Source organism: Malus domestica, chromosome 14 (assembly GCF_042453785.1).
Source record: "Malus domestica chromosome 14, GDT2T_hap1".
NCBI lineage: Eukaryota > Viridiplantae > Streptophyta > Magnoliopsida > Rosales > Rosaceae > Malus > Malus domestica.
This window is the reverse complement of record NC_091674.1, coordinates 15,509,654-15,581,742: the sequence shown is the minus strand read 5'-3', so window position 1 is coordinate 15,581,742 and position 72,089 is coordinate 15,509,654. Positions and strand designations below refer to the sequence as shown.

General features: G+C 37.9%; 5 protein-coding genes across 6 annotated transcripts; 3 read left to right on the top strand and 2 right to left on the bottom strand.

Moving 5' to 3' along the window:
• The first annotated feature begins 2,073 nt into the window (after window positions 1-2,073).
• Window positions 2,074-2,694, top strand: LOC103454807 (protein LURP-one-related 11-like). The gene has a single exon (XM_008394404.3). It carries the CDS (start codon window positions 2,074-2,076, stop codon window positions 2,692-2,694), a length of 621 nt encoding a protein of 206 aa, XP_008392626.1.
• A 33,126-nt stretch (window positions 2,695-35,820) lies between these two features.
• On the top strand, window positions 35,821-36,372 carry LOC103454805 (protein LURP-one-related 3-like). The gene has a single exon (XM_008394402.3). It carries the CDS (start codon window positions 35,821-35,823, stop codon window positions 36,370-36,372), a length of 552 nt encoding a protein of 183 aa, XP_008392624.1.
• A 15,638-nt stretch (window positions 36,373-52,010) lies between these two features.
• LOC114821235 (protein LURP-one-related 3-like) lies at window positions 52,011-52,970 on the top strand. Its single transcript, XM_070812454.1, has one exon. It carries the CDS (start codon window positions 52,079-52,081, stop codon window positions 52,730-52,732), a length of 654 nt encoding a protein of 217 aa, XP_070668555.1. The 5' UTR covers window positions 52,011-52,078; the 3' UTR covers window positions 52,733-52,970.
• A 7,861-nt stretch (window positions 52,971-60,831) lies between these two features.
• On the bottom strand, window positions 60,832-61,344 carry LOC103454803 (uncharacterized). Its single transcript, XM_008394399.1, has one exon. It carries the CDS (start codon window positions 61,342-61,344, stop codon window positions 60,832-60,834), a length of 513 nt encoding a protein of 170 aa, XP_008392621.1.
• A 3,421-nt stretch (window positions 61,345-64,765) lies between these two features.
• Window positions 64,766-69,752, bottom strand: LOC103415090 (uncharacterized). 2 transcript variants are annotated; one of them, XM_029092597.2, is made up of 8 exons: window positions 69,273-69,752; window positions 68,777-68,977; window positions 68,569-68,691; window positions 68,414-68,451; window positions 68,222-68,318; window positions 65,615-68,020; window positions 65,395-65,532; window positions 64,766-65,250 (listed from the first exon to the last, which is right to left on the bottom strand). In XM_029092597.2, the coding sequence occupies exons 1-8, from the start codon at window positions 69,348-69,350 to the stop codon at window positions 64,999-65,001; spliced, it is 3,333 nt and encodes a 1,110-aa protein (XP_028948430.2). In that variant the 5' UTR covers window positions 69,351-69,752; the 3' UTR covers window positions 64,766-64,998. The 2 variants fall into 2 exon arrangements, with proteins under 2 accessions (XP_028948430.2, XP_028948431.2); XM_029092598.2 differs by having other exon boundaries at window positions 64,766-65,179; window positions 69,273-69,749.
• Between the last annotated feature and the right edge of the window lie 2,337 nt (window positions 69,753-72,089).

Sequence of the window (72,089 nt, the reverse complement as noted above, 5' to 3'; positions counted from 1 at the left end):
ACCTTTAAGTGTGCTTGAAAATTTATAAATAATAGATAAATAGCTCTATATATGCTCGTCTCTTTAACCAAGCATTCAGGGCAAAAAATTTGACCCAAAAAAAAAAAAAAAAAAAACATTCGGAGCAAAAAGTAACTCCCAAATTGGAATTGTGCGTAATTTTTTTCCATATCCTCTTCATTTTAGTTAAAAAATAAAAAGTCTCGTAGGAGATGCTTTAATATTTTATATACATTATTTGACAAGTACCTCAATAGTTTGGAGTTCGTGGAGAGAAAAAGGAAAGTAGAAATATTCCACGAGTACTTGGAGTAGGAAATATGATTAAAGTAGTAGAAGAACCTTCAAAAGAACTCAGAAATTAATCGAATTAAAAAAAGAAAGAACTGAAGTACCTTTGGAGATTGGAATTTTGAATACTCTCTTTTTTTGGTTTTTCCGATGGTTATTCAACATTAGGAGGCGGCCTAGCTAACAAAATTTGTGGAAAGTAGCAAAGTAGCATCGACCAAGAAAAAGGTACATGCAAAGTAGCAAACACCTCCTTTAATTTCCTTGTTCCTTTTTAAATTTCTAGGGCCTAGTTTGGTACAGAGGTGATTCTAAAAAAAGCTAGTATCAAAAAAAGCTTGGAGCTTTTTTGTGTTTAGTAAACATTCAGCTTTAGATTTTTTTTTCATAGTTTTGGGTGAAAAAAAGCCAAAAACAAGAAGCTGCAAAACTCAGCTTTGAAAAACCAGCTTTTTTTCACATTTGTTTTACATAAAAGTTTACCAAACACTATAATATTGTTTTTTTTTTTCAAAAGTATTTTTACAAAAAAGTTTACCAAACACTTTACAGCTTTATTTCACAGCCGCTTATTCTCACAGCACAACAAAAACAGATTTTTTTTCAAAACACAGCAATACCAAACCAGCCCTAGGTAACATACATGTCTTCTTTCCATGTAAGTCTTAGCTCACCTTTGGCAGGCATATATAGTGCAATGCGATAAATAGCAACGTGACACCCTCCAAAAATTCAATAAGTTCTTTAATTAATTTATTCGGGGATTAGATCCTTTTTTGTTCGTTAACAAGATAAGCACTCAATTATCCTAATCAGCAAAACTTAACCCTCAACTTAGGTCACTTAGTACTACGATTTAGTAGTGATATTATTTTTACGCACTGGTAAGTGAGAGGTCTTAGGTTTAGTTCTCACCAAAGACGAATTTGAACCACATTATTGTTAGCCTATTATGAGACTTAGCCCATTATTCCACCCTTTTGGTGTAAATAATATTGATTTGTGAAAGAAAAAAAACCCCTCGCTTAGACCATCTCCAACCCTTGGGCTAAAAGCCAAATTTTTTAGTCCGGAAAATTTAGCTTTTAGCCCAGAAACATCTTTTCTGCTCCAACCCTTCTACCCTAAAATTTTAGCCCAGAATTATTAAAGAATGAAATTAGCCTAAATTTTTTTCTTAAATCAATTTTTAAAAAATAAATAAATATGTAGATTATTGTAAATTAATTTTATGAACATTTTGATCTAAAAAAATTTAAATTCCGATAAACATTTCGCATTTAGCCCGGGGGGAAAGCTGGGGGGTATTTGGCCCAGAAATAGCATTTGGCATTTAGCCTAAAATTTTAGCATGGATTGGAGAGTGTTTGGGGGGGGGGGTAATTTGGCTTTTAGCCCAGGGTTGGAGATGGTCTTAGTTCCCGAAACAAAGCATTATATGCAATGATTTTTTGCTATTAAGAAATTGGACGCTATATATAAAACCTAGACCCGACAAGTTCCTTTATAATACTCTTGAAAGCCTAGAAGAAGTCAAGTTATGTCGATGATAATTTATTTTGTAATATATATATTAGTTTTCATATAATTTTCTTGCACATATAATAAACGTGCAACGGAGTTCTTGGATGACCAAATTAATCATTTTTATTCGTATTCATTCCTACTTTTCAGTACTGATCACAACGGACTATAAATTACTAACATAATTCAAACCTCACCTCAAACATCTTACCATACCCCGCAAGCCAAAAACAAAAGCTCTCTCGGCTCTACTCCTAAATGGCCAAGGTTCATCCTCTCTTAACAAGCAATAGTAGTGATCGTGATGATGCTTCATGTTCTAATAATAGGTATATGACATCAAAGAGAGAAACATTCACTATATGGATGAAATCTCTTGTGATGCAAGGAAACGGATGCACCACTTTTGATGAAAATGGTGAAGTCGTTTATCGCATAGATAACTACGACAACAAGCACAGCAACGAAGTTTATCTCATGGATCTTCGTGGCAAGCTTCTCTTCACTGTTTGTGAGAAGAAAGTTTTCAGTTTCCGAAGATGGGAGGGCTACAGAAGCAACAATATTGGTGCCAATAAGCCATTGTTTCGAGTGAAAAAAAGTTTTAGATCAATTCTTGGAAATAAGGAGTCTTCATACAAAGTAACGATGAGATCTGATAGCAATTGCTACAGGTTAGAGCGTTTGAATGGCAAATCAACAGCTTTCAGAATTATGGATAACAATGGAAGAGTTGTAGCAGAGGCTAAGAGAAAGCAGTCAAGTTCAGGAGTAGTTTTTGGAGATGATGTCCTTACATTGGTAGTGGAGCCTCATGTGGATCATTCCTTTATCATGGCTCTTGTCACTGTTTATGGCTTGATAAGAAATCAACTATGACTCGTACATGAGTGGAATCAATTCATGAGTTTCTTTTGACCAGTTTTGTAGTGATCGATAGATGTGGTTCAAAGTTTTGTTTTTGGTGGTTCAACCCATTAACCTATGTGTTATACTTGTAAATACATGAACATGATGTAATTTAAGGAGATGCTTAATCAATACTCATTTTTCAAATTTCCTCTCTTCTTGTTGGCTGCACATTATTTCGTTTTCCAATGTACTAACTAAATTACTTATCTTGACTTCTAATTATATGTCAAGCTATAGTGGAGTTGTTATTTGGCTTAAACTGGAGATTGCTATGAATTTACTTTTTAACACACATTTTGACACATTTTCGTTGAGCTCACTTCATACTGTATTTCAATGATCCAACCGTCTATGTTATAGGTCTTCACCCAAATATTATTTGTACCAAAAATCACCCAAATTTTAAATCATATGACTGTTGAATTCAATGGTAATCATTATAAGAGTTACTTTGTAGAATTGTATTTATCCATTTTTTCACCACAAATAAATGTGTTAATAATTTATTTTGTCTAAATGGGTTAAAAAGTGTTTCAAAATGTCTTTTTTTTTTACATATAAAATTTGATAATTTGAAAAATGGGTTATGTCCTTCAATCTTATACACATCATGGCATGCACGTGTATGACTTGTCCCTAAAAAGATTTATGCCATGAGAAGGTGGTGAATCATTTCAACTTATTATAACCTCCCACGTTTTCTAGCACATTAGGAATAAAATAATATGTGATTTTCAACTTAAAATTAGTAATCAAATACCTCAAAATCAAGAATGGGATCAAACAGTTGATATGATTCCTATTCATTCGGCTGCCTTCAATTCAAAAGGTATAAGATTATATTTAACTCCAAATGTGGCAGTGCAAGTTATAATATTTTTAATTCATATGGAGTCAAATTTAACTTTTCAATTTTAATTCTTATGCATTAGAGAGAGATTAAACAAATTTTAGAGTTATACATAACTTTTGTGTCTTCTAAAGGTGAAGGTTTCACCCTGAACTTCAGAGATATCCAAAACTGAATATGACTTTACATATAGCACAAAAGTCATATATATAATTCCAACTTTTTAAGTGGATTAATTAGAGAGAGATTGAATCAAATTTAGAGTGAACTATGACTTTTTTTTGAACAAATTATATTATCTGCATTAAGGGGAGGGGGTGAGGTTTAGCCTTACAATGAGTTAGCAATAATGAGGTTCAAATTCGCCTTTGGCAAGAATCGAACATAAGACTTATCATTTACAAGTGAAGAGGAATACCACTAAACCATAGTACCAAGTAGCTTGAAATATGCCTATTAGACTCCAAATTTTGGGGGCATTAGGGATAGCCTTATTTCCTTATTCCTAAATTTCGTATTTCTTTTTCTTATTCATTATAAATAAATAAATAGATTCAGGAGGCATCTATATAAGTGTTTTACTTCAAAGTTCAAACCCATACAACTGTTCGACAAAAATAAAAACCCCTCACAACAACTTATCGAAGTGATGATGAACATGATGTGCGAAATGGAATAAATGATTTAGTGATGATATGCAAGTTGTAAAGTTGATTCTTCAACTTCTGTGCAATCTGTTACATTGGTACAATATGTTATTAAAAAAAATTCAAGTATTTAATTTGAGTATTAACCTAAACACACCAATTCCACTTCAATAATATTAAAAGGTATCAAAACAACATAGAAGAAGAAAGTCCCAATAATCTAGTAATTAAGAGATGAATCCTATATGACTTCGTTAAAGCTGTTTTCAAAGCATATGCATGGTTGGTATAACCACACCATGTGCCAAGTATGTACTGAGGAGCCCTAACTATTATATCGTAACCGCGTGATACCAGCCCTAATTAATTTATAAGCAAATTATGTAAGCCACAGTTAACTTGGAAGACAAAATATTATATGAATTTTCAAGTGGATTTAGAAATTGATACAATACATTAATGCGTCAAGTTCTTGTTAGCTAGCCAATTAGTGTGTCATCAGCACGTTCCAATAATTGAAGTCTCCTCATTTTTTTTTGTCAAGTCTCCTTTGTTTCTTTAGCATTTCCTTATTGCGTCTATATACCTCATAAAATACTCGTGAGAGCTTAGAGAAAAGTCAGAAAATGTTGAAGATAAGATCAGTATATATACTTGATCGAACAACTTTATATATTTTATATAATAATATACTGTGTATACAGTTTCTTATATTTTTTTTTTGCACAAATGCATATATTAAAAACGTGGAGGAGTTTTAACATGAATAAATAAACAAGTTATTTTGTATCTCTATCTTCAAGTAACGTGATAGGATAAATTCAAAAATTTCAAACTTCTTCTAGTACCGAGACTCATAAGAAATTATTAAAAAGATTTAATTGATTGAATAGTTTCCTACCCTATCTTATTATTTGCATTAGGTTTGACAATAAGTATTGGAGACATGCAAATTTTGGTGAAAATAAATGTTTACCAACGCATTATATTCAACCCCAACAAAGCCAAAGACCACCCACCACGTGAAGCTCCTCATGGTCCCATTTCTTTCAAGATAAAGCCTCGACGACTTTTGAAGAAATTTTCAGCCCAATTTAAACCAAGCCTCTACGGGCCTTGAAGAAACTTGCAACCAAATTTAAGATCAAGCTTTAACAGCCCTTGAATTGACATCTACGTTGAACGACTTCAAAAATACATCTTCTACACGTGGCAAGCACATGTATACGCCGTACCTTGAAGTGGGGCCATTTGTAGACATGCAAATTTTGGTAAAAATAAATGTTCACCAATGCATGTGAGGGTTTACGTGGCATGTACCATGTGTATCACAAATTATACACATGACATGTGACTCATAAAAACCAGACGAGTCATCAAAAGGACACGTGTCAACATCTGGCAGAAAGTGATTATTTAATTTTATTTAAATTAAACAAAATAATCAATTTAAATGAATGAATTTATTTGTTTTATATATATTTATATCAAATATTAATTGAGGGAGTAAATTCACAATTCACAAATCGAGACACAAATCAAGTCTTGGTTCTTTTGTAGGCAAAGTTTGGAGAGTCTATAAATAGGAGGTTCCAAGTAAATCTTTCTCACAGCCCAGACTCTAAAGCTCTAAAGCCTCTTTAAACTCCCAAGTTCCCGAACTTTCAAACACTCATAAGACTCAGAAAATCCTTTGTGTTCTTCATTGTTCTTGAGAAGAATCATCAAGCACCACTACACGTGCCGATTCTTCCATCGCCGCAAGCCAAAATCTTGAGGCGTTCGTTCATTTGAGATCAAGTCATCGCGACCCTCGGATCAACAACACCCATCTATGTGGAGCAAAAAATAATCAAGAAAATTATGGAGGTGACATGTGGATTTCCATGCGCATGCAACAGACAATAAAGGCTTAATCAAGGAAGAGTCAAAGGTGATCAAAATGGTATTTATTCAAATCCCTCCCATCACTTCTCATCAAATCCTTATTCAAAATGTAACTCCCAATTTTCCTATTTAATTTAGGTTTAATTACCATAATATCTTGCAATTATACTCACAATTTAGGCCAAATAGGGCCGGTCACTCCTCTATAAATAGCCCTATTCTTCCATTAAAAAGCGAGGTCATTGGCTACCCACAAACTCCTAAACACATTCTTTTCAGAATTCTAACGTTGGCTACCCACACCCGAGAGCACCACACCGATGACCAAAAGGTTCTAATTTCAATCCACGAAGGCATATGTGGAAATCATTCTAGAGGACGATCCTTAGCACAGAAAGCTCTTAATGCAGGCTACTACTGGCTTATTATGCATCAAGACACTAAGGAGTTAGTACAAAAGTGTGACCGCTGCTAACGCTACAAGCCGGTACCAGCACTGCCTGCCAGTGAACTACACCCTTAAACGAGTCATTGGCCAGTCATGTAGTGGGCAATCGACTTGGTAGGGCCAATGTCGCCCGCTACTAGGAATAGAGGTGTGATGATCGTGGCAACTGACTACTTCACTAAATGAAAGGAAGTAGAGCCCATGACAACCACAACTCAGACAGACATAGAGAGCTTCATATGGAGGAACATTATTTGCCGATTTGGCATCCTTCAATCCATCGTCATAGACAACTGCCCGTTATTCGTAAGCAAAGATTTGGCGAAGTTTTTCCAGAAATATGGCATCAAACATCATATGTCCACGCCAAAGTATCCCCAAGGCAATCGACAGGCCGAAGCATCAAACAAGATGATTCTCGACTACCTCAAGAAATCCCTCTCCAATAAGAAGGAAAAATGGCCAGACAAACTTCCTGGATGTCTATGGGTGTATCGCATAACCAAACGATTAGCAACCAATGAGACTCTTTTCTTTTTGGTATTTGGTTCAGAAACAATCATTCCTCCCAATGTCATCGTGCTAAGTATTAGCACTTTACTGCCGAGCATCGAGCAGAACATAAATGTGATGGCCATAAACTTAGATCTCGCAGAAGAGAAACATGAGAAGGTCATCACCCACATTGCAGCCTTCCGCTACATCAAAGCCCGAAGGCTCAAGCAGGTCGACGGGCACTACCTCGCAAGCCAAGGACTATCCAATTGTTATGTAATTCTTGTCTTACAACTAAGTTTTCGATCATTTCACTCGTTTTTCAATGAGGAATTTAGAAGTAATTTACAACTTGGCTCGGTTGCATGCTTAAAACAACTGATCACTCCTACGCTTCAAAAGAAGACTGCACCATTCTTAGGGACTTATCGCAGGAATTGCACCCTTTAGGGACCAACCATGCTCTCCAGTGCGAGAGGGCAAACCAATTTCCCGAAACCCATAGGAGTTTGCTCTCCAATGCGGGAGGATAAACTATACACTCTGAATATCCAGACGTGGATGAGTTAGGCTACCCTAGTGTAACTAGGTGCACGATGGCTTGCACCGGGATTCCTAGAAGTAGCCACAATAGTTTTTTTCAAGGCTTAACTAACTGAAGGATTTTTTTTGTCTCTTGACCTAATCTGTGGGGAACCAAGCCTCAGAGACGAATGAGGCACATTATGTAGTATGCCCTATGGACGACTGCCCTGAAACCCTAAAGCTACCACCTAATGCACTAAGGTAGTTTATGGTTTCCAGAATACTGCTTACGGCTTGCCCTTCGAGTAGTAAGCCATTCTAAACTTATACAACCGCATATTTTTGTGAAAGGTTAAACAGTTAGCGTGTATATACGAAGCTCTATCTACTACCGACATGCTACGCAGTCGATAAGCTTCACCTTTGCCAAGCATGGAATGATTGTCTAGATCTATAATAATTTCTAAAGTGTTGTGATACATGTTACGCAACCCACGGAATTGGTTACATAAAAAGCAAGGAGTTCTCTCAGACCTTTGCTTACAAAATTCTATACAACTGCGTACTTTTGAAACGAAAGGTTAACGAATTTCATGACCTAAAAATCTTTAGTACGTTGTGATACAGGCCACATAGCTCAAAGGATTAAAGATAGCCAAGGTTAATAGCCAAATGGTCACGCGGACTCATCTGCTTCTGTAAGTAAAGTGTCCGGCTGCTGACCCTGTGGCTAACAACTTTGCAAAAGTTTTACACTAACACCTACGGTTGCATAAGATATGTGGGCCTGTCTGCTTATGGAAAAGCAGCATACTTGATGCTGATCTAAAGGTCAAAGGTTGAGCCTAAAAAAAAGAAGCGAAGATGAAGAAAAGCGAAAGAAGTAAGTTTATTAAATTTTCTAGCAAAATTGATAAACAAATAGCAAAGGTAAAAGGAGTTCAAGCAAAGCAAAAAAGCAATAAGGAAAACAAAAAAAATCCTAAAGGCTACCTAGAAGTAAGACTACTCTTCAGCAGCTTGGACATCCCACGACTACTCGGTCACCACACTTTCAGCACCGTGATGCTCTCAGCAGCGGTATCATCTAGCGTTTCACCCACGGCTACCCCAGCTTGGGCACCAACTTCTCCAACTACTTCACCAATGGAAGCATCAAAAGTAAAGGCAAGCAAATCTTCTAAAGAAATAAAGAAGGTCTCGAAGTCTTTCCCAGCAAACTTAAAGTCAGATGGCCTACCAAAAAGATGACCTATATAACCCAACTTGTAGAAATTGGCCTAACTTTGAACAGGTGAAACCTCAAGCCCTGCATTCTCAACTTTCAACTGCTCGTTCTCCTCGAGCAAACCAACACGGACTCATTGTAGCTTATCCACTTCCTTCTTCAAATTTTCGTTGATCTTCAGTACACCTTGGAGTTCCAACACTTGGGGCTCAAACCTATCGACAACCTTTTTGAAGTAGATCACTTGATTATAAGTAGCAATCAACTCTTTATCATTTGCGTAAGTAATAAAGCAAAGCTTAGAAACAACACGCTTAAGATCTTGAATCTGAGGTATGTAACATCCAATCTCATTCTCTGCACTTTCATACTTCACTTAGATCACGTCAAGCCTAGTCTTCAATTCAACGATCTCCTGGCGAGTGGTCTCAAGTTGCAGAGAAGTGAGGGCGGATATATTAGACCCCGTCAAAGCGACGAGCTCAAACTTCAACCTCTTGATATTCTCAGCAGAAGAAGAAACTTCAGCTGCCATAATCTTTGTCATCTCCTTGGCAGCCTTGGTATATTCTTAGTCAAGGAGCATAGACTCGGTTGCTAGAATCGCTGGTTTCTGCATCATAGCAAGCAGAGCAGTTCTTCTATATTGGGTCGTATGCTTCGCAAATGAACTTGGGGCAAATACCCCCTTTAACGCCATCAACAAGCTTGGGACACGTGTCCATGTCTTCAAGTAGATTTGGCTTCAAAAGCGCATAAATCTTAGCAGCCTATCTCGAAACAAGCTTGGTGGATTTTTCACAACTGCTCACACGAGCAGTCTCCTCTTTCTTAGCAGGCGAACCAGTCTCAGTAGTAAAAGGAATAGGCCTTGGCGCCAATTTAGTAGCGGAGTCCACCATATTGATCTTCATAGTAGCAAGCCTTTTTGAAAGTGAATAAGGCTTTGTTCCCAACAGACGTCTTGGCATAAATTTCGGCACTGGGGACACGACGGAACCTTTACGCTGATCAATCCTATCAGTAATCGTACTAGTTACTTTCGGCATGGCATGCGTCATCAGCTCAGATCTAGCGGCTTCATCATTCTTCCCCTTGGAAGAACTCAAGTCAATCACTAGCCTATCGGTAGCAAGCAGACCTTCATGAGCAGTGGAGGAAGTCTTTGGCTTTTTCTCAACTGGCATTTCTTAAGCAGGCGGGGAAGATCCCTTCTTTCCATCTTCATTCACACAGGCACCACGATAGTGATTAGACGCCCTAATGCCTCCACCTTGATCCGCTTTATCTTCTCTCTCAAGGGCAGCCCACCTTTCTCCCGGCAAATAGGACTAAGCAGCCAATGCCACTCACTGTATGCAACAGGGATACCTAAAGCAGCATGCACTTTTTTCATATCTGGAGAAGTCTTGGGAGTTAAGCCGAATTTCGAATACATAAGCAGAGAAGGAAAATCAACAAATCAAAGAGCAACTTAACAAAGTACAAAGTAACCTAAAAACTAAGCAGTCAACTTACTGATGATGAAAATCATTAGAACGTGTAGCTCAGGGGAAGAATCAAACTCTCATTCTCTACTTATCTTCAAAGTCTCCTTAACCCAATCATGATATCCCTTGCTGGAATAATCGAAGAGCCTATGGCGAGAATGCAGCTACCCAACACCATCAATATGGCCTATGTCAAAGAAGTACCAGAATTCATTGACGGTTAGATCCAAGTCAAAGAATTGGCTTAGGTTGAGCAATCCTACCATCACACATACTGCATTTAGAGAACAATGAGTGGGGGCACACTTCATGGAACAAAGCACTTCTTCGAAGAAACGCGGCATGGGAAATCCCGGCACAAAGTAGTAGGGGTGAAACTTGATGGCTCTCCGAGCCCCACTCCATGGCTCACGACTGCTACCCTCCTTGACATGCTTCATACGTACCCCAAACGAAATGGCATGCCTATATGCTTCGAGGAAATCTCTGAACAAGTCATCAAAATTAATTTTAAAGTGAGCAGCCTTGAAGTTGCCCATTTTACTTAAAGACCCACCTTGGTGATACAACGGTGACACACCATCGTCACTCTTATGGCTTAAAGAAGACATGCTCGAAGAAATTCTACAAAGACGCAACCACCCACAACAACAATGTCATGGCCCTTCCAAGCCACTTTTTGACACATCCTCGACCCCCATCGAGCCAAATTTCAAGCCTCGAGGCTCCAAAAAATTAAGAAGACAAGGAAAATTAAATTTTCTTACCTTCATGCAGCGTGAAGATGAAGAGAGTAATGAAAGACGATCCTTTGCACGGGTAAGTGTACAAGATTGCTACGGGAGGGGGAACAAATATCCTCTAGCTTTCTCTCTCTTGTAGGTTAGAATAAATTGCTTTCTGAAGTTGGTTTAATCAGCTACTTAAGGTAGACCTAAATAGACTTTGGAAGTGATTTATTTCCCTTTCCTAGGTGGATCTAATTTCCAATTAATGTGGGAATCTACATCAAAATAGGAAACAATATTCCGTTTCCTAAAGCAAAGGAAGATCTCTACACCTATTGACCTTTCTTGCAAGCAGCCCAACAGGTATAGGGCCATTTGTGGAGCCAAAATTAATCAAGAAAATTATGGAGATGACACGTGGCTTTTGGGTGAAAAGGACAAAATTACCCTCGAGACACTCTGGGATTCCCACGCGCATGCAACGGACAATAACGGCTCAATCAAGGAATTGTCAAAGGTGATCAAAATGATATTTATTCAAATCCCTCTCTTCACTCCTCATCAAATCCTTATTCAAAAGGTAACTACCAATTTTCCTATTCATTTTAGGTTTAATTGCCAAGTTAATTGCAAGATATTATTTCACATAATATCTTGCAATTATACTCACAATTTGACCAAATATGGCCAGCCCCTATTCTCTAAATAAGGTAGGTCACTCCCCTATATAAATAGCCCTATTCTCCCACTAACAAGCGACGCCATTGGCTACCCACAAACTCCTAAACACATTCTTTTCAGAATTCTAACTTTGGCATCGGAGATTCTTCGGCCGAAGCCCCCCTCATTCATCGTTGGCGTGTGAGACTTTTGACCTTAATCTTAGGTGTTATTATTTTGCAGGTGCATAAGTCCTGCTGGCCAGTATAAATCTTGTGTGTTTTTAGTTTTTCTCTATTTTGCTAAGTTTTAGTCTATTGCCAGATCATCAAAGAGTAAGATCTAAAGAGAGTCAAAATACAATTGGTATCGAGAGCTTGTTTCAAAGTGTTCTATGGTGCCAAAAAGGAAGGCTACAGTGGACCTAGGGCTTGCGTAGATCCTTTGGATGGCAAAGATGACTTCACGAACTAGCAAAAAATGATGAAGAATGTATTGATGCAGTATGATTTAGATAATGCACTTGGTGGTAAGAAGCCTACAATCATGACAGTAGAGGCATAGACCAAGGTTCTAAAGAAGGCCAAAAGCTCCATCAAGATCCATCTCACAAGATCAATCAGGTCCCACATCACAGAAAAGATGATTTCTAAGGAAGCATGGGACAAGTTTGAAGACATTTATAAGGGCAAAACCATGTCCAATAAACTTTTTGTCCAGGATGAACTATTCGAGCTTCGACTAAAAGAAGGAGGTGATATTGAAGATCATGTAAGCAGGTTCCAGAATTGCATAAACAGTTTTTAGAAGCTCGAAGAAACTTACGAAGATGATGACATGATTATCATCTTGCTGAGGTCTCTACCTTCGTCTTTCAAGCACTTTCGAAAAACTCTAATGTTTGGAAAAGAGTTTTGAAGCTTGAAGATGTAATTCAGCTCTTCAGTCATATGCTAAACTAGATGATATAACTGAAAGCTCTCAAAGTCTTTATGTCAAAGGCAAGGAGAAGGGGCGGAAAAACACAAAGGAAGAGAAGAGCAGCAACAACAAGGGTAGGTTAAAACCCAAGAAGAAAAAGGAAAAGAATGAAGGGGTGATTCGAATGTGTGCCGATCTTTAGAAGTGGAATTGCAAGATTTGGTAAGAGAAGAAAGCCAAGATAGTAGGAAGCTTTAGTTAGTGTAGTCACCGAGTAAGAGAGTGACGGGGAGCTTCTTTTAGTAACATTAGGCTCCAAGGCTTTCACAAGTTAGATTTTGGATACTAGTTGCACATTCCATATGTGTGCAGTAAGAGAATGGTTTGATACTTACAAAGAGGCCAGCAATGGATAAGTTTTAATAGAGGACGATTCACCATGTCCTATAAGGTGGATCGGCACTGTTAGAATCAGAATGTGTGATGGAGTGATATTTTTTTTTTCAAAATGTTCATAGAAATTTACCAATATCATTGGATCCATTGTTTGAGAATCCGCCTCTTCATTGGAAGGATGTAAAGTTTTGGATGAAAAATGTACTTTGATGTCCTAAGATTTTCACAATCTTTCACAACTCACAAGAGAAAAACAAATTTACATTTGAAATATTCCAATAAAGAATATGCAACCGGAGTTGTAATAGGTCTATTTTCATCTTCAGGAGTATATTTTCCCACCGAAGAGCTCTTAAAGGATATTGTCAATGTATGCGCCATTAATATTAAAGTGTATCAGGCCAACAAAGATGAGAAAAGCTATCTCCGATATATGGTTGGTATAACTACCCAACGTGACAACCACGTACTGACAAGCCCTAAACTACTAGATCACAACCGCGTGATACCCTCTCTAATTAAATTGGGAAAATTTTATTTGAACCCATATAATCCCATTCTATACCCAACTTAAATTTTAAATGTGAGATGTCTTTTTTATCTTATTACAAAATTACCATCAAGTACAAAATGAAATTAATAATAAAATTAAAATTTATCTATAAACCCACTTAATCAATAAACCATTGAGGGCATGAGGCTCCTTTGAATTCAGAATCTGAAGGAAACAAATTGGATTTAAGAAGGGGCCTATCTTTCTTGACATCTTCATTGAATGTAAACAAGGGGGCTATATTTCTTGACACTCAAGTCTACTATGTACTTTCAACTTGTCTTCACCAACCTAATTTTTTAGTACTAAAATTGTTGCTTCCCATTAAAGTTTAATCATTTGAAGCAACCACATGTTGTCTATGTTGTTTGCTGACCTCGAATTCTTCCTCTGTTGCCCAAGCAATCCCCATGGTCGACAAAGAAGGATGACTGGAACAAGAGAACCTCTATAAGCAGAAGTGACAAAGGTCGAGTAAACACGGCATTTCACTCGACCAATTTTTGCTTCTTGTTTGTGACTTTTTTTTTCTAGAAGCTTTGCCATTATTTAAAGGCTCTTTTTCTTCTAGAACCTCTATTAGATTAACTGGATGGTGAGCTAATCATCTTTTTAGATTAATGTATGGATTCACCAGCTAGTTAAAGAGCCTTCGCTCTCCTAGTAAGACGGAACATGAATTGTGCGGGCAATCACAATGGATATATTTATGGAAATGCCACTCAACAACAATTATTGTCCAGACAAATTCATGACACCCCTAATACTAGCTTAAGCATTTTTGCCTAATAAACATTACAAACCAGACAAAAGAACCCATTTTATATATTTTCTGTATTTATATAATCACTATTATATTGTGTGCTTGTATTCATAAAACGAGTTTGAGTTCTATAATTCATCAAGGAAAGTGTAATTACTGTGGCAATGGGTGAGTTTGAATAAATCTTGTTTATGAAGCGCCAATGGGGTAAGAACAATAAGAATCCAATTTAAAACCCAACTCGATTTCCATTGTATGAGAAATAGCATATTGATTTAACATTTCAATCTCAGATAAGCACAAAAGGACTGCAACATATGATTTAATTACTTCATCTAATCTTGTCTACTCACAAACTTCTCAATTTTAGATTGCTTGTTTGATCAATTCATCAAACACGACTCCAAACATGTATGGACATTATACTATGATCAATGAAATAACCATCATTCATTTGACTGCTCTCTTTTAGCTTTGAATGAGTTGGAGAACTCTGATTTTGGGTTTTTATTTTCTAAATAGGTGTGAAGATAAATTTACATATTGAATTGAGTTTGTGAGGGTAGTCTAGTAAATTTGAGTTTAAAGAGATATTGATAGTTTCATTAAAAATAATATAGGTGTAGAGAATAAGTTAGGTGTAGAAAGAGATTACATGGGTTCAAATAAAATTTCCCATTATAAATTAGCTAGAGATCAATTTCTAACTCCAATACCAACAAACCATATAGTCTGTAATTAAATTGGGAGAACAATATATTTATATTATGTATAAGACAGTAAGAGGATAAAAAAAATTGATACAAAATAAGGAGCTTGTAGCTTAATTAGTTAAAAATATTCATGTATACTCACGAAGTTCCGTGTTTGAACTCTCACACTAAAAAAATGATACAAACACATTAATGCATCAAGTTCTTGTTAGCTAGCTTTATTAATTAATTAATTTATTTGTTTATCGATTTATTTATTTTCAATAAAAATCATTTTCTTAGCTAACCAAGTGTATCTCATCGGCACGCACGAATAATGTTGAAATCCCCATTATTTTCTTCACTTCTTTATTGTATTTATAGCTCATAAAATACTCGCGGGAGCCTAGAACAAGTCAGCAAATGCCGAAGATAAGATCAGTTTATATACTAATTCCAAGCACTTTATAGTTTATACACATATATACAGGAAGCCTTTAAGGGAAGGGATCTTTATTGTTTTTTTTCTAAAAATGGGGATTAGTTGTAGGGTCCACACCACATCGAACTTTAACGATCTGAACCGTCTATTTTTCAAGTTGCACCTCATAGATCATCCTTGCAAAACATTAGCCAAATCGGAAATATTTAAGACATCTAATTGGATTATAAAAAATTAACGAATACTTTGTTATATAAGAAACAATGAAATTTTATTTTGATAATTAAATAGGCAAATAGTTTCGGAATGAATTGAATTTTTGCAATGATGATTTATGAATTGAAACTTCCAAAATAGGCGGTTCGATTCTTTGAAGTTCGATGTGAAGTGAGCCCCACACCTAGTCCCCATTTTTTTGGAAAAAATGAGGATCCGTTTGCATAAAGGGCCCGTGTATGTGTGTGTGTGTTTGTGTGTGTGTAATATAACTTGAAAACTAGACAATTTGAATCGGTAAAATTCGATGTCATGTGGACCCCACAACTAATCCCCATTTTAAGAAAAAATGGGAATCCCTTCCCACATATACATATATTCATATAGTCCTCCTCTGTTTAAGCATCTCGAAGCTTAACTAGTTAGTAACTCAGCTCAATTGGGGCATTAGGCTTTGACAGCTTTAGCTTAATTAGAGCTTTGGCCTTAGATTAAAAAAAAAACGTTGAGTATTGATTTCTGAGTTGTAATAATGTGGAGCAATTGTTATTTTAGAACTTTTGTTCAAAATAAAAAATTTAAAGTGAAAAATATGGACGAAAGTTTTAGCAGAGTTACATAAAAAGAATCATTGTTCTATATTATGACAATTTAGAGACTAATATTCACGACTTTTTAATTCATTTTGTTTGTACCATACTTGACCAATCCTGAAACTACTGAGCACCGGTCAACGTTATACCGTCAAGGACCCAGAAGAGTTTCCTTCCAACCAGGAGGCCAATCACAGCACGACACGTGTCGACATCAGAAGCCAATCATAGTGCGACACATGTCAACATCAGAAGCCAATCACAACACGACACGTGTCAATGTCATAATGAAACTAGAAACTCTCTTCTATAAATAGAGATCATTCTCTCACAATATGTCCTAATGTCATTTGTACTAAATCATTCAGTAGTACCCACTAAAGGAGAGCTTGAACCTATGTACTTGTGTAAACCCTTCACAATTAATGAGAACTCCTCTACTCCGTGGACGTAGCCAATCTGGGTGAACCACATACATTTTATGTTTGCTTCCCTGTCTCTATCCATTTGCATAGTTATCCACACTAGTGACTGGAGCAATATAGCGAAAGTCACAAACTTGACACTTTCTGTTGTACCAAAGTCCTCGCTGATTTTGTGCATCAACATTTGGCACTGTCTGTGGGAACGACACTTATTCCCACTATCTTCAGCTTTACCAAGTTGGTTTCCACCTTTCGTACACTCTCTTTTGACCAGGCATCATTCTCCAACATGGGGAGCGAATGAAGCCACAGCACACAGAATGACACCCCTCTTGCACCTAGTGCGAAGCAACGAAAGAAGGAAGGAAAAAGGGTTACTCTTCAAGCTAAAGTCAATGAGCTAGAAGCTCAGAACAACAAGATAGCAATGAAGAATGAGGTCTTCCAAGAGTCATATGAGAAGCTCTTTAAGACGCTTTACGAAACTAGGCATACTCAAACACGCGAGCTCGTTGCCCATGTGGACATTAACCATCATCTGGGTACCCCCCAACACGAAGGGTCACCTCTCTTTGAAATGGGTATCCCTGATGAGGAACAAGCTAATCATCAAAACATTGATCAACATGAGACTTCTCTCAACCCAGATGCTTCGACCCGAAGCAGAAGAAGTGGAGGAAGACACCTCTTTGCATAAGGGTTGGAAGGATCGAAAACCGTTTATCGTGACTGCCGAGAATTCTTAAAGCAACGTCGAGAGAATCCCCTCCACATATGCTCGAAGATCAATGACCCAAGGGTTTCTGAAAGACTCAGTCCCCTCCTACGACCCAGGCCCATTTCCAATCTAGGGAAGGAACAATAGGTCCCAGAGGAATATAAAGGTATAGGGGACTCTGAGGTATTCTAACAGACTCACCCTAGAAGGCAGTACGGCGAGTCCAAGAAAATACCACACGTCTTTGCTCAAACTTTCCTACTTCCAAGAGGTGATGAAGAATTACAAAAGAAAATTCCAGTAGTACATGGCTCCACTCAGGACCCCCTTGTCCTACAGCTCATTGAAGAAGTAAAGAAGTTGAAGGTCGAACGTCAGGCTCTGAGATACTAGACTGGAACCAACCCAGGCCTGGCCCTCTCACAATGAGGATCCTCGACACCCCCTTCAAGCGAAGACAAAACAAAAGCTTGGTTTACAACTATATACTGGAAGGGAGGACCCAATTGAACACCTTAACCTCTTTGAGTCCACCATGACATATCAGATGCACACCGACGAAGAACGATGTCCTCTCTTCCCCTCCACCCTATTTGGTGGAACTCTAAACTGGTATTGTCGTCTTCCACCTGAGACAGTAGACTCATTTGAGGAACTAAGGAAACTGTTTGTTTCTCAACACATCTTCTAGACCAATCGCTTGCATTCTACAAATGACTTGTACACTATTCGCCAGAAGCTGGACGAGAGTATGCCGGTCGTTTCAGCCATGAGTATTCTCGCTGCGCTAAGGCAGATGACAAGACCACCCTCAAGGCCTTCACGGCAGGCCTACGTGATTGTTTTTTCAAGTACATGATCAATGCCAACACTTGGAAGACTCACTCTGAGGTGATGGCACAGACTTACAACCATGCCTCCGCCGAAGCAAGGACATACCAATGGAACCCCCATATGGTTAACCCCTATCAACAAATGGAAAGTGGAAGTCAAGTTCTACCAAGTGAGGAGATATTGGCCACTCAGACACCCATTGCATCATCTCCTGCCTCATTTAGCTACTCGATAAGTCACCAAACGTATCTGTCTCTTGGTAAGAGGAATGATTTTTACTCTCAACAAGCCCATTACAACAAGAGGGATAAAAGTTCGTATTAAGACAACCAAGGGTGAACGTACCGTCGACTATTATGACTATAGGACGAAACCTCACTCTTCCAAAGTGGAGGACTAAGTACTAAAAGAAATGCTATTATAAGAAGGCATAACATTACAAATGTTTTGACTCTCAATCGCTTGAGATCTTTTGTCACACAAGCCATTTGGCAAATATTTAAAGAAGAGGGTAACTTCTGACTCTTTTGCGTTCCTAGCATTGGAACACTTGGTCTACGCTGACCTACCCTTATACTCCAACTCAGAGCTTCAACATGCATACTTTGACATAAAGTATGTGATACTAAGTGTTACAACCAACATGGTTCACATATCAAAAGCATGGATCCTTTCATACATAGCAAAACATTCATAAGCATCACTCATATCAATCAACATAAACATCATACATTCCAACACATTCATACATAAACATTATACATTCCAACACATTCATACATAAACATCATACATTCCAACACATTCATGCATAAACATCATACATTCTAACACATCCATAGATAAGCCAACCGTGCTTCGAAGGGGTTCAACATACTTTGTGTCTTTGACACTTGCTACAATGTGCCTCGACACCTTGCCCTTATTCTCCCCAACCAGGTGATGAAATGTGAAGAAGGAACTCATCTTCATGCCACCAACCAGATAATGAAATGTACAACATGTACTCTTTTTTATGTCACCAACCAAGTGATGAAATGTACAACCCATACTCTAATATCATTTGGAAACTTGCCACTCATGCCACCAACCAGGTGAAGAAGGAACTCATCTTCATGCCACCAACCAGGTGATGAAATGTACAACCCGTACTCTAATATCATTTGGCAACTTGCCACTCATGCCACCAACCAGGTGAAGAGGGAACTCATCTTTGTGCCACCAACTAAGTGATGAAATGTACAACCCGTACTCTAATATCATTTGGCAACTTACCATTCATGCCACCAACCAGGTGAAGAATGAGCTCAACTTCATGCCACCAACCAAGTGATGAAATGTACAACCCGTACTCTTATTCATGTCACTAACCAAGTGATGAAATGTACAACCCGTACTCTAATATCATTTGGCAACTTACCACTCATGCCACCAACCAGGTGAAGAAGGAACTCATCTTCTTGCCACCAACCAGGTGATAAAATGTACAACCCGTACTCTCCTTCATGCCACCAACCAGGTGATGAAATGTACAACCCGTACTCTAACATCATTTGGCAACTTGCCACTCATGCCACCAACCAGGTGAAGAAGGAACTCATCTTCGTACCACCAACCAAGTGATGAAAGCAACTCACCATTCATTCCACCTACTAGAAGACGAGTGGTACAACTTGTACATGTGAACTCCTAGCATTCACAAATAATCAAAAACCCTCAAGCTTGACAACTCAACTAGGGGAGCACTTATGCCCAACAAGAGTTATAGTCACCAACAAAGTCTTATTGCAAGCTAACAACAACTTCAGTGTATGGCATACGAAGATCAAGCTATTCAGCCCTTTTGCATCTGCTTCAGACATTTCCCTTCTGTAACAATGCAAACACTATAACTCGTAGAAAGCTTCACACATTCTTGATCAAGACAGTGTGAAGCAAAACCAATTTATGGTGCCAACAAGAGCTTCATCAATGGAAGGCAACCACAATTCTCAAAAGCTTCACACACTCTTGATCAAGACAGTGTGAAGCAAAACCAATTTATGGTGCCAACAAGAGCTTCATTAAATGAGTTCAACCACAATTCTCAAAAGCTTCACACACTTTTGATCATGACAGTGTGAAGCAAAACCAATTTATGGTGCCAACAAGAGCTTCATCAATGAAGGGCAACCACAATTCTCAAAAGCTTCACACATTCTTGATCAAGACAGTGTGAAGCAAAACCAATTTATGGTGCCAACAAAAGCTTCATCAAAGGAGTTCAACCACAATTCTTAAAAGCTTCACACACTCTTGATCAAGACAGTGTGAAGCAAAACCAATTTATGGTGCCAACAAGAGCTTCATCAAAGGAGTTCAACCACAATTCTCAAAAGCTTCACACACTCTTGATCAAGACAGTGTGAAGCAAAACTAATTTATGGTGCCAACAAAAGCTTCATCAAAGGAGTTCAACCACAATTCTCAAAAGCTTCACACACTCTTGATCAAGACGGTGTGAAGCAAAACCAATTTATAGTGCCAACAAGAGCTTCATCAATAGAGGGCAACTACAATTCTCAAAAGCGTCACACACTATTGATCAAGACAGTGTGAAGCAAAACCAATTTATGGTGCCAACAAAAGCTTCATCAATGAAGGGCAACTACAACTCATAGAAAGCTTCACACACTCTTGATCAAAACTGTTCGAAGGAAATTCAATTTATATGGTTCATCCAAACCTTCGACTACTACAAGGTGTAGCTTGCATCACAATCTCTTACTCAACAGTGTGGAAGCAAAATTTGTATATGTTGTCTCTCCCACATTATCAAATTTCTAGTTTCCCAAAAAAAAAGAAAAAAAGGGAAATTCAACAAAGCTTCATCAATGGAGGACAACTACAAATTCTCAAAAGCTTCACATTATCTTAATCAAGATAGTGTGAAGCAAAATCAATTCATGGTACCCAACAAAAGCTTTAACTCCAAAGTTTCACCTACAAAGCTTCAACTCCAAAGCTTCACCTACAAAGCTTCAACTCCAAAGCTTCACCTACCAAAGCTTCACATACAAAGCTTCAACTCCAATGCTTCACCTACAAATGCTTCAACACAAAAGCTTCACCCACAAAAGCTTCAACACAAAAGCTTCACCTACAAAAGCTTCAACACAAAAGCTTCACCCACAAAAGCTTCAACATAAAAGCTTGACCCACAAAAGCTTGAACCACAAAAGCTTCACCCACAAAAGTTTGACTCACAAAAGCTTCACCCACAAAATCTTCACCTACAAAAGCTTGACCCACAAAAGCTTCACCTACAAAAGTTTCACCCACAAAAGCTTCACCCACAAAAGCTTGAACTACAAAGCTTCAACACAAAAGCTTCACCTACAAAAGCTTCACACTATCTTGATCAAGATAGTGTGAAGCAAAATCAATTCATGGTGCCCAACAAAGCTTCAACCTCAAAGCTTCACCTACAAAGCTTCAACACCAAAGCTTCACCTACAAAGCTTTAAAAAAAAAAAAAATATATATATATATATATATTTTTTTTTTTTCGGAAATTCGACAATACAAAAATTCAAAAATTCGAAAATTCGAAAAAAAAAATTGCCTAGGCCTCCTCTTCTTTGGACTTAACAACTTTCATGAAGGAGGAGTTTTGGGCTACCACTTAGAAAGGAAATGCCTCATTCGTTAACTCATTCGACCGGAGACTTGGGGGACTCCTACCATATGCTACTGCACCTTGATACTCAGAAGTCTCACGACCACTCAGTGACTTGGATTTTTCAAGTCTCCAACCGAGAAGTTTTCCTCACTCGGGAAATTAAGGGAGCACTACCTTAACATATATGCTTCACTCTCAAAGCTTCAACAAAAGAAAAAATTCAAAGAACTTAGTGAAGAAGGCCTTGGTGTATTTAACACAATACGTTAAAATGAAGCAAAGCTTGTTTATTGATATCTCCGATAAGTTACAAATATGTACATATACATGAATCAAAATAAATAAACAAGAGGGAGCCTTCACAAAGGTTGCTCATGAGAAGTCTCAGCAGTCAGCAGAGCCCCAGAAAGAGTAGGCACCGGAGGGTGATCATTCGGAGCCTTAGTACTGGGCAGAACCTCAGAAGGAGGAGGCACCGAAGGTTGATCATTTAGAGCTTCATTACGGGATATAGTCCCAGAAGACGAAGGCAATAAATGCCTTTAGAACAAACCCACAAACCTCTGATGATCAAGTAAAATCTGACCATCAGATTCCTGCAGCTAGTCAAGCTTCCTCTTCATGTTTGTAGCATAGTCATATGCGAGCCTGTACAAATGTTTATTCTCATGCTTGAGCCCTCTGATCTCCTGTTTGAGACTTATCACTTCAGCCGTCAATGATTCAACTTGGCGGGTTCGAGCAAATAGGCGTTGGGCCATATTAGACACAGAACCTGCACACTGAACACTAAGAGCCAGAGAATCCTTAACAGCCAACTCATCAGACCGTTTGGAAAGTAGTCTGTTATCTTTAGGAGTAAGAAGGTTCCTGGCCACCACCGCAGCGGTCATATCATTCTTCATCACAGAGTCCACAATGGTAAGAAGGTCAGTACGGGATAAGAAGGATAGGCGCCATATGTTGTCTTGAGAAGGCATGGCTGCCTCTTCACCCAAGTTCAAGTCAAAACGACGATCGGATGGGCCAGACATTCTCAAAAATAATGAAGGAGAAATGAGGTGCAATAAATCTCTTAAGTTAAAAAATAAGGGGAAAAATCTTAAGCAATAACTCTCTAAATGTACTTCTTGCACACAATTGGTGCCCTTATAAAAGAAAGGGTGAAGGAAAAAAATTGTCCTAGCTAAGAACAAGTAAGAACATTTGAATACATATGCAAACTATTAACACTTTAAAGTAGGCATGCATTCAAAAACAATTCATAAAACCCATGACTTTCAAAGCCTAGTATATGGTGAACCAATAAACTCTTTAACAACATTAAAGAGAAGTAAAGATTTAGAGTTTCTTTACCCTTGAAGCTCATCCTTGTTTACACAAGGGATTCACCCAAGTGAAGGGCCTTCAAGTCACCTCCAAGCTCCTTGGATATTCCTTGTGATTTTCCTCCTTTTAGTGCTCCTTTGCTTCTTTGAGGATTTTAGGATTTGTTCTCCAAAACACCAAAAATTTGATGTCTCTAACTCTCCACACCAAGGATGTATCTTGTGAAGATAATATGGATGAATTAAGAAAACCCTAATTAGAAATAAAGCTGTAAAGTTCCTTTTATACTTCATTTCAAGTGAGTGGCAAACTTGTAATTAATCCAAGCTTGCCCATTCACCCTAATGGCCGGCCATATTAATGTTATTGGGCTATTTGCCCATTTTGTTTTAGTTGTCATACAACTTAAACATAATGGGCCTTTTGGACCAAAATGCTTTTGGGCCCCAAAACCCAAAACCAACATATAAGCCCAATACAAACCTTTCGTAAAATTAATTAACTAATTAATTAATCTTGACAATTCTTCAATTAAACCATTTAATTGCATATCCATTTCATTTAATTTCTTCACTATCACCCTTACTCGGTGTATGATCCATTAGGTTCCAATTAGCGAGGTAGTGGGCGATTGTTACTCTTAACGATCGATTGTGAATTAAAACCACATTTCAATTCTCCCTTTTATGATTAGTGTTGCCTAATCATTAGGGCTTCCACAAACCATGAGTGACACCTAGCAGTATGTCATGGTTACCCAAGCTAAGTAGAATTGGTTGGAGAACCTATCCAGTTACAACTACAATGCAATACGGTCCTTCTCTAATACAATACTCTTAATCACATTGTTTGAATGATAGTTTGTTTCATGTCTACTATCCAATGCGATACTTCTCTATATGATTCCCTTGAATATGATTTGGAACAAACTTCCTAAGTCATATTCATTTGCTTTGGCCAAAGACTTACGAATCATATCTTAGAGTATTTTCCTTCCACCATGGAAGGTTAGAGATCCCTTGTTGTGCATTCATATGCCTACACGACTAGATAACTTGACCCCAACAATGTTGTGGACACTCCGATGGAATGCCGTTGACATGATCAAAGATCAAGGACCTAACCATTAGACATCTATGATGCCTCAGGTCAAAGGACTACTTTGCATATTGCAACTTTCGAGTTCTTACATGACATGTATGTTCGAACTCTCTTTTGATCGTTGTTCAGTGTACTCGATTACTCTTTCGAGCACCTATGTGTTTGTCTTAGTGTCCAACACCAAATGACTTGAGACTAGTCATACTCACGCTTGAGTCAACATAACACATACTAGCCTTAGCGGATTGTCAATGCCCAATCGGCAATCCTATGGCTAGGAACGTTTTAGGAATGAACATAAGAGAATGGTCTCGATAATCTAACTCACTTAGATCACTTGTCTCTTAGATCAAATACATCCCTTGGATTCCCTTATTACTTAAACACATGATACAATAAATAGTGATTAACAATAAGCTTTGCCCTTCATTAAACATATAAAAGTTTAATACATTAAGTATTCCAAAAAGCTATTACATCAAATGAGTGGCTTTGTGGGCATACTTCCAATAATCTCCCACTTGCACTCAAAGCCATCCTCCCATGTATCTAATACCCATCATTTCCATATGACGGTCAAGCTGGATTTGAGACATTGGCTTTGTCAGTGGATCTGCTACGTTATCAGCTGAAGCAACTTTGAGAATGTTGACTTTCCCCTCGGCAACATATCTTCTAATGATATTAAAGCGCCTGTCAAAATGCTTGTTCTTTTGATGAGCCTTGGGTTCCTTGGCTTGAGCTATCGCCCCACTATTATCACAGTACAAAGTTACTGGTGATGTAATGGTTGGAACCACTCCAAGTTCAGTGATGAACTTTTTCATCCAGAACGCTTCTTTGCCGGCTTCAGCTGCAGCGACATATTCTGCCTCTGTTGTGGAATCAGCAATTACACTTTGTTTCTTGCTTTTCCAACTAACAACCCCACCATTCAGAGTGAATACATATCCGAAGTTGGAACTTCTATCATCGACGTCAGATTGGAAATCTGCGTCTGTATAGGCTTCCACTCATAACTCTACTGCTCCTCCATATACGAGGAACATGTCCTTAGTTCTTCTTAAGTACTTAAGGACCGTCTTGACTGCTGCCCAGTGTTCTGGTCCTGGGTTAGATTGATATCGACTAGTAATGCTCACAGCATATGCGATATCAGGCCTTGTGCATATCATGGCATACATGAGACTCCCTATGGCGGAAGCATAAGGAATAGTATTCATTTGTCGTATCTCTTCAGGAGTCTTAGGTTCCATGGACTTAGAAAGGTGAATTCCATGTCTAACAAGAAGAAAACCTTTCTTAGATTGTTCCATCTGGAACCTACTTAGCACCTTATCAATGTACATAGATTGGGATAATCCAATTAATTTTCTGGATCTATCACGATAGAGCTTTATCCCAAGTACATAAGATGCATCTCCTAAATCTTTCATGTGGAATGTTTTGGACAACCACACTTTTACAGAAGAAAGTATTGCAATGTCATTCCCGAATAGTAATATGTCATCGACATATAACACTAGGAATACTACTGCTTCCCCAACGACCTTTTGATAAACACAATTGTCGTCTTCGTTTTGAGTAAAACCAAACGTTTTGATTTCAGTGTCGAAACAAATGTTCTAGCTCCTAGAGGCTTGCTTAAGTCCATAAATGGACCTTTGAAGCTTGCATACCTTAGTCTTTTCAGACTTGGACATGAAACCTTCGAGTTGAGTCATATAGAGCTCTTCCTCTAGGTAGCCGTTCAGAAAGGCCGTCTTCACGTCCATTTGCCATATCTCATAATCATGGTACGCAGCTATAGCAAGCAAAATCAGAATGGACTTAATCATGGCTACATGAGAGAAAGTTTCTTCATAGTCAATCCCTTCTCTTTGCCTGTAACCCTTGGCTACTAGTCTAGCCTTATAAGTCTCCATGTTCCTTTCAACGCCTATCTTCCTCTTGAAGACCCATTTGTTTCCAACAGGTACAATACCTTCTAGAGGGTCTACAAGAGTCCAGACCTGATTTTGATACATGGAATCCATCTCGGATTTCATGGCCTCTTGCCATCTCTTTGAATCAATGTCGGACATTGCTTCAGTGTAGTCCCTAGGGTCCTCCTTTGTGTCATTGTCACCTAGAAGGTGCAATTCCGTAAAGTCATTGTCTAAGCCATACCTCTTAGGTGGCTTACTAACCCGTTCAGATCTACGTGGAGCTAGGGGTTTAGGAACAGGGTTGTCAATATGTCGAGTGCTTGTTTGTGGTTCATTATTAATCTAATTAATTTCCATCTCTTTGCTTATAGTTCCTTTGAGAACGAATTCGTCCTCTAGAAACTTAGCAGTTCTGGCGACAAAGACTTTCTGGTCGTCAGGATGGTAGAACTCATATCCCATAGTTTCTCTAGGATATCCCACAAAATAGCATCTAACTGATCTCGCTTCAAGCTTAGTAGCTTCAAGCTTCTTGACATATGCTTCACAACCCCAAATCTTAACATGATTAAGACTTGGCTTTCTTCCATGCCATATCTCATAGGGCGTTTGTGAAACTGACTTGGAAGGTACTCTATTAAGCAAGTAAGCTGCTGTATATAGAGTGTATCCCCAGAATGTTACTGGTAGATCAGCGGAACTCATCATAGAACGAACCATGTTCATCAAGGTTCGATTTCTCCTTTCAGAAACTCCATTAAGTTGTGGAGTTCCTTGTGGAGTCCACTGTGATATTATTCCACACTCTTTGAGATAATCTAGGAACTCATTACTCAGATATTCACCCCCTCGATCCGATCTTAGGATCTTTATTTGTTTCCCAGTTTGCTTCTCAACTTCATTCTTGAATTCCTTGAACCTTTCAAAGGATTCTGACTTGTACTTCATAAGATACACATAGCCAAACCGAGAGTGATCGTCGGTGAATGTGATATAGTAGGAGAAGCCTCCTCTCGACGTAGTAGACATAGGTCCACATACGTCAGTGTGGATTAACCCTAGAATTTCAGTGGCACGCTCTCCTTTTCCAGTAAATGGAGATTTGGTCATCTTCCCTTTCAAGCAACATTCACAAGTATCCATCTGGTCATTACCTAATGGGCGGTTATATCCGTCTTTCGACATCTTGTGAATCTTATCAAGGTTCACATGTCCAAGTTTAAGATGCCACATCTTTTCTTGGTTAACTTCTTCTCTAGCCCTTTTGGGTTTTGAGGTATTCCCGCTTGCAATACAGTGTATCCCACTATTTGTCTCTAAGTGAAAAAGTCCCTCTATCATATTACCATGAGAGATAATACGACCGTTCAAGTACAAAGTGCAACTCATTTTGTCAAACAATACTGAGTGCCCATCTCGTAAAAGCTTAGAGATGGAAATCAAATTCTTTATACATGAAGGAAAATATAAACATTGTTTAAGTTCCAGGACTTCCCCAGAGGGTAGGTTAAGCATGTAGGTGCCTATTGCTTTTGCAGAGATTTTAGTGTCGTTCCCAACTCGCACAACCATCTCCCCATTGCGCAGTGACTTGCTCCCCGCTAGTCCCTTTATCGTATTACAGATATGTTGACTAGCGCTGAATCAAATATCCAGGAATTGGAGCTCACTGTAAAAGCACTCTCTATGACAGAAATAGTCTCTTCAAAAGTTCGTGTCATAAGGCTCGCAATGCGCACCCTGTATTTCTTCTTCCAACGTTCATCCTTTCCACAATGAAAGCATGTTCCTTTGGATTTCTTTGCCTTCTTCTTATGCAACCTTTTCCTTGTGATTGCATTCTCACTCCCACTGTCCCTTTTGAAACCTTTTTCAAATTTACAGCACATGTCAATCATCTCGTTTAAAGCATGATCGAATCTATTCACTTTATAGTTTACAATAAACTTAGTGAAATCATCCGAGAGAGATGCAAGGAAAAAGTCTTGGGCTATTTTCCCATCGATGGAAGTTCCTAAACTTTTAAGATCTTTAAATATCTTTTCCATCTTTTGTCCATGTTTATGGACCGATGTCCCCTTTGCCATTTTGGCATTCATTAGACTACAAACATTTGAGAATCGTACATTACTAGTCTCAATGTCATGCATCTTATGCAAACTTTCAACCATGGCACAAGAAGTGTCCATGTGCTTATGTAACTTCATAAGCTCCTCACTAAGTGAAGTAAGGATTAAGCATTTGGCTTGTAAATCATCCTCATAGTGTCTAATATAATTTTGACACTCCTCCTTTGAAGCTAGTTTCGTATGAGGTATATGAGGAGGGGATTGCTTAAGCACATACAATATGTCTTTCACCTTTGAGACATTCTCAATGTGGCGATACCAAGCAAGGAAACGTTGGCCCTTAAGGCCCTTTTTGTCAAGTATAATGGTGGGTATAATTTTAGGCATTTCGTTAACTACATAACATAACAGAAATCGTATTAGATTGTTTGTTTAAAACTATTTGATTGGGTCTTTGAATCAAATAGTAACACCCACTATTTTTGGCAAATTCCACATCCCTCAATAGAATTCGAGAGTTATATTGAACTCTTAGCAGGGTATGGGAGACTCACCATTACCAAGCCCACCTCACGATGATACGATGTTGGCTAGCAAAAATAATGATGAGAGAATAACGCATTATTCATTTACAACCATTTGTAATTACCCATCCGTTTGGCCTCTAGAGAATGTTGCCTCACGATGATACGATGTCGGCTCCATTGCACTTAGTTTAAGTTATTCCCACCATGCTTAGTTTGTGAAGGGGTTCAAGAATAGCCTCACGATGATACGATGTCGGCTATCCTCGTTGCCTACACTCACCTCATCATATGTTTATGGACTCCTCCTGGATGTAAACACATACTTTGAACTCCCCCATGATAGGGTGAAGCCGGTGCATGAGTCACAAACGATTGGAGCCCACCACAATGGAAAGCCTACGAAGAGATGTTCAAAACATTTCTCGCTTATCAACTTAATATTCGTTTGTCGAGGGAGTAGTTTTGGGCTACATCAAAATCATTTTAATCATATTAAAAGAACTTGGGCCTATCACAACTATTGGTCCAAGTTAATATGAATTTAGTAGTTTATAATACTCCCACTATTTCGAAGAAATAAGTGAGACTATATGAAACTACTAACGAATGCATTGCATCCTCATATGGACTATATAGTCATATTAAGTCTTAGGATGATTATGAACCGTTTAATTTGATCCAACACGAGCCTTGTGTTGGACCTTGGGTTTAAGGTAGATAGTTGTTGATTTTAGTTACGCGTTTAATCCAATTAAACCGTTATTTCCTATTGGGCGTTGGACCCAACTATTCCATTTTGCATACAATTAAACAAAAGGAATACATGAAATAATAAGAAGGGCTTATGCCCTTTTACAACACAAATGATGGACTTATGTCCATTTACAACAAATTGAATTAATCAAATTACATTCAAATCTATTCTACCAAACCCAAACATTCATAATGTAAAGCGGCCAATCACATAGCTCAATTATCGAGGCCTTTGGTTCATAATCACCCTTTTCTCAATTAATCACATTAACTAAGAAAGCAACTTAAAAAATTGGTTTTTGGATCCATAGAATTGATTTAAATGGAACTAAATGAAATGAAAATCCAATTCTCATTAAAGAGACAAAACAATTTTGTTCTCATTTTATTTGGGCCAAAAGGAAACTATGACCACAACAATTGGGCCACAATGCAAATACATAAACTTTTGGGGTCACTTTGTAAAAACACAATAGTCCACAACTTCATGTAAATACAACTATATCCCAAAGTTTTAATAATGTAAAAACATCATTAAAGGAGCAAAACAATTTGTCCTTTAGAGTTTTTGGGCCTTAACGTAAAAACGTAAACTTTTGGGCCAAAGTGCAAAAACACAAAAGTATCAAAACTTTATGTAATTGCACAAAAGGCCCCAAAAGTACCCCACTTGTTGGGGTGGCCAGCCAAGGAGAGAAGAAATGAAAATTTTCTAAAAAGTTTTTGCAAGTTGATTTTGGTGGGTGAGGTAAAGGTGATTTGGATGGTTTGTAAGAAAAAAAAAATTAAAGTCTATGACAAACATTAAAACCATTTCATCACATCTCACCAATAACCATCAACCATCAAATAATAAACCAAAACTTTATGAAAAACATAAAACTTTTGAATCAAAACTTCAAACCTTTTTGTTCTTGGCAAGAACTTCAAGAACATTTGAAGAACACCATGAAAACTCATAATAGCTCCATGAATGTTTTCATTCACCAAAACTCAATTTTTCACCACTCAAAAGAGGGCTAATATCCTAGGGTACTTAGGGGTTCCAAAAGTCACCTTAAAACCATTTTAACAAGACAAACATGAACCCAAAAAATCACCCTAAGGATTTGGCCGAATTTCCAAAACACATGGCACCAAATTTTAGTTCCAATATTCATGCTTAAATGAAATACATCTACAACATTTGAGATGCTAAATTTTCTAGCAAAATTTATATATTCAAAAGCAAGAACAAAGCTTGTAACATTTACAACATTTAAATCATAAATCATGAAAATCACAAAACCCAAAAGGATTCACCATAAACTAGGCCTAGGCTCTGATACCACTTGAAGGAAAAAAATTGTCCTAGCTAAGAACAAGTAAGAACATTTGAATACATATGCAAACTATTAACACTTTAAAGTAGGCATGCATTAAAAAACAATTCATAAAACCCATGACTTTCAAAGCCTAGTATATGGTGAACCAATAAACTCTTTAACAACATTAAAGATAAGTAAAGATTTAGAGTTTCTTTACCCTTGAAGCTCATCCTTGTTTACACAAGGGATTCACCCAAGTGGAGGGCCTTCAAGTCACCTCCAAGCTCCTTGGATATTCCTTGTGATTTTCCTCCTTTTAGTGCTCCTTTACTTCTTTGAGGATTTTAGGATTTGTTCTCCAAAACACCAAAAATTTGATGTCTCTAACTCTCCACACCAAGGATGTATCTTGTGAAGATAATATGGATGACTTAGGGAAGAAGAGATTGCTAGATGTCCCTCCCCTAAGTGGCCGGCCTCTTTAGAGAAAAATGAGAGAAAGTGTTTCACCCAATTTCTTTAAGAAAACCCTAATTAGAAATAAAGCTGTAAAGTTCATTTTATACTTCATTTCAAGTGAGTGGCAAACTTGTAATTAATCCAATCTTGCCCATTCACCCTAATGGCCGGCCATATTAATGTTATTGGGCTATTTGCCCATTTTGTTTTAGTTGTCATACAACTTAAACATAAAGGGCCTTTTGGACCAAAACGCTTTTGGGCCCCAAAACCCAAAACCAACATATAAGCCCAATACGAACCTTTCGTAAAATTAATTAACTAATTAATTAATCTTGACCATTCTTCAATTAAACCATTTAATTGCATATCCATTTCATTTAATTTCTTCACTATCACCCTTACTCGGTGTACGATCCATTAGGTTCCAATTAGCGAGGTAGTGGGCGATTGTTACTCTTAACGATCGATTGTGAATTGAAACCACATTTCAATTCTCCCTTTTATGATTAGTGTTGCCTAATCATTAGGGCTTCCACAAACCATGAGTGACACCTAGCAGTATGTCATGGTTACCCAAGCTAAGTAGAATTGGTTGGAGAACCTATCCAGTTACAACTACAATGCAATACGGTCCTTCTCTAATACAATACTCTTAATCACATTGTTTGAATGATAGTTTGTTTCATGTCTACTATCCAATGCGATACTTCTCTATATGATTCCCTTGAATATGATTTGGAACAAACTTCCTAAGTCATATTCATTTGCTTTGGCCAAAGACTTACGAATCATATCTTAGAGTATTCTCCTTCCACCATGAAAGGTTAGAGATTCCTTGTTGTGCATTCATATGCCTACACGACTAGATAACTTGACCCCAACAATGCCGTGGACACTCCGATGGAATGCCGTTGACATGATCAAAGATCAAGGACCTAACCATTAGACATCTATGATGCCTCAGGTCAAAGGACTACTTTGCATATTGCAACTTTCGAGTTCTTACATGACATGTATGTTCGAACTCTCTTTTGATCGTTGTTTAGTGTACTCGATTACTCTTTCGAGCACCTATGTGTTTGTCTTAGTGTCCAACACCAAATGACTTGAGACTAGTCATACTCACGCTTGAGTCAACATAACACATACTAGCCTTAGCGGATTGTCAATGCCCAATCGGCAATCCTATGGCTAGGAACGTTTTAGGAATGAACATAAGAGAATGGTCTCGATAATCTAACTCACTTAGATCACTTGTCTCTTAGATCAAATACATCCCTTGGATTCCCTTATTACTTAAACACATGATACAATAAATAGTGATTAACAATAAGCTTTGCCCTTCATTAAACATATAAAAGTTTAATACATTAAGTATTCCAAAAAGTTATTACATCAAATGAGTGGCTTTGTGGGCATACTTCCAACAAAGGGTAACAGGGCCGTTGGTTCAAAAATCGAAAAGGCACCACTCTTCGGATTTCGAAAAAGCAACACTCGCCACATGCAACATCAGCTCCTCGGGTATCACAGATAACTTTGCCAAAGATGGCTGACAAAATTAGACACATAAATTTTAAAGGATCAGCTACCCTAATATTACCCACAAGGGTAAAGGAACAGCACCACTGCTTGATAACTAGAAAGTCCAAATGTGGGTCAACCTCCGTGCTTCGTGGCAAGGTAGACTGGCAAAAATGCCCAACCTTTACTCACATTCAAGAAAACACTCCTAACAAGATTTCTTGCTAAAAAATCGAAGAGGCACAGCTCTCCAAATCTCGAGAGCCAGACTCCCAACAAGATTACGTGCTAAAAAATCGAAGAGGCACTGCCCTCCGAATCTCAAGAGCTAAACTCCCAACAGGATTACGTGCTCAAAAATCAAAGAGGCACCGCCCTCCGAATCTCGAAAGCCAGACTCCTAACATGATTACTTTCTCAAAAATCGAAGAGACACTGCTCTTCGAATTTCAAGAGTCAGACTCCTAACAGGATTGTTTTCTTAAAAATGGAAGAGGCACCGCTCTCCGAATCTCGAAAGCCAGACTCCCAACAGGATAACGTGCTCAAAAATCAAAGAGGCACCGCCCTTCGAATCTCGAGAGCCAGACTCCCAACAGGATTACTTTCTCAAAAATCGAAGAGACACTGCTTTCTGAATCTCAAGAGTTAGACTCCCAACAGGATTACTTTCTCAAAAATCGAAGAGGCACCATTCTCTAAATCTTTAGAGCCAGACCCTCGACAAGATTGCTTGTTCAAAAACTGAAGAGGCATCTCTCTCCGAACTTCGAGAGTCAGATTTCTTTAGATAAAGCTTGTCTGCAATCTTCACACGCAACATCAGCTTTCCAGATACCACAGACCACTTTTTCAAAGTGCTTTGACAAAGTTAAAACATGTGAAGCTTGCAGCTCCCACTACATTACTATGACCAAGAAGGGTAAAGGAATGACATTACTACATGTTGTTAGGGAGACTCCTATATATGTCAACCTCCATCCTCCACAGCTAGGCAGACCTGCAAATAAAAAAAAATGCTCAACTTTTCTTCACATCCGAGAGGGCACTCTCAGCAGAGTCTCTCGAAATACTCACCTTATTTTCCTCCCGAAAATACCTCTGCAAAAAAGCCACACTATAACAAAAGTATCTCATATCATCAGGGTTAAAAGCAAGAGTATCTCATATCATACTTTTTCCTTGTCTTTTCCTTTAGCCTTGTTCTTACCTGCAAGACAAGGAGAAAGAGAGCAATCAGTCAGCACTTGGAATCAAGCTTCTAGTCAGGAACTGACTGCCTGGAACCCCTTGCCTGATTACTTACCTAGCATTGCTCTCGAGTACTCATTTTCAACATCTTATGCTTCCAGAGAAGATACCACATCTGCCTGAAGAACAGATAGGGCAAGTGAGAAGGATACAAGGAAGCATATGGAGACAAGCGTAACAAAATATGTGTCGATACATCCACTACTTTGTCAACAGCAAAAGTATCTCATATCATCAGGGTTGAACGTACTCTAGATTTAATGGACTTGTTTTGACCCTCAAATTCTTGAGTCGGCTTTATACTCTGGAGGAAACCAGGAAACCCTCAAGCCCAGTTCAAGAATAAGCCTGTGGAAAGTTACTTCTTCAAAAGCAAAAGTATCTCATATCATCTCTTCTCCATTTGTTTCTCCTTATACTTGTTGCTGTTTACGACACAAGGAGAAGGAGAACAATCAATCGGAAGCCGAAGTCGAACTTCCGATCCAAGTTGCTTGCTTGGAAGTCTGATTGCTTACCTTGTCTGTTACCTCCTTCGGCAAATCTCCTAGCTCGGCGAATTGGGGGACTCCTACTATAGGGTTTGTATCGCACTTAACCAAGCCCGAAACTACAAGTAAGCTTCAATTGAAATTGATACATTACCTTGTGCATCTTCATCGGTTAAAGATACCACCTTTGGATGGAGGAAAAGTACTTCCAGAGAAGATGTCACATCTACATATGAGACAGATAAGACAAGTGAAAATGATACCACACTTCGGTACTTAGAAGTTTCATGATTACTCAATGACTTGGATCTTGCAAGTCCCCAACCGAGGAGCTTCCCTCACTCGGGAACTTAGGCGAGCACTGTTTGTACTATACTTGACCAATCCCAAAACTACTGAGCACCGGTAAACGTTATACCGTCAAGGACCCAGAAGAGTTTCCCTCCAACTAGGAGGCCAATCACAGCGCGACACGTGTCGACATCAGAAGCCAATCATAGCACGTATCAACATCAGAAGCCAATCACAATACGACACGTGTCAATGTCATAATGAAACTAGAAACTCTCTTCTATAAATAGAGATCATTCTCTCACAATATTTCCTAATGTCATTTGTACTAAATCATTCAGTAGTACTCACTAAAGGAGAGCTTGAACCTATGTACTTGTGTAAACCCTTCACAATTAATGAGAACTCCTCTACTCCGTGGATGTAGCCAATCTGGGTGAACTACGTACATCTTGTGTTTGCTTCCTTGTCTCTATCCATTTGCATACTTATCCACACTAGTGACCGGAGCAATCTAGCGAAGGTCACAAACTTGACACTTTCTGTTGTACCAAAGTCCTCGTTGATTTTGTGCATCAACACATTCTATATAATATACTGTATGCTACGCAGTTTCCTCTATTTTATTGCACAAATGCATACTTTAAAAAACGTGGAGTTTTGCAAGACTTATAAAAACATATATATATTCAGAAAATTTAATAATCGTCGTGGTCCTCTCCGAGGGCGGATAAATTACTAACTTGACTCTGTAGTAATCACACACCAAGCATCTCTTCCTCCATAATCAAACCAAAAACTTCTCTCATCTCACAGCTCCCAAATGGCCACGGTTCATCTCTAAATCTTACACCAACTAGTACTACTTCCTGTTCTAGAAGTGAGCATATGACTTCAAAGAGAGAAACCTTCACTATATGGATGAAATCGCTTGTGATGCAAGGAAATGGGTGCACTACCTTTGATGAAAATGGAAAAGTTGTTTATCGCATAGATAACTACGACAACAAGCACAACAACAAAGTTTATCTCATGGATCTCCGCGGGAAACTTCTCTTTACTCTAGGTGAGAAGAAAATGAGCGTTTTTACAAGTTGGAATGGGTACAAAGGCAACGATATTGGTGCCAAGAAGCGAATGTTTCAAGTGAGAAAAAGTTGTAGAATTAATCTTGGAAATAAAGCCTGTTCTTGTAAAGTAACAATGGGATCTGATAGAAATTGCTACAAGTTAGAGGGTTTGAATTGTAAATCATCATTATCAACTTTCAGAATAAGAGACAGCAATGGAAGAATTGTAGCAGAGGCAAAGAGAAAGCAGTCAAGTTCAGGAGTAGTTTTTGGAGATGATGTGCTGACTTTGGTGGTGGAGCCTCACGTTGATCACTCCTTCATCATGGCTCTTGTCACTGTTTATGGCTTAATTAGACATCCAATATGATTCTTAGAGCAGTCTCAGATACATGTATGGATAGATGTCTAAATAGTAGAGCAGCATGGTAAAATCAATTTAGTTTGTGTGTTTTTTATAACCAATTTTTGGTTTTTTTTTTTTCTTTTTTTTTATTTGTGTGGGAATTCAACCTTTAACTCTGTGAGACATACATATATGGATCCAGCTTTTCTCCTAATTAATTTTCAGACACGCTGATTAATTACTCATTCTTTTCGGTCAAATACTATATTTATTTTACTTCGTGGTGATTTTAGTTTTTAAATACAATGACATTTTCTACACTAGGGGGAGTTTCACAAAGCTGTACAATGGGTAACTTTCCGAAAACAAAAATAAAAGCCCTAATCTTGTTGGCTGGTTGATACATTTCTATAATAGTATTTCATCACATCCATCTATTAACACATGCCATTAGGGTGGTTTAACAAAAGAAATAGAATTACAATTTAGGGATGTTAATTCAAATAAGTGAGTTTTCTCCAAAAAAAAAAAAAAAAAAAAAAAAATCAAATACGTGAGAAAATAAATTAAGATTATCCCGTAACGTACGAGAAAAATATTGTAACAACCAAATGATTGTTGCAGTCCTATTAGATTAGGAATGTGATTGTATAAATCCTAGTAGATCTAGGAATATCTCTTATATTCCTATTATTAGTTAATTACCTATTAGAGTTGTAATCCTAAAAGGATAAGGAATTAACTTTCGCTACTACTATAAATAAAGGCACAATGGGGTGATACAACACTTACCTCACAATTACACATCTCTCTCTTCTCTCTCTATGCCACACCCTCTCTCTCTTTTTGGCCTCCATAATTGTTTAAGTAAATTATGCCTACAATACATTATCAGTATGTTCTTGACGCTATGCCAAAGAGAGTTTGTTCTTCAATCAGGAGAGTATTACGTTTTAATCATTCTTTTTATGATTAATTTATTATTTTGTTGAATTGATCTACATGCTATTGATTCCATTTAATTTTTCTATGTTGAACGTGATACAACGCATTGGAGATGCAATTCTAGCTTTCAGAGAAGGATCTTCTACAAATTCAAAGGCTTTCGTTGTTTTCTGTCAATTAGGTATGCTTAAAATAAATAAAGATATTTGAAACGACCATGAAGCATAAAAATATTCCCCATGATACATGAACCCCCTACATTTATATTTACCTTCCAATATATATATATATATATATATATATATATATATATATATATATGTATGTATGTATGTATATGTATATGTATATGTATAGTATATGTTTCATATATTTGTCAATATACATGTTTCATGCATTACGCAATTAAATTGCCATGTGGAATTGTGAGTCAAAGCATATAAATAAATTAGAAGCAAATTGGGTGGTTTTCAAACCCTAAACATGTCGGGAAAAAAAAATTGCATTAGGCCCTGTGCGGCACCACTACCGCACCACCATCATGGCACCACCAGACCATCACTGGCCTGAAGCCCAGTCGTGTGGCGTACATCATGACATGGTGACGTTTTTGTCACCCTTTGACCACACGGCAGCAGCCTTTGGGCTTGCTGCGTTGACCCAGACATCCCAAGGCCTTTGGCTTGATAAACCTAATTGGCTTGTAGACCCTTAGCCTAACCAAAAGCTTGCAGCATTTTGGCCTGATGTCCCACGATGTCCTGTAGGCCACTGTGCTATGCCATGCACCCCGGCCTGCTTGCTCGCAGACTTGTCTGCTAAGCTTGGCTTGCCCTAACCCGAACCTAGCTTCAACTAGGCTTCCCACGCCAACCCAACGGCCCGCTCTTTGTTGGGCTTGCACCCGTTCCCAATTACTTGGCCCAAACGTTAACAGCTGTTGCTACTGGGCTCCCAGTCTCGACCTGTAGCCTGTAGCCACATATGGGCTGCTCTTGCAGCCAAACCCAAGCCCAATTGCCTTTAGGGCCTTGCCCTACTTACGTAACCCAGGCCAATTACCAATGGGCTATGGTTTTTCAAATCAAAAGCTATTATTTAGCATTTTAAATAATTTTAACCCGAATGTTATTGTTATTTTGCTTCCACGATCAACCCCGTTTGGTCCCGATCTATTGAATTAATTAAAAGTGACCTGTAGTCCATTAAAAGTGACCCCGTTGACATATTTTTGTAGTAACGAAGCTCTCACACTTGAGTTCCCGAAGTAACTCAAATCCACTATACTTAAATCAGCATATTGCATTCTATATTTCTTGCAGGAACCTCTCCTTTATGAACTAAACGTTCATAAACTAAATTGAACCTGTAGTTTCAAATTTAGTGCCTTTGAAACCCATAGTTTTCATAAAACAATACACCCATGGAAACCGGACGTTTTTCATGAAAACCATGTCTTAGAACTTAAATGTTCTAACTTTGATGCTTATGGATGATTCATTCCTATAGCACCAATCATAATCTTGTTCCCTCCACTACAGTGAATTGTCAAATCGTCACAAGTTTGATTTTCCCTGATTTGGATGTTTCTAACAGAAACCACTTTATGTGGGATATGAAACGTGAATCTCCACTTGACTATCAAGAAACTGAGACATCATTGTAGCCAACAATGGGATGCAAAAGCTGAATAAGCATCCGCCATGATCTTTATTCAGAGACTTATGCCCGAAACATTACAAACGGAAGTATCTCTCGAACAAGGATTCCATGGCTATTTGGCTCGCTCTTACGGACTGTCTGATCATGCGAGATATTGCTTGAAGCACAACATGATTATGTCCATGAATGAGTACAATCCTGAAGTTTCTAAATCCAATAGAATTTTGATTGGAGATTACTTTTTCTCGTCCTACCATGTTTCTAACTCCCTCCTAAGGCAGCAGTGTAGAAAGCGGAAGTTTACCAAATTCTCGGATCTAAGTACTACCACAAGCATGAGAGAAAGGTATAGACCCAACTTTGGGTCAAGTTTACCGAACGGTATAGACCCAGTTCAACCAGAGTCTACCAAATGGCTTAACCCAGTTCAGTCAAAGCTTACCGAATGATGATGCCCTATTTCGACAGGGATGCATCGAAGGGCATACTCTACTTCGACAGAGATGCACCAAACGATACTACTCTGCTTCGGTAAAGACCTACTGAACAGACCCCTCCAGCTTCGGCTGGAGCCTACCAAACCTAATTCAGGGTCTATCTTTCTCACCATCCAATTTTGAGATTGTTTTTACAACATATGGTAGAATTAGGGCCTGCCAAGGTGTGACATCTTGCCCAAAGCATGATCCTTGGCATCTAAGACCTAAAACTTCAAGAATAAAGGATATTATTCCCAAACCTCAACCCGGTAGAATCTACTTCCGTCTCAATGGAATAAATCATTGATTATGCACCTGTTCGTGCCTCTACCAATGTCATTGAGGAGTACCATTCTTGTAGTCAATCTATGAGACTAATTTTGCTCCACCAAACACCATTGGAAGAGCAAAATTTTGACATGAATGGCCTTGTTGGCCGAATCCCTTTAGTAACTTTGGTTTACTTTGTGAACATTTTTTCATGTTCTTGGATTCAAGTTTGGTGTTTGTTTTTCGTTATGGATAATCTTATTGATATTTTCCTTGAATACAAGTTAATTGAATCATGTTTCTTGTATACATGTGACCAAATTCAATTAAACACATGATTAGGTAGGAATGTGGGGAATGTGATACTACGCACACTAACTTTAGACCTAAATCACATCTCTAGAAAATACTTCCAGTTTATCCAACCTAATTAAAAGTATTGGCATGCTCCTCGTTCTATGAATGGTACTGAATTACCATGTTAGAGACCTTATACTCTATCCATTCTAAAAGAAATTCGTCGACTTTTCTTAAGGATATTCGAGATGACAATGGTCATTAATGAAACCACTGAAGAAAATAGAGTGAAATATCTTTGCACCACCTCCAAAAATGAGCTTAAAGCTTTGATTTGGGGCCAATGAGCTATCTCCCAACTAGGAACACGCTACATGTGGCCAGCTTGGAGCTTGGTGATTGAGTAGTTTACTTGTTTTGGCAAGACCATTTAGGACACTTAGGTCGAAAAATGATGCTATGACGCATCTTCGTACCCGAAGTACAGATCTTGTGCCCACAAGCACAAATTGCCAAGCCTGCTCATTCGAGAAATTGATTTCTAAGTCATCCCTCGCAAAGATACGAAACTACCTTCTTTTCACAGTGGAATGCAAACCATATAAATACTTATGGTTTTGGTTGATGAATCGACAAACTGGTCACATGTTTGTCCACACACATTGCTGCTAAACCCTGTGCCGATTAATGATTCACCACTCTACTTATCCCTTAAAGTCAGGGAGACTGGATAATGCTAGAGAGTTTATGTCGACAGTTTTCGATAAAGTATTGCATGTCTTTTGGGTTTATGATTGAACATCGAATTCCCACGTTCACCTTAAATAGCTTCGCCTAATGATTATAAAGCGCAATTTAAATGATCGCCCGAACTTTGGTGAACGTACCAAGTTTTTGATTTATGCCTAGGGCTATACAATCTTGTACGTAGCTATGTTGGTTTGCCTTGAGGCCCATTGTCACCTAACCTATTCGACGTTACAGTTAGTTACTGGGTACGAACCTAACACTTCGTATTTATGCGATTTGGGTGCGCATTCCATGTGCCAAGTTGCACCGCCGCAACATACCAATATGGGTCCTCAAAAAAGGATGTGAATCTTTGTCGATTATGATTCTCGTTCACACTAGCTCACTTAGAGCCCTTGCACGCGATCTTTTTACTGCTCATTTGCGAGTTGTCACTTTAATGAGACAATCTTCCCATCGTTAAGGGGATATAAGAACGTCAACATTCCTGTAGAATGGCGCAAATATGCGTGGACATTGCCCACTATGTCTCATCTCGATCCCCATACCGCACAAGTGTGATAAGCAAGTGTGATGAATTCTAATTTTCAAAATATTGCTCCGAACACATTCCTCTAATCTAACTAAAGTGACAAGATCATATACCATCTGCAAACATGCCTGCAAAGATAGACGTACTTAACGGACGTTGAGTCAACATCCCTTAAGGGTGTGCTGCCCCTGTTGGACGGTTTGGATGCCCCTGTTGGACGATCCAGTACATCGTAGATAGCCATCAATTTGTCTTGGCCTGGAGCACAACATATCACTCGGTTCATAGGATTCATTTCCCTAGAAGAGGAAGATCATGATACAACAATGAATCCATACTTGATCACTGTCTCAGATTGTTTCCATCTCATGAGATTTATCCGGATTACTCTCAAGACTTAAAGTTCTTTGTCTAGTATACTAGTTTGGATGAGTTAATGGAATTGAAATGAGATTACCATCGATGATGTTTTCATTTATATGGTAGCTATCGACATAAATGAAAAGCGACGATATCGAACCGTGTTCCGTTGATTAAGTGACAATGTAGAACTGATTGGACAACCGAAATGACAATCCGGGTCAAATTCCTTACCAAAGTGTGTTTTGGACGTATCGTTCCTACACTACCCAAGGTAACCCTGTTATGGTACAAGTGGGAAAGGAAGCGTAATGAGATGAATGAAATAATGGGATATGATGCACGCCTTACGGCGCAAGGTTTCTTTCAAAATGTCCGGTGATTGATAGCAACATTATGAAATGTGGTTAGTGTTTTCTCCATGGGGATAAAGATACGGAAATTTACATGTAAGTTCGTGAAGAATTACATGGACTGACTCAAATAGTTCTAAAACAAGGAACACCTTCTTAACTTGTTTAAGGCGTTCACTTACGGATTGAAACAATCTGACGAATATGGTATACCCATCTAAGTGATTATTTGATCAGTCCAAGGATTGAATGAATGCCCTTGCGTGTTAAACTATGAAGTCTTATTCCAAATTGCTAGAGTTACAGTTTCTGTCGTTGACACGAATCTCACTAAGACTCTCGAAAAGCTTGAGAAAACTACATCGCGCCTGAAGACGGAATTTGAGATGAAGGATCTTAGGAAAACTCATTTATACCTTGACCTGAAGTTCATGCGTGTTCTGACAGTACCTTGGTCTACCAGTCAAACTACACCCCAAATGTGTTACCTTGGAGTATACCTATTTTCGTCCATATGTTATATGCAAATGAGATCCTTGAAGAGGTTATGGAATCCGAAATTCCATATCTAAGTTCAACTTTAAGCGTCGTTGTACTTATCTCATTGTATTAGACAAGACAACTCCCTCACTGTTGATCTATTGGTAAAGATGCAACATCGTGCCTACACGCAACCACTGAATTGGTATTAAAGACGTACCCTGAAGGTAATATGGATTTGGGCAAATCCCAACGCATCCCGAACGTATCCAACCTTCATGATCCTCGGAATGATGTTTGCCTTGTTTGTTATACTGACACTGGTTACTTATCAAACCCGCACAAGGTAAAATCCCTGAATGGTTATGTCTTTACCATTAGGAATATCACAATATATTGGAAGTCCATGATATGACCTTACTTGCGAAATCTTCGAATCATTCTAAGACTCACCTCACTGCACTACGCCACAAGTGTGACATGGTTAGGAGTTCTTGTTGAGCATATTCAAAGTATTTGCTATTTTCATCCATCGTTGAGTCCCAACGACGATCCATGGAGACTATGCCGCATCTATCCACCCGACCAAAACGTGATACATCAACGAAGTCAACACTAAGACATATTGCGTCTACATCTACATCAGCAAAGCATCAGGATATTGAAGTCATGCAAGCCGATCCCATACAACCTTGCCGACCTCTACACGACGTCAACCTTCCAGAAGCTTGTCTAAGGAATTGGTATGCTTAACTATTCATATACAATGTTTGTAGCTCTTATTTGGAAGTTCTGTCAAACTCAGGGGGAGTATCCAGAAGTATACTCACTTGATCTTAATGTACTCTTTTTCTCTACGATTAGGAGCATTTTTCCCACTGGGTTTTTGCTACCTAACTAGGTTTTAACGAGGCACCCGTCCAGGGATGATCATACCCTTGTGAGCTCTTCTACTTGCATCCAAAAGACGTATAGTTTTGACTTAATGCAACTTCTCACTTTTCTCCTTAGTCTATGGGTTTCCTCCCACCTTAGGTTTTACCATAGCAAGGTTTTGTGAGTTTTACATTTCATGCATTCTTTTGTTAATTTAAGACTCGCATTCGCTCATTGTGACAACGATTTCATCAACTGTACTTACTTCTTCACTGAAGATCTGATGCGCCATTTACTTGAGTATTTACACACTCAAGGAGGAGAGTTGCAGTCCTATTAGATTAGGAATATGATTGTATAAATCCTAGTAGATTTAGAAATATCTCTTATATTCCTATTAGTAGTTAATTACCTATTAGAGTTGTAATCCTAAAAGGGTAAGGAATTAATATTCTCTACTACTATAAATAAAGGCATAATGAGATGATACAATACACACCTCACAATTACACATCTCTCTCTTCTCTCTTTATGCCACACCCTCTCTCTCTTTCTGGCCTCCATAATTATTTAAGTAAATTATGCCTACAATAATAATTAATATTTTCGATATTTGAGACAAAAAAAAATATTTTCAACATTAAGTTGAAGTCAACTTAACGAGGATGATGATAACTACAAACAAATTAATAAAAGTTGATTACTTCATGATTAATTTTGACAGGTCCCATACATTGCATCAATGAAAGCTCCCTTTTGTCCTCCCTATGTCTTATAAATCTTTGTTTATTTTGTTGAAGATACGTGAAATTTTACCGATAAGAGACTTTTACCAATTTCAGTAACAGTATGTTCGGATGAATAAATTTAAGATTACTAAGGAATTTTAAAATGATGGAAATTTAAATGATGAAATTTTATTCTATAGAATTTGTGAATTTTCTTGTTTGGGTAACCTAAAAGAACAATGAAATTGAATACGGAATTTGTTGTTTTTAAACTCTCAATCATAAAAATTGGAAAATGACACCTATTTACATGAAATTTAAACTTGGGAATTGGAGGTCCCAAATTCCAAGTTTTTTTCCATGCGGAAATTCTAAATTTCTATATTTATGAATCCAAACAAGGAAATTGATGCATGTCAATTTATAAATTCTGTCTTTAATTCAAATTCCAAGTTTATTTCTTTCATCGAAACATAGTATAAGTTTTTATTAAGCAATCAAACTCAAAACTCTCGGGGTGCCTTCTGCCTCTCTTTCCCAAATCAAAACTCTCTCTCTCTTCTTAGAGAAATTTATTTAAGCATTGGAGATCTATTAGCCAAATCTCCCTCACCCCAAACACTCTTTCAGCTCGACTGAAGACGGCAGATTTTTATTACCACAAATTGGTAGTTTTATTGAGAGCTTGATGTAATTCTCAAAAAAGAGCTTGCAAATCTTTTCTGAATTTCTTCACTATTTGAATTTTTTGAAGTCCCAATCTCCGAATTTTAATTCCTTGATTTATGTGCCTTAAAGAAAAAAAAAACATGGATGAAAATTCTGAAATTACGACGAACGACACTCCTACGTACCTAGGTTTTCACCCACAGCGCCCCGCAAACCACGGCATGGCCCCGATGCTGGCCCCGCACCGCCCCGCACCGCCCAGTAGCAACAACTGCATTTCCAAAGACCCAGACAGCAGGCGCAGTCGCTCGGTTTGCTACCCAGTCCACCGCATCAGCTGCCAAACCAGTAGACGAGGCCCAGGTAGCCCATCCTGATGCTCGGGCCTCCCAACCGTGAGCCCAACGCTTTGCAGCAGCCCGTCCTGCTATGCTAGCCCATTAATCTCAAAGCCCAGATCGCTTCAGCCAAGGGCCAATCAGGTCAACCCGACACGGATCCGTGCCCGCGCACCTGATCTAGACCTCTGGCTAATTGGCCTCAGAATCGATCCAATTGAACCGCCTGCAGGTCCCTGGACCGGACCTGGTTCCGACTAGACCAGGTAGCCCAACTGGCTAACCAGAATTTGAGCACAAGCGATGATTTTTAACCTATTTTGTAAAACACTTTTATATTAATGAAACTTTCATATTGGCAAGCATAATCATTTTTATTTTATTATTTTTGCTAAAACAATTTTAGCAATATAGTTACCAACCTGTTTTTTTCACAACTGTTTATTTCCACAGACATAATGAGTTTTAAAGAAAAGCACAACAACCCCAAATTAACCCTTGAACCAAATATCTTCTTAAGCGTGTAAGATCAAATTTATAATTAATGTAAAAACAAAAATAAATAACTGTTATTTCCATTTTATCATTCATTCTTATTATATATTTTTTCCTTAATATGAATGAGTAGAAGATGACTATTTTACAAAATTAATAATTTTTAAAAATTAAGTTAGTTATCTTTCACAGTAATTTAGACTATTTATTTTTATTTAGTGGCAGTGGTTTAAGGAGTGGGTGAAATAATTTGGTTCAAATTATGTTTGAACCTAGATTTGTCATCCCTCGTACAAGTCGAGTGATAGTGCTTCGAGTTGAGTTAGCGCACTTCCATACGAGGTACACAGAATCGGCCCACTCAAACGCCCCTAAACATCTCAATGCAGATGGGTTCAATTCACTTTCTTGCCACATTCGTGGTCTAAAGGAGATTCATAAGGTTAGCAACATCAACGTTTTTTATGGAGAGGAAATAAAGTTTTTGAATTCAAATTGTTACGGTAAAATTGACTATTCCTAAACAAAACGTCCAAGTCTGTAATGACTTAGACTAGCCACGTTTTCAGTTCTAATTATTTTAGTTTAAGTTTCTCTCTCATGCTCTTGATCACAAGAATATCAATCATTTCAGAGACATTACTCAAGTTTGACATGCATATGCATTCATATAGTTAAGTTTATGTTAAATGTAACATCCCACATCGACCAACGAAGAGGGGGTAATGTGCCTTATATGTACATACCCACCTTTATCTAGCAATAGACATTTTGGGAATTCACTGGCTTCAGATTCCATCGGAACTCTGAAATTAAGCGTGTTCGGGCGAGAGCATTCCTAGGATGAGTGACCCACTGAGAAGTTCTTGCATGAGTTCCCAGAAACCGTGAGGGCGTGGCAGGGGCCCAAAGCGGACAATATTGTGCTACAGCGAAACTGGTCTGGGATGTGACAATTTAGGTTTGGGCTTCACACATTTATTAGTTTGATATTTTAATTAAGCTTCCATTATCTTAATTAAAAAGCCCATGTCTTTTTCATTAGTCGCATACCCCTAGACTAATTGTTGATCTGTACATTTGCATCTTTAGTATATTTATAATTCCTATTGATTTTAATTTTTATCTCGTAACATGTCGTCCCAATCTTGAGGAACTTGAAAACAAGTTAAAAGTCTTCTACTGTAGTCTATTTATAGATGCATTAGGTTAGGGTTTCGTGCTGTTGCCATAACACAACATATATATGCACTCAAAACAGTCATTTATTGACGAGAGCATGCATTAGGGTTATAGAAGTGATCAACATATCATATCCTAATCTTTGCTGCTGCATAATGCATTAGAATAGGTGCTGGTTTTGGGATGCTGCCATTTGGTTTTGAAAGAAAAGCTACTGCAGCTTTATGGTTTTAAAAGAAGGATCATGATCATCTCTTGACCCTTAAAAACTGAGCCTGCTAAGTAGGCAAGCGTGACCGTTGAAATTTGATTCAACGACTACAGTTATTATAACTTTTAGAGGGCCCCCCTGTTTATAGCCGTTAGATCAAATTTCAACAGCCACGATTGTTTGCTCAGCATGCTCAGTTTTTAAGGGTTAGGAAAGGATCTTGATCCTTAAAAGAAAACAAAATGATGCACTACTTATTTCATCGTTTTTACAACAAATATTTTTATAGTAAGTTTTTCTTATTGAGAAAATTGTTGGTTTGATTTTACAATGATAAAGAGTCATTTTTGAGAGAAAAATCTTATAGCAGCCTATGAGAGACAGAGAGTGGTTTTCATGAATTTTGGGAGAGAAAAATCAGTTTGCATTGTGTGGTTTCAAAAGTATAATTTTTATTTTGACACTAGTACAAAAACACACTTGTGCGACGAAAAATTGCATGATGAAGGTACACATTTGTCACATAATGTTTGGAAAAAATGCGATAAAATCCTAGTTTGGTGCCAGAAAATTACGTGACGGAAAAATTCGTCGTGAAAAGGGCTTTTGCCCGACGAACCCACCAATGCATCGCGTAAAGGGTTTTTGCGCAACGGACCAACAATGTCTTGCAAAGGATTTTTGCGCGACTGACAAATGCATCGCGCAAAGGGTTTTTGAGCAATGTTATTGTTCTTCGTTGCGGAAAGACCTTTTGCGCTATGCGGTTGGTCCGCCAAGCAATTTTCTGGAAAAAAATGCTGTAATATTTCATGCCAAACAATATGCGTGACGCTGTTTGGTACTTTACACGACGAGACCTTCATTGCGTAAAGTCAACGAGTATTTCCAGATAACAAAAGTAGTTTGGGAGGTAGAAACTGCAAAACCAAATTGCAACAGCTGCTTCCCTCCCTCATCTCTCTTGGTGGATATTAAAATCTAGAATTCCCAATTATTTTATTTCCCTCGCACACTCGTGAAACTGAATGAAAACCTTAAAAAGAAAAGCACTAGTGTAAACATTTTAAATTGAAGATAGAATTAGTTCATTGTATTCTTATAGGGTAAATGAGTGTAGTTGTAAAAAACATCAAAATCGAAGCTAAAATAGCCGTTAAATCGTGAATTTTCATCTATAACCGTCGAAAAATTTCTTCCCAATACCTAATCTCTAAATGTTTGTTTTTTGATTTTTGAAGTATTCTATCTCGGAGTATATACAAACAAGTTTGACGATTGGATCATTGAAACCAGTTTTGTAGAATGTGTATTTCGTCAAAACGATAGATTCAACAAACACTTAAGAGTCTAGTTTATATTTTCATTAATTATAACATAAGGTTTTGTGGTATCCACTAGTGTAAATATTTTAAATTGATGATCGAATTCATTCATTGTATTCATATAGGGTCAAGGAATGTAGCTGTAAAAAGTCATCAAAATTGGAGTTAAAATAACCGTTAAATCTTAATGTTTCATTTATAACTGTTGAAAAATTTCATCCCGTTAGTTAATCTCTGAATGTTTGCTAATTTTTGACATATGCAATCTCAAAGTATATATAAACAAGTTTAACGGTTGGATTGTTAAAACTAGTTTCGTAGAATAAGTATCCCATCAAAACAATTGATTCACGAACACTTGGAGTTTATTTTATATTTTTATTAAGTATAACATAAGATTTTGTGGCATCCACTAGGGTAAATATTTTAAATTGAAGATCAAATACATTCATTGTATTCATATAGTGTCAAGGAGTGTAGCTATAAAAAATCATCAAAATCGGAGTTAAAATAACTATTAAATCGTAATTTTTCGTTTATAACTGTCCAAAAGCTTTGTCACGTTACATAATCTTTGAATGTTTGTTTTTTTTTCCGATTTTTGACATATGCGATCTCGAATTATACACAAACAAGTTTGACAGTTGGATCATTGAAACTAGTTTTGTAGAATGTGTTCCCATCAAATCAATAGTTTCACTAACACTAGTAGTTTATTTTATGCTTTCATTAAGTATAACATAAGATTTTGTGATATCCACTAGTGTAAATATTTTAAATTGAAGATTGGATTCATTCATTGTATTCATATAAGGTCAAGGAGTGTAGCTGTAAAAAATCATCAAAATTGAAGTTCAAATAACCGTTAAATTGTGATTTTTGGTTTATAATCATAAAAAAGTTTTGTCCCGTTACATAATATTGGATGTTTGTTTTTTGCGGTTTTTAACGATGCGATATCGAAGTTTATACAAACAATTTTGACGGTTGGATCGTTCAAATTACTTCATAGAGTATATATCCTATCAAAATGATAGATTTTAATAGAATCATACATTCTGACGAAGAAAAATAAATAAAATCATACATAAATAAAAACACTTGGAGGAGGTGTTTTAGATTAAAAATTTGGACAGCTGCCAAAATTTTGGCATGGCGCCCAAAATCTAAACTCCCTATTTCCATTTTGTTAAAAAAAATAAAAATCCCTATTTCAAAAAAAATCCTTTTCATTTCTATCTTGTAGCTTCTCGGCCTTTCCTCTTCAGAAATTTCCAAATGCCTCCACCTCTACATACCCGAGCCCAATTCCACCTTTCCAAATAAAAAACAAAATCATCTTTGATTACAAACCCAGCGAGTCCCCCGTGAACTCGTCCTCCCTTCTGTCGATTGTGCACCCAAGTTCGCGGCTTCTTCTATAAGGTAAAAATCCCAAGGCTTGTATTACTCTGTGATTTTGGAGCTAGCTCTTACTAGGGTTTTGGTGAATTTCTAATTGTTTTGACAAATTTTAATTTTTAGGGATTTGTTATTGGGTTATGTTCAAAATGCAATAAGCTTGGGAACCACTTTCAATTTACTGTGGATATCGAATTGTTACTTGTGTGTTTCGTGGCAAAAAGAAAATTTTTGATTGGAATTTGAGTTAAGATGTGTTTAATTTTGTATAAGAAATCAATTATGAAAATGTGCTTTGTGATTTTCGCAATTGGTTGGTTTTCGTAAACCTTTTCATCATACATACATTTTGCATGACCAAGTTAATATCTTGCAAAGTTCGAAGAGATAGTGATTGACGGTTGCATTAGTGTCGTGCCATTTTCACTCGAATTCTAAAGAGAGATCGAGTAGCAAAGTGTGGAGACAAAACTGCCTACTAGTATGTGTGTCTAGTTGATAAGTTTTGTAAGTCTTTCTGTACTCATTTTTAGTGTTTGTCTTGGCTTGGGAGTCCGAGGACTTTTCCTATGGTGGGCTTTGTTTCGTTAAATCCTACATCTTGTGTGCTCATTTTATTTATCTTTTTAACTGCATATGTGTAGGATAGTTTGATATATGATGTGAATGTGGAATTAATTTGAGAATTGAATTTTTTTAAATTGAAACCTATTTACCCCCCAGGTTAAACTATTACCCATCCTAGAATTTTAACAAATCCTCAACGTGAAATATGAGGTTGATAGAGGCAATCAAGACAAAGAAAATTGTATCAGGGTTGGTTGAAATTTGAATAGTATAAATAGGACCATGTAGGTCATTTGCTATGGGTCATGCTACCACACTTTTGCATTCTATCACTCTAGCTTTCCATTCTACACTAGGTAGAATTTATCTATTTTGTTTATTGTTCCTCTGTTAGTTTCATGTATATTCAGTACTTCAATTCACTCATTTAAAATTTAGTTGTTTTTACTCAACTAGTTATTTCAGTATTTTAATTTCATAATTTAAATTCATTTTCCACTTCGCACTTTATTTTTTTGTTTAGATTATACTGTAGTTTATAATTGAGTTCCTTATTAAATCAATCCCCACAACTAGTTTGTTCGGATTGATACGATTCATTATACACAAATCACTCATAAGTAACCAAATTCACTACACATTCATCATATCCATCATGTGCGCGTATCTCGACCCTAGTGATCGATTTTCCGCCCATCACAAGAACATTCGAATTCACTCATCACGTCACAAAACTCATAGTTGAATCCTTGCACAAAAAAGGCATAGAGAACTTCAACTACGACACGTTCCTTCCTCGGTCTTAATCGTTTAAAAGAAGTTAGACAAAATGCAACTCACATTTTTACTCACTTGGCCCCAAGGCTGCTAGTTCGCAGCCCCTCAACAAAAACAAAAAGACCAATAGATCCCAAAATCCTTTGCTTATGATCGAGATCGATTTTTAGACTAACAAACTTGTATTTTTCGAAATTCGAATAAGAGATCTCTTATTTATAAATATAAAAAAAAACTATTAACAGTAATATTAAGTGTTATAATATTTTATTTTAATGTGTTAAATGTATTGAGGTTATAGTTCAATCGGTTAAAATAACTCTCGGCTGCGGCCGAAGTCCGAAATTTTGATTCCTCCCATCACCAATTTCGTATCCAAAAAAATCCTCACAGGTTTATTTATTTATTTTTTTTAGTTCGGATGTGGTGAGAGTTCAAACTTGTCATACTCATGCATAAGATTCGTTAACTGACACTCTGACAAGGACAGCCATGCCCTAACGTGTAACATTCTCATCGTCCAACCATATAACTAGAGATAAGAACTCGGATATGATCAAAACATATAAACGTAATTAATTAAGTTCCGAACTTATTTTTATATAAATATGTTTTGTCGGTAAAATATATTGTGAGATGTCGCTGTTAGCTAGCCATGTGTCAACAACCCACCAAATGATGTTAAAGTCCCCTTTTATTCCCCAGAACACTACTGACCGCCTACAACAAGGTTATACAAGATAAATGCACAATTCATTTTTTAAGTGATAAAAATACAATTTAAATTCCATATGAAATTTCCATTTTTAATATGCCCAATATTCATAGCCACATATCACATATGTGGAGCTCTTTTGACGAGTCATTAGTCATGACCAATACTAAAATTTAAAACAAATTTGTTAATAATTCTGTAGGGTATCTTGCCCTTTTAGTCATATAAATTTGGACAAGTCTCACACACCAAGCATATCTCTTCTTCCACAATTAGACCAAAAGTTGAAGTTCTCTCTCTCATATCTGCTGCCGTCAAATGGCCAAGGTTCATCCTTTCATAATAGCAAATGGTAGTAGTAGGGTTGATGCTTCTTGCTGCTCTACTACTACTACTAGTAGTTTGTGTACTACCAAGTATCTGACGTCAAAGAGAGAAACGTTCACTATATGGATGAAATCGCTTGTGATGCAAGGAAACGGATGCACTGCGTTTGATGCAAATGGTGAGGTTGTGTATCGAATCGATAACTACGACAACAAACACAGCAATGAAGTTTATCTCATGGATCTCCACGGCAAGCTTCTGTTTACTGTATTTGAGAAGAAAATGTGTGGTTTCCCAAATTGGAAAGGCTATGAAAGCAATCATAACATTGGTGCCAATAAGCCAACGTTTCAAGTTAGAAAAAGTTGCAGATTTGTTCTTGGAAGTAAAGTGTCTTTATATAAAGTAACGATGCGATCTGTTAGCGATTGCTACAGTTTAGAGGGTTCGAACGGTAAATCAGCATCAGCTTTCATAGTAAGAGACAACAATGGAGGAATTGTAGCAGAAGCCAAGCAAAAGCAGTCAAGTTCAGGAGTAGTATTGGGAGATGATGTAATGACTTTGTTTGTGGAGGCTCATGTGGATCATTCCTTTATCATGGCTCTAGTCATTGTTTATGGCTTAATTAGGCATCAATTATGAGTTTAGCATTTTTAATTAACATGGCAGCTTTGCTATATATAGAAGGTTTTTGCAAATACTAGGGTAGGTTGTTAGATAATACTAGGGTAGGTTGTTAGATATAGAAGCTTTTTGTTGAGCAGTGATGTTGCTCATTGGGGTTATTTCCTCTCTTTTCTTCTTTTTGTGGGAATTTTTACTTTTAACCAATAATGTACTGCACAGTGAGAAATCGATCAAATCATTCATTTTCTATTTACTGTTATGAGTTTCAGCCTAATTCAGAAGGTTAAGCTTTCATCATGTATTAACACACCCAAACAAATACGAGTTAAGCCAGTTGTCTAGAATAGTATGTCCATGCCTTTGTAATCAAGTTTGAAATTTCCTTCTTGTAGATTAGAGTAGTTCAGTATTTGTTTTAGAAAAGAAAAAAAGAACACAACCCAACAATATGCTTTAAGCTTGGAACTTAATTAACCTAGCTTCTCATTAAACAAAAGCATCCAAAAGAATAAGTTTTGGAGCATTGTACATTTTCTGCAGCAGACAAGCACGCATGGATGGGGCAAAAGAGAAAGCGACATATTGTTAGCAATTGCAGAAATGGCAAATTAGAAGCATCTGAAATTTTCTTTATAGGTGACTAGACTTCATCTGGAATCAACACCGGAGATTGAAGGCCACTCGATCAAATGGCCAAATTAGGACAAATTCTAATAAGAAAGTTACTTGAAGATGTTAAGATTTGAATAACTCATGCATTTCAGAAATGCTTTTGGATTTTAGGGAGCAAAACGAAGAAGAAAGCTCAGAGAGTGAGAGAGAGAGAGAGAGAGAGCTGACAAATGAATAATCACAGCTGCAACATTCTAACGTTACATAATGCGCACATTTTATTCATACCACCATTCATTCTCTTACATCAGTCATCATGACCATTCAAATACATTAGCCACTGTGATTATGACACATGGCAATTACAAAACATATGAGCCGTTGAAAATGAAAGATTGATCTAAGACCTCACAGTTGGCATATGAGCACAAGTTTGTTGCAACCAAAATTTGTTAGACAAAATGATAAAAGAGAATTAAGTAAGTAAATCATTTACTAACAAGAAATTAGTAAGCAATTTACTTCTCAACACTCCCTTTTAAATGACTAACTAGTTTCCATCCAAGAAGACCTCCCAAGTAATTGAACCGATCTTTAGAAAGAGCCTTTGTGAAGAAGATATCAGCAATCTGTTCTTCACTCATGCAATATATCAAATCAATAACTCCTTAATTGCATCCTTGATGAAATGAAACACACGATTCCTAGACATAGCTGTCGTGGAATTGTTAACACACAGTAAATGAGTTGCATCTACTTCCTCTCCAAAGTCTTCAAGCACAAATCTAAGCTAGATGGCTTGTGTGGTTACTTCAGCTGCACTGACACACTCAACTTCTGCAGTTGAGAAAGCCACACTATGTTGTTTAACTAAAGGCCATGAAAATGCAACACTTCCAAAAGAGAATGCTTATCTTGAAGTACTTTTCATATCCTCCTCAGAGCCACTCCAGTCACTATCACAGTAACCAATTAACAAAGCTGATTTACCAAACAAGTATTCAATTCCATAATCAATTGTTCCTTGGATATACATTAGAACCCTTTTAGCAACACCATAATGCTTCATAGATGGCTTGTGCATAAATCTTGCAAGCAAACTAGCAAAGAACATGATATCATGTTTGGTTGCTGTCAAATATAGCAAACTCTCTACAATTTTTCTATGCAAGTTCTCATCTGCAGGTTCGTAAACATCCTATCTTCTCAACTTATTAGTTACAACCCATGGAGTGCTCACTGGTTTACAATCTTTGAGCGCAAATATTTCGAAGAGACTCAAAGCATAATTTTTCTAGTGGATAAATATACTCCCTTCAATTTGAGTTACTCCCATTCCAAGGAAATGGTGAAGTAAGCCTAAAGGCATCTCAATTGTCTCATACTTGAATTCATTCATCATTTCTGCACTACTTCCAGTGTATACTATGTCGTCTACATAGATTGACACACTTAAAGTGCCAACACTTTCCTTAGTCTTCACATATAATATTGCTTCACTTGAGCTTCTGTGAAAACCACAGTGAATCAAATAGGTATAGATTTTAGCTAATAGGCTCTTGGAGCTTTCTTCAACCTATAGAGAGCCTTCCTTATCAACCTTTTCAATCACAAAGCCATCTAGTTGGTCCACGTACACCTCCTTTTCAACAACCCCATTCAACTGCCATAATTTCTAACCTTTTTGAGCTACAAGAGCAATGAGAGTCCTAATTGTATCTAAACTTGCCATAGAGGCAAAGGTTTCATTGAAATCCACTCCTAATTTCTGTATGTAACCCTTTGCTACAAGACCTACCTTGTGTTTTTTAATAGACCCATCCAGATTCAATTTTCTTTTGTATACCCATTTAACCCCTACAATAAGCTTATTTCTTGGCCTATTAACCAATTCCCAAGTAGAATTCTCCACTATCATCTTCATTTCTTCATTCATTGCCCTCTTCCAAGTTTCATCATTGACTGCTTCGTTGAAGTCTTCAGGTTCATTACTGCTCATTTTAGATAGTGCATACACTTCACTCAAACTCTTCCACTTCAGTAGACTGTGATAATAAGCCCTTGAAGTTGAAGATGAGGAACCAAGAGTATTTGTTCCCTGAGATGGTTGCATTTCATTTGTTGCAAATAATCTTAGAGGAGTTTGTACCAAGTTGAATCAGCAGAATCAACATCAACTCAATTATATTTGAATCTTCTTCAATATCCAAATAAATGGACAATTGCACTTCTTCACTAGTTGATAGAATTACCTTCTGAGTTGTCAAGTTGAAAACTCTATATCTTTTTTCACATACACCATATCCAACAAACACTTCTCACCAGTTTCCTCCAGTTTGTGCCTTTACTGTGATGGGATATGACTATAACATAGAGAACCAAATATTCTTAGGTGTTTGACCCCTGGTTTTCTCCCAGTAAAGGCTTCAAATGGAGCCTCATTGTTCAGAGCACTTGTTGGACACCTATTATGTAGGTACATTGTTGTGTTCACAACCTCAGCCCAAAACTTCAATGGAATTTTCTTCCCGTACATCATAGTTCTAACCATTTCAACTATAGTTCTGTTATTTCTCTCTGTAACACCATCATGTTATAGAGAGTAGGTTACAATTAGTTGTCTTTCCAGTCCCATGTCTTCACAGAACCTAGAAAATTCCATAGATGTATATTCACCACCCCTGTCACTTCTGAGCATTTTAATCTAATGGTCACTCTGCAGTTCTACCATGGCTTTAAATCTTTTGAAAATGCAAAACACTTGTGATTTATGCTGCAAAAAAAAATACCCAACACATTCTCGTGTGATCATCAATGAAAGTGAGAAAGAATCTATTGCTTCTCCCCCCCCCCCGGGGCCAAGATTAGTGATCTGCATTGGACCATATATGTCAGAATGAATTAACTCAAAAGGTTTTGATGCTCTCCAAACTTTATCTTTGTCAAATGGTTCCCCGTGTCCCTTCCCTGTAGCACATCTAGAACAAACATGCTTAAAGACTTGCAATCTAGGGTAAACCATGCACCATTTGTCTTGTAGAAGCATCAAACTAGTGTAGTTTAGATGCTAAAACCTCATTTGCCACTTCCAGGATAATTCCTTAATTGTTGCTTTATTAACCATAGTTTGGTTAATATATTGTATAGATAAAGGAAAACATCTATTTTCCTTCATTAGAACACTTACAATCAATTCTTCCATCTGTCTATCTCCATAAATATCAACCATGAGATCACCAAATACAAGTCAATATCCATGCTCTACCATATGACCTACACTCAATAGATTTTCATCTAAACCAAGCACATTCGTAACCTCTTTAATATATCTAGTTCCACCCTTCATTTCTATAACTAGTTGCCAGTTGATTGTACTAGATCTCCAATACCAATTATAACTATACACTTTACAGTTTTATCAACATCAATAACCAAGGATTCATGAGAGGTCATATGATTATTACAGGCACTATCAACATACCAAACATTCACATCTTTTCCAATAGTAGCAGAATGGCAAGCATAAAACATTGTTGCTGATTCAATTAACTGATTAGCAAAATTGACTTGTTGTCTAGTCCTGTTAGACTGATCACAATCCTTAACAAGATGGCCAAATCGATTGCATCCATGGCATTTTGGTTTCCCTTTAAACCAGCACTCACCATAGTGAAGTTTGTCACATATCTTACATTTCCCTTTAGGATGATCAGACTTGCATCTTTGATCATTTTTGACACCTTGGTTTACAACATGTTGAGGTTTAGAATCCCATTTCTTACCCTTTGATTTCTAATTCTTCTTTGGCTTAGAGTTACCAAAAGAAGAGGTGAACTGAGATCCCTTTGGATTGACATTAATACTGGCAAATGCTCTTTCAGTAGCACCCTCAGCATGTCTATCAAGGTGTTGCTTAAGCCCTTTCAAGGCAGCCACTGCTTCTTGCAGTTCAATGGTTTCAATATCCTTGGTTTGTTCAGCAGGATCATAAGCTCTTGTTAAACTTATGAGAAATTTTTTAACCTCTTTGGGTAAATCCTTACTAAAGCTCGTCATTTGATTTACAAACTCAAGAAGGCGAGTCACATACACAGACTGATGTGAAAATTAACTTGACACACAATTAAACCCTATTGTTGACAATTGTAGTAAAGATGTAAGTAGAGATCGTTCTAAACCAGGGATTAACTAGGGATGCTAATCAACACAAATAAGACTCAAAAACACTAAACTAGACTCTATAAACTCAAAATTGACTCAAAACACTCAAAACAGCAACAAACAATCAAAAAGACTCAATTCTAGACCTAACAAGTGATTTGGACGAAAATAAAACTTAACTTGACTCAAGAGATTGAAAGAAAACATATTATAACTCAATTAACAAGACTCAATGGAAGGGGAATTGTTTTTGACGAATTTAAAACTTAAAACAAAAACTTTGCATAAAACACTTTATAAAAATGAATTTGGTGAATTGAAGAGGGTGAAAGGCTAGTTAGAGGATCCTTTGCCACACATGACATATGCAAACAAACCAATTTCCAGTTATTATTCCTTTAAACCATGAATGGCAACACCTCAAGTTAACCGTGATAGCATAAATTAACCATTAGATTTTCCTTAATTCCTTGAATTAGATGGAATACGCATCACAACCAAATTATCCTTATCAAATTCCCTAACTATGAAAAGTATGATAGAAAGACATATCAAAGGTCATTAAGTTCTTTGAAAACCATAAGCATTGACGATGCATTCATAACTATGAAAAGCATGATACTCCTGCTTAGGATTTACTTAACACAATCATGACTAGTGACTTTTACTACTTGTGAATATAAGTTCATAACAATTACGTGAAACTCCCTTATACTCTAGCATCAAGTTCATGCATGCAAACTCAGTATGCATCCTCAATCAACATACATAAACAAGTTTTAATAACTCAGATAAGCAAATCACATTCAAGACTCAAGAAACAATAACTGAATGTAATCAATTCATATAAAGCATATAATCATGGCTTCGAATTCACCTCCAACTAAAAAGAAATTAGTTCCTCATGTCTTTGAAAACATAAAACCAAATTAAAACAAACATTGAAACAAATGTAAGGATAGAAAGAACCAGGAACGTCCTAGCAACTCCAATGGAAAATTGCGAACCCTCCTTGGATTGCAAGCCACGGCACAAAGCTCCTTCCTTCCTTCCTTGCAAGCACACCTTTGAACTCTCTCAATTATATCTAAATATATGGGTGCGTGGTGTATAGTTATATGGTAGAGGGTGGTGGTCTGATTTGTGCGGCAGAATGATGTATTTATAGGCTAGGCACGGCATAAGGCTGAGTAGGAATAAGATTGTGTAACCAAAACCCAAGTGGAATGGGTTAAAACAATCAGAAACCAAGGGGAATTAGGCTAGAAAGGTGCGGTAGGTTTTAAAGCTTCTAGAAAAGATGCTTCAGCACAAATTTCTGAACCTAAAGGGACAAGGATACATGACATGGGTTCAGAGAAGGATTACAATTCCTAAATCACCAAGGAGAGGGCATATATGCGGCACATAAGGGATACAGGTTCTAGAATTTGAAATATGTATTTTAAATGCATAATTATCCCTTATAAATGGCTAGAATTAAGGCACAAACTGATTTGAATAAGATAAGATAAGATAAGGCTAGATTAGGAATGGATAAGATAAGATAAGGTTGGATAAGGTTTTGGATAATGTTCATTCTTTTAAGCTGATTCCTTATCGTCTTTGTCTTGGATTTATTTCTTTAACTCTTTAGTACATTCCTTGATATCTTTGGTCTTCAAATTCGTCCATCCATCTTGCTCCACTCATAAGCTATCCATTTGATGCCCAAAACTGCTCTAAAATGCTTCAAAATGTACTTTCTTGCCAACTTTGTCATTTGGACCTACAAACACACGAAAATAACTTAAAACATTATAATAAGTAGAAACTAGCTATGAAAATGCAAGAAAACAAGCTAACTAAGTCGCATAAATATGCTCCTATCACAGACAAAGTTTCATCATCCTTCATCCTTGTGAACTCAAAATCACGATATTCACGTTGCAGCTAAATGGATCTTACTTGTTTATCGCCATGAAATTCTTTATGTAAAATATCCCAAGCACCCTTTGAGGCCTCCTCATTCGAGATTCTAGGAAAATGTCTTTTGTAATAACTCCATAGATAATACCCAAAGAATTTTCATAATTCATTTGCTTATCACTAAGAGAAGATTTCTCCACAGCAGTATAACCTTTGGCTTTTACCTTCTTGCCCTTCGATTTTGAAATTTCAAGTGCTTTTTCCACTAAATCCCAGATCCCATGAGATTTAAAGATGGTTCTCATACGAATCTTCCAAAATTCATAGTTGTCACCGTTGAATATTGGAGCCTTGAGATCACTACACTCAATCCAATCATTTGAGAACTGAGTTGGAAGAGTTGAGTTGAAAGGTTCAAGTTGGATTTCAAGCACAACGATCACAAATTTGACGCCTCGATCCCATATAGAACCTGAGCTCTCAATACCATGTTAAAATTTGAATAGCTCAAAGCATTTCAGCAATGGTTTTGGAGTTTAGGGGCAAAACAAAGAAGAAAGCTAAAAGAGAGAGAGAGAGAGAGTTGACAAAGGAATAATCACAGCTGCAACATTCTAACTGTTGCATAATGCGCACACTTCATTCATGCCCCATTCATCCTCTTACATTAGTCATCATGACCTTCAAATACATTAGTCACTGTGACTATGACACATGGCAATTACAAAGCATATGAGCAATTGAAAATGAAAGGTTGATAAGACATTACACTTGGCATATGAGCATGTTTGTACCATACTTAGGGCCTCCGTATTTAGATCTCGTATAAATACTCGGGGGACTCAAATGTAATTATGTAATAAATAAAGGGGCAAATATGTAATAAGTGAGGAGCTCTTATTCTATAAAATGACCCCTCACTCTCCTCATTAAAAGAGGCTAATTCTTAGGCCATGGGAAGAGCTTTCTCACCCTTAGAAGCTCTCACCCTCTCATCCTCAATCCTCTTAAAGAAATACAATATCAATGTGGACGTAGCCCAAACATTGGGGTGAACCACGATATATCTTGTGTTATTTACTTTTTTGCAGATTCACGGTCGGATTTACGTTGTTCCAAGACCTCCAGTTTTGTGCATCAACATTTGGTGCCGTCTGTGGGAATCGATACAAAAAGCTATATCGATTCTCTTTCATTTTTTCACTGCCACCGTGAATTTGCAGAAACCCAAGAACCAACAATCCAACACCCACACTCAGAGACACACCCATTCAATCTACAGAGAGGAAGAAACAAAACATGGGTTCTCCTGCAGTGTTTGTACAGCTCTCGATCCTCATACTGAGTTGCTTCACTGTCTTCGGTAATGCAATTACCATTTTACCCGCCATTCCTCCACACCACATCGTTCACTATTCCCACCCAGTAGTCCCTTAATTGTACATGGTCTCCATCTCTGTCGTCTTTAGCGTCAATTTCCCTGTCTTTGAAGCTACTCCGGCCACCGCAGGCCAGTCAATTTGAACCTCCACAACCTCGCCCTCGATGATCTCAGTCTTTTCCTTGATTCTAACCCCAATGGCTTTCCTAAAAGCTTGCATTAGGGCTTCGATCTTTGACATCTTCAGAGAAAAGAGCTCGCTTCTGACCAACATCACGAACGGGGTTTCGAGGCCGAGCGACTTCGCCTTGCCTATGGCAATGGCAGTCTTGCCGGTTTCGAGCTGACTCGCTAGAAGAACAGCCCGACCCGTGATTTTTCCTTCATTGATCAACTGGAGAATGACGCGGGTGGCCTTTTGAGCGAAAGTCTGGCCTACCATGCCTTGTGAGATATCGTGGGCTTCTAGGGCAGAATCGAGGCCGAGGCCGTGGATGTGGGAGTGTGCACCTATGCGCTTTATTTGGGTCAGGTCTTGACTCTCTGAGAGCTTGAGCTTCGCCATGGCTGAAAAGTGATGATGGAGTGAAATGGAGCGGAACGGGGCGGCTTCAAAGAGTTTTGTTCAAATTCAATGGTAGCGGCATGAAAAAGCGAAGGGGTTTTGTTCGAAAATTTGTACTTTTGACTATTTATGTCCCCTCTTCGAGAGCGTTCCCCCTCAACCATCAACTCCTCCTTCAACGACTTGCCCTCTTCCGCGCACACCCGACTGGCAAGAATCTTGGCGTTGTTCTTGATACCCACTTGGGCGAGCTTCTCATCGCCACCGCCGTCTTTCAAGACCCTGCAGGCGCAAATCAGATTGATCAAATTGGGGTCGCAGTTTGATCGCTTTGCAACTTCGTCTCGCAACATGGGCACGGTCTAATTCTTCAATTCAACCTCCAGCACGCCCGTCTATGTCCCTGTAATCTTCAGCTTCGACGCCATGAAAGACTAAAAGTGAGAAATGATTGATTGTAGTGTGGGGTATCGAGAAGAAGACGGAGGTTACGGGTTGCAGCTACCAGTGTCCGCCACAATCACAGTGAAATTTGGTCTTACAGGAAGCATTATTGGAGCAGTATCAACTGCTGGCTTTGCGTGGAGATATTCAAGGAGTTTACATGAAATCCTGGACAGCTCCATGCTCTTTCTCCCGCCATACCAAGCATTTTCCGGGTCAGGTTTCTTCAACAAGAGAACCCACCCATCCACAGGCAGTGGGAAACCCGATGGCATGGCATGGCAGAAAAAGGATTGCTATCTTTGGTTGCTGTTCATAGTAATGCCTAGCTAGTTTATGTTGCTTTCTACTTTGGTACCAGATTTGGGTTCGACAAGGCTGACAGTATTCCATGTGGTTTTAGGTTGTCCAGGCAACTATCACTCTAGAGAAAAGCAAGAAAAGCAAGTGGGTGGTGTCAAGGCTGTCCAGGCTGCTGTTACGTTTTACAGGAGAACATGCAGGAAATGGAAAAGAGAAAGTAAAAGCAAAAGCAAAAGAAGCAGACATAATTGTGGTGGTGATGGCATGTAGAAAAAGGAATTATGGGCGTGACCCATTGAGCAGAGGGTTAGATTTATTTTTTAATGATGTGATTTATTTTTTATTTTTTTATCTTTTGCAGACATCTGTATAAACCCACTAGAGGGTAATCATAAAGAAAGAAATAATGCAGCATGCCACAAAAAAAAAAAAAAAAGGCAAATTGTCGGCAAGCCCAAAATAGTGGGCTGGAATGTTATGTGGAGGGCGAAGACCCGTATGCCCAAAAGAGCCAGACCCCCTATTATCACCAACCAGGTGATCAAAACTACGTGCAGTACTCCAAAATTATTTGGCAACCTGCCTTTATTATCACCCATTAGGTGATCAAAGTACGTCCAGTACTATAAAAAATTATTCGGCAACCTACTGCTATTACCACCAACCAGGTGATCAAAAGTACGTCCAGTACTACAAAAAATTACAGTACGCCCAGTACTCCAAAATTATTCGGTAGCCTGCCGCTATTATCACCAACCAGGTGATCAAAAGTACATCCAGTACTCCAAAATTATACATGAGCATTACTCATGTCAATCATACATAAACATTCATGAGCATCACTCATATCAATCATATATAAACATTCATGAACATCATTCATATCAACATTCATGAGCATCACTATGTCAACATCCATGAGCATCACTCATGTCAAATCAACATAAACATTCATAAGCATCACTCATGTCAATCAGCTTCGAAAGCTTCATTTACAGAGCTCCAGCTTCGAGAGCTCTAGCTTCAAAAGCTTCATTTACAAAAGCTACGGCTTCAAAAGCTTCATTTACAAAAGCTCCAGCTTCAAAACTTCACTTGCAAAGGTTCACCTACAAAGCTTCAATGCAGGGTATACAAATACCGCCTCCGAACAACCACCACTTCGGCCCATACATGGATTCAATTTGAAGTCTCTAGCCAGTAGACTCTATTGACTAAAGACTTGGGGGACTACATTATGTACCATATATTGGGCCTCAACTGGGCCTCATGAAAAATACTTGGGGGACTTAGCCCATTATTTATGTACTGAGGAGCGAGCCCTTATTCTATAAAAAGGACTCCCTCACTTTCATTAGAGAGCACCCATTATTCACGTACTGAGGAGCAAGCCCTTATTTTATAAAAGGGACTCCCTCACCTTCATTAGAGAGCATCGCCACCAGCTGAGCAACCGCCTCACCGCGAGCATCACTTTTAACCCATCACTTATGTATTGATGAGCGAGCCCTTATTCTATAAAAGGGACTCCCTCACCATCATTAGAGAGCATCTTCGCCTACTGAGTAACCGCCTCGCCGCGAGCATCAACTCTAGTCCATTTATGTATTGATGAGCGAGCCCTTATTCTATAAAATGGACTCCCTTATCTTCAACGCCACAAGCCAAGCCAACCAAAGCAACATAAGCCACAAATCGAGCAACCTCGCAACATGTGCTACTTCTAGTTGAGCATCATTTTAGATTGAGCACCGCCTCATATCGAGCATAGTTCAAGACGACATCTAGTTACTTCGACCCACACATTAACTGAATTTCAACTCTCCAGCCAAAAGACTCTCTTGACTGAAGACTTGGGAGACTACTGTTTGTACCATACTTAGGGCCTCCATATTTAGATCTCGTATAAATACTCGAGGGACTTAAATATAATCATGTAATAAATGAAGGGGCAAATATGTAATAAGTGATGAGCCCTTATTCTATAAAAAGGACCCCTCACTCTCCTCATTAAGAGAGGTCAATTCTTAGGCCATGGGAAGAGCTCTCTCACCCTCAGAAGCTCTCACCCTCTCATCCTCAATCCTCTCAGAGAAATACAATATTAGTGTGGACGTAGCCCAAACATTGGGATGAACCATGATATATCTTGTGTTATTTACTTTCTTGCAGATTCACGATCGGATTTACGTTGTTCCAAGACCTCCGATTTTGTGCATCAACAGAGCACAAGTTTATTACAACCAAAATCTGTTAGACAAAATGACAAAAGAGAATTAAGTACGTAAATCATTTACTAACGAATAATGCCAGCCATCACTAGTCATCCCAAATTTCAAGTACTTGGTACTAAATTTCGAAAAGAAAATCAGGTACTTAATCAATGATGTTACAGATCATTACTTGTCATGATTCATAACTTTGATCTGGTTTTCTGTCTAAGGAACTCGACAAAGAAAAAATACAACTGAAAAAAGGAAGAAATGCTAAACGTCGACCATAAGGCCGCCCGCCAAAGGAATGCAGCATACAACATAGATTGAAGCCAAACAAATGTGGTCCAAAAACTGTTGAACTCTTGTTCAGAAGTGAAAACCCTCTATATATGAGATTGTAAAATACTCTAGTTCTGCTAACATTGACAAGAGATGCTAATATGAAAAGGTAAAAACAATTAAAAAAAAAAATATATTAATTATATAAATTGTCATATATATTGGTCATGGAAACCTTGACAAGCTTTAAAAAATTACATAAAAAAGGGGCAAGGACATGAAAGCTAGGTAAAATTGAGATGAAGCCAAATGGGCAGACACAATGAACTCAGGTCTGGACTTTTGATGTAAGCATACCTAGCTGTTTCAACTGTACAAGGTAATATGGTTCCAGTACATCGAAAAACAGTTATTAGCTCCTCTTGGAATTTTTGAGGTTGCGTACTGTCATTACGAGCTGTTGTCTTTCACCTTCGACCTCTGCGAATTTGAGACTTATTTCTGAATATCTCTCTTGCATCTCTTTTAGTTCACTTTCCATTGATATATTCCTCTCTTTCAATGATGCTAATTCAGTTAATAAGTCGCTGTATCTGTTATCAGCAGTGAAAAGTCTCAGTTCTTGTTCTGATGCAATTTTATCACTACCGGCATCTTCAGTTACCTGTATGATATGATGATTGCACCAATCATTACACATATAATATGACAACATTTATATACAAAGACAAAGGCAAGACGCTCAGTTAGAGACTACCCAAACTGACATTGTATTAGATGCATTACGTAATATGGAAGGTTTTCTTACCTTTTGAAATGCACTATTCTGATTTATTTCTTCCACCGTGCTCTCTAACTTTTCGATTATGTTCTGAAGATCCTTTTCCTTCTCCAAAAATGAAGCAGTTGAGTTTCCCAAAGCAGCTTCCTTCGATTTTATTTGTCCCTGTAAAAGTTAAAAGTATAGGAGTTGAGACGTTATTCTCTGCCAAAATTGTTTCAATACTGCTAGGAATTTGAAATTTTACCTCGAGCAATTTTATTCTTTCTTTCATACATGCAACTTCTTTCGAACCACGAGCAACTGGCAAAGACTTGATGTTTCTCTGAGTTATTTTAATTCCATCAGAAACTATTGAACGCCCGTTGCTTTCCTTGAGTTTCTTTTCAGCGGTACTGAGTGCATCTTCCTTCTTTTTCAGGTCAGCCTTAAGCTGGAATACCTGCTTTCTAAGTTTCTCCTTCTCAACCTCATCCTCATATATAGCATGTTTAAAGTCTTTACACCGAGCTTTAAGCTCCTCTATCTCTGATTTTAGGAGTCCAACTGTCACCTCCTTTTCATCTTTGAGATGCCGCATTGTATTCAAATCCTCCAATGACTTCTCTGCTTCCTTCTTAAGAGTAGAAATTTTACTTACCAGCTCATTTCTTTCTGCATTTCCTCTTTGTATCCGCATCTCAGCTTCCTCGATTGATTTCTTCATTTGTTCCAAATCAGCTCTCAAATTTTTGCTTTCCTCCACTTGCTCAGAAAGGCTGTTATTCTCTTCTGTAAGCCTTTGAATCTGAGATTTGAGTTGTAAGATCACCTGGGAGATATTTCCCTTAACTTCTTCCTCTTGTTTCTGCTGATGGTCGAGCTGCTTGTAATTGTTGTCCATTTCCAGTAAAATCTCTTCCATCTCTTTGGTTTTCTCGTCTAAGTGGTTCGAGAGCTTCTGCAATCTTGCCTCATAATCATTTCTAACTTCCTGGAGCTCATCCTTCGTTTTCTGGAGCAGTTCTTCTAGGTGACTCTTCTGCCCACACAGTTCACTAGCTTCTGTCATTGCTTTCAGAGCTACCTTTTCATTTGCATCAAATGTCGAGGCCATTTGAACAGAGAGTCTTCGGAATTCTTCCTGAAGCCTCTCAGCTGTATTAGCATTTTTTGATCTAGTTTTTCGCAGTGCGTCCTCTGCTCGGATGGCTCTTTGCTCCTGCTCAACTTTGGCACATGTTACGGCCTCCAAATCAGCTTCAAATACTTGCGCCTGTTTCTCCAGTTCTTCCTCCAAGCTTTTGAGATGGAATTCAAGTTCCTTTATGGTAGCCAACAAATTCGAAAAATCTTCAGACTGCTTCCTTAGTTCTGTTTCCAAACCCGCAACTTTGGCACATGTTACAGCCTCTAAATCAGCCTCATATACTTGTGCCTGCTTCTTTAGTTCTTCCTCCAAGCTTTTGATATGGGATTCAAGTTCCCTTATGGTAGCCAATGAATTTGAAAAATCTTCAGACTGCTTCTTCAATTCTGTTTCCAAATCCTCAACTTGGTATTCAAGCTCATTTATGCTAGCAGAGGGAGACGAGCATTCGTACTGCATCCTAAGTTGTTCTTGCAGTTGGCTTTGCTCTAGTTTATATAAGATGTCATGGTTTTCCTGTTTCAATATCTCATAGTCAAGTGCAAGCTGCTCCATTTGCATCTCGAGCACATCTTTGTCTCGCCTATAGACTTCTATTTCACCATAAAGTTCGGCAATCTGTCTCTCGAGCAGGTGTGTTTCCATGGCATTGCTGTGGTCCTTAACAAGATCCTCCAGCTCCATCTGCTCCTCATCCTCACTTGTCCCACCTTTTAAGATGGTTTCCTTCAACCCTGCAGCATAACCGCAGGATTCTGGTCTGTTGGAAAGATTTGCTATTTCACTATTCTTCTGCTCCAAAATTTCCTCCAGGTCTTGTACAGCAAGGATTAAATCAGAATTTGATTCTTGTGTCTTCTGGAGCTGTAAGCGGAGATTGAAAGTCAGGTCCTTCTCACAACTCAGTTCTTGTCTGATTTCATCTACAAGAGCCGGTAGATCCCCACCTTCTAACTGGAACCTGTTTTTAACTTTTGCATCATCCACACGTTTCCAAAAGGACTTTAGTTTCTCACATTCTGCCTTGAAAGAATCTCGTTCCTCTTTCAAGCTAATGACTTCTCTCGAAAGATCCTGCCCCTTTTTGGTCTCTTTTACTATCTGCTTCCTTAATGTTTGTAATTCTAGCTCTGACATATTGGCTTGTCTAACTAGAACAAGAAGCTCCGCCTTTAGCTTTTCAATGTTGTCATCTGAAGACTGTTGAGACCGTTCTCTTAGAAGGGTTTCATGAGAACTCTTTGTTGAACCATCAGTACTTGCTCCATGTTCTGAGTCTGCAGACCATGCCCATTGTGACCGCTGATGCTCGTCATAGATATTTGTTTGGGCATAAACATCAGGTTTATGTTGTACTGAGGTGTGACTCAGAGACGACAGAAAGTTGGAAGGGTCTCTTGATCCAAGTTCTCGTGGAGTACCAAGTCCAGAGCCGCTGTCAGAACTTGACAATGTAATGTCCGATCCGATAGATGCTCTGCAGTTGAGCTCAGCAATTTGGATGGTTCTATTAATTCCCTCATCCTGTGAATTGACAAGAAAATTTTCAAAACAATTGAAAAAGATCTTTGCATTGAAGAAAAATGAATTTTACTACCACCTATCCGCCCAACCTGCAACCATCTCAACAGAAAGAAGTAATAATTTTGAAACACAACAACAACAAAATGAAAGCTTTTCAATACAAAAACGTATGAAATGTGCAGCTTTAAGTGAGAAACTTACAATTGAAACGCTTTCATCAGTATCCTTATTGCTTAAGAGGTTCTTGAAGCTTCTATCTTCGGAGTTAACATTTGCCTCTTCACCGCCTTCTACCTCTCTTCAAAATTTCTCCAACAAAACAGAATCAATAAAGAAACATAAAAAAGAAAACTCCAACAAATACAGAAAAAAAACAAAAACATTTGGATATACCTCGGATCAACATTTGCTTCCAACCTTTGAATGGTAACCTATTCAACAACAAAAACAAGAGTTCGATAATCAAATTGTTGTCTTTATTTTTGTAAACCCCTTTCGGAAGAAGATCTCTAACATATCGTAATTTGACAAAGTGGGAGAGTCCTAACATGCATAATTGCATTGGAATTTGAATTCTTAAGGGGAAGAGCGACGCAGGAAGATTTAGTAGCCTCGGCATAGTCAGCAAAATCGACAGAAACTTCCCCCAGAACACTACCCTTCGATGATCCCTATGCAACACAAGAATACCAAAATAAGATACTTATAAACAGAACAAAATGTTCACTACACAAAATCTAACAAAACAATTCATACACTTGAGACAACAAAGTTGTAGACACTCTCTTTGATCTTCCCAGTTCTTGGCTCACGGACGAATTTAACTGTTTCACAGACCGGATTTTCCCATCGACAGCTCCCGTCTCGAACTGTAGCTTTCTCTGATTTCACAGTTGGCTTCCCCACATCCACGGGAATCACAGAAACCAGCAATGCGTCCCCACCCAACTGTGTCACCTGAAATCACAAAACCAAACACTATCTTACACATAATTCTCCGAAAACCTCAATCACATTCACACTCGTCAAATTGCATATAACTTGTTGGCTCTTTCAGTACAATGCTCAAATGCACATAAATTTTCTAACTTTCTCTGTTTTCAGACACTCAATGAGCCAAAAATGATGATCAAATAATATAAAATATTGTCCGTGTTCCATTTTCCTGCATTTTCTCAGCCACCAAACAAAACCCAATTGACATAAATAATCACAAAGCTTGAATTTCAATAGACAATGAGTTTAGACCAACCTGAGTTGCATGGAACTGCAATTTGAAGACTTCCATGATCTTGTTCTTGTCGGTTCTCCATCGCGCCGACTTGAACATTTTACACTAAACCAAAAACCCAACACAAACCTCACCGGAACTCCAACACTCACCGGAGTTCCGGCGCAATCCGGAGGAAAATCACCATTCCTGAAGTGACCAATCCCAGCTGATAACCAAGCTCTGTGCCTTTGAAGTAATAGCTCATTGGCTGAAGAAACAGGGTATGAAAACAGTGTGGACAGTTGAGTTGACTCGGTTGGATCAGTGCGAGTTCGACTCGGTGGTATGGATTTCAGAGAAGCTTGGACTGGACTGTAGATGTTGGGAAATGGGTTGGAGAAACATGTAACAAAAGAGAACAAAATTAAGCAGATCTGGGGGAGCTTTCTCTTCTGTCTTTGTAACAGTCTTTGGAAAGAGAAAGACACATGTATTCTAACTTTTTCAAAAGAAAAATTGGGAAGAAAATATATATTTATAATTTGTTGTAAAAAAATCGAAGGAGAAACTTCTGTGAGATAATTTAATAATTTAATGCAATATAAAATTAATTTAAATGGTTTTTTTTTCTTAATTTATTTTAGGGTTAAACTTTGTTTACTACCCTCATGTTTTATGGTTTTCAACATTTAGTATATCAAGTTTTTTTCATCCTAGAGTCATACCTAAAGTGTTAATTTTGGGACAGTCTCATACATCTTTTAGTCAAACTGTTAGTTCTCCCGTTAAGTGATAACATGGCGCCCATATAGACAATAATTGGGCGCTATGTGTCATTAAAAAAATATTAAAACAATTAATTAAATAAAAGTTTTAAAAAAAAATCATCCCTCCCCCCGGGCCCCGAAACCCAAAAGAAGGAGAAGAAGAAGAAGAAGAAGAAAAAAAACCGAATATGCAACCTAGAAGAAGAAGAAGAAAGAGAAGGAAGAAGAAGAAGGAGAAGGAAGAAAAAGAAAAACTGAATGTGCAACCCAGAAGAAGAAGCAAAAGAAGAAAAAAAAAAAAAACCGAATCTGCAACCCAGAAAAAGAAGAAGAAAGAGGAGGAGGAAGAAGGAAAAGAAGCAGAAGAAGAAAAAAAAAACCGAATCTGCAACCAAAACCCAAAAGAAGAAGAAGGAGAAGAAGAAGAAGAAAAAGAAAAACTGAATCTGCAACCCAAAACGAGAAGAAGCAGAAGAAGAAAAAAAAAACCGAATCTGCAACCCAGAATAAGAAGAAGAAAGAGAAGGAAGAAGAAGAAGGAGAAGGAAGAAAAAGAAAAACCGAATCTGTAACCCCGAAGAAGAAGAAGCAGAAGAAGAAAAAAAAAACCGAATCTGCAACCCAGAAGAAGAAGAAAAAAGACAAGGAGGAAGAAGGAGAAGAAGCAGAAGAAAAAAAAAACCGAATCTGCAACCAAAACCCAAAAGAAGAAGAAGGAGAAGGAAGAAGGAGAAGGAAGAAGGAGAAGAAGAAGAAGAAGAAAAAGAAAAAGAAAAACCGAATCTGCATCCCAGAAGGAGAAGAAGCAGAAGAAGGGAAAAAAAAAACCGAATCTGCAACCCAGAAGAAGAAGAAGTAGAAAGAAGAGGAGGAAGAAGGAGAAGAAGCAGAAGAAAAAAAAAACTGAATCTGTAACCAAAACCCAAAAAGAAGAAGAAGGAGAAGGAAGAAGGAGAAGAAGAAGAAGAAGAAGAAAAAGAAAAACCGAATCTGCAACCCAGAAGGAGAAGAAGCAGAAGAAGAAAAAAAAAACCGAATTTGCAACCAAGAAGAAGAAGAAGAAAGAGGAGGAGGAAGAAGCAGAAGAAGCAGAAGAAGCAGAAGAAAAAAAAAATCGAATCTGCAACCCAGAAGAAGAATATTCAGGGTACGCGGTCGCAGTCGCAAGGTGGAGGGGAAGGCAGGTGGGTCGCGGGGGCACGAACTGGGTTTGGGCTGCTGTTTTTTTTTTTCTTTCTCTTCTTCTTCTTCTTCTTCTTTTGGGTTGCAGATTTTTTTTTTTTTTATTTTTTTTTTTGTTGTTGTTGTTGTTCTTCTAGGTTGCAGATTTTTTGTTGTTGTTGTTGTTCTGGGTTGCAGATTCGTTTTTTTTTTGTTTTTTTTTGTTCTTCTTCTTCTTCTTCTTCTTCTTCTTCTTCTGGGTTGGGGGCAGGGGGAGAAGGGATGGATTTTTTTTTTAATTTTTTAATGACATGTGACGCCCAGTCATTGTCCACATGGGCGCAACATCATCACTTAACATGAGAACTAACAATTTGACTAACGGATGTATAAGACTGTCCCAAAATTAACACTTTAGATATGACTCTGAGATGAAAAAACTTGATGTACTAAATGTTGAAAACCACGAAACATGAGGGTAGTAAACAGAGTTTAACCCTTTATTTTAATAATTGTTTTTGTATTGGGTTAGGGGAACAATAAATATGAAACTTTGGATTTTGACATACATGCCCTTGTGCTTTCTTCTTCTTCTTCTTCTTCTTCTTCTGGGTTGGGGGCAGGGGGAGAAGGGATGGATTTTTTTTTAATTTTTTAATGACATGTGACGCCCAGTCATTGTCCACATGGGCGCCACATCATCACTTAACAGGAGAACTAACAATTTGACTAACGGATGTATAAGACTGTCCCAAAATTAACACTTTAGATATGACTCTGAGATGAAAAAACTTGATGTACTAAATGTTGAAAACCACGAAACATGAGGGTAGTAAACAGAGTTTAACCCTTTATTTTAATAATTGTTTTTGTATTGGGTTAGGGGAACAATAAATATGAAACTTTGGATTTTGACATACATGCCCTT

Coding starts and splice junctions, on each gene's coding strand:
- LOC103454805 (XM_008394402.3), top strand. CDS start 35,821: ATGACTTCAAAGAGAGAAACCTTCACTATATGGATGAAATCGCTTGTG.
- LOC103454807 (XM_008394404.3), top strand. CDS start 2,074: ATGGCCAAGGTTCATCCTCTCTTAACAAGCAATAGTAGTGATCGTGAT.
- LOC103454803 (XM_008394399.1), bottom strand. CDS start 61,344: ATGGCGAAGCTCAAGCTCTCAGAGAGTCAAGACCTGACCCAAATAAAG.
- LOC103415090 (XM_029092597.2), bottom strand. CDS start 69,350: ATGTTCAAGTCGGCGCGATGGAGAACCGACAAGAACAAGATCATGGAA. Junction 68,452..68,568: donor ATTCCAATGCAATTATGCAT/GTTAGGACTCTC, acceptor GTTGTTGAATAG/GTTACCATTCAAAGGTTGGA. Junction 68,021..68,221: donor CTGATGAAAGCGTTTCAATT/GTAAGTTTCTCA, acceptor GTCAATTCACAG/GATGAGGGAATTAATAGAAC.
- LOC114821235 (XM_070812454.1), top strand. CDS start 52,079: ATGGCCAAGGTTCATCCTTTCATAATAGCAAATGGTAGTAGTAGGGTT.